This window comes from Lytechinus pictus, chromosome 12 (assembly GCF_037042905.1).
Source record: "Lytechinus pictus isolate F3 Inbred chromosome 12, Lp3.0, whole genome shotgun sequence".
NCBI lineage: Eukaryota > Metazoa > Echinodermata > Echinoidea > Temnopleuroida > Toxopneustidae > Lytechinus > Lytechinus pictus.
Window position 1 is genome coordinate 28,454,679 of NC_087256.1, and position 57,010 is coordinate 28,511,688.

The 57,010-nt window shown below is 35.9% G+C and overlaps 2 protein-coding genes across 3 annotated transcripts; one reads left to right on the forward strand and one right to left on the reverse strand.

The window, feature by feature from the left end:
* Positions 1-1,238: 1,238 nt before the first annotated feature.
* On the forward strand, positions 1,239-19,533 carry LOC129273102 (DNA polymerase lambda-like). Its single transcript, XM_054910152.2, has 5 exons — positions 1,239-1,381; positions 2,448-2,470; positions 14,626-14,717; positions 15,440-15,553; positions 16,378-19,533. The coding sequence occupies exons 1-5, from the start codon at positions 1,239-1,241 to the stop codon at positions 16,531-16,533; spliced, it is 528 nt and encodes a 175-aa protein (XP_054766127.2). The 3' UTR covers positions 16,534-19,533.
* A 209-nt stretch (positions 19,534-19,742) lies between these two features.
* LOC129272693 (casein kinase I-like) lies at positions 19,743-49,817 on the reverse strand. 2 transcript variants are annotated; one of them, XR_010295221.1, is made up of 8 exons: positions 49,475-49,817; positions 45,190-45,296; positions 42,512-42,638; positions 34,130-34,228; positions 29,758-29,897; positions 28,452-28,605; positions 23,536-27,142; positions 19,743-23,492 (listed from the first exon to the last, which is right to left on the reverse strand). XR_010295221.1 is itself a non-coding variant. In XM_064107327.1 (7 exons), exons 1-7 carry the CDS (start codon positions 49,604-49,606, stop codon positions 26,789-26,791), a joined length of 1,113 nt encoding a protein of 370 aa, XP_063963397.1. In that variant the 5' UTR covers positions 49,607-49,817; the 3' UTR covers positions 19,743-26,788. The 2 variants fall into 2 exon arrangements, 1 of the variants encoding a protein (XP_063963397.1); XM_064107327.1 differs by having other exon boundaries at positions 19,743-27,142.
* Positions 49,818-57,010: the final 7,193 nt, after the last annotated feature.

The window sequence follows — 57,010 nt, forward strand, 5'->3', positions numbered from 1 at the left end:
AATAATTTAAACAACGCTGTTTACTATGTGAATCGCACAGTAGTTGTTTAAACATTTTAAACAAGTGTTTAAAATCTTAAACAAAGTTTAAATTCCAATATTTAATCATCAATAATTTAAGCATGGTTGTTTAAGATTTTTAACACTTGTTTAAACTTTTTGAACAACTACTGTGCGATTCACATAGTAAACAGCGTTGTTTAAATTATTTTTTAACGGTGCTGAATGGTATTGCTCTATCATTACTTCTTAACTGACAACAAAAATAGCAAAGGATGTTTTGGTTAAAATAATAGTATTTAAAAATATTGCATTTTGATTTCAATCAAATATTTTTTTCATTTTTCCTATGAATAATCAACTAAAATGCTATCTCAGTCGTTATGGTCGTACTTAAAATATTTTTTTCGATGTGGTCTACTACAATGCATAAAGTACATGCAAATGAAAATATACTCAATTAATTGCGTTGTTCGAAACATAAATCAAAACAAATACGCCAAATAAGATGAGTGGTATAGCTCAATTGGTAAACATCCAGTTGTCTACTGCCAACTCTTCCACTCACCACATGATCTCCTTTCATGATAGTCTTATGCCATTCCGTCCATCAACATTTCGTCTAACATCCATTTGGTCCAATCATCACTTTGGCTAATCACCATTTCGTATATGACAATTTCGTCTCATAACCAGTTGGTCTGATAATAATTTCATTTTCATTCCTTTTTCACAATTTCCAATAAGTCCAATTAGACCAAATGGTATATGGACTTAATGGCTTTTGGACCAACTGGTTATTAGATGAAATGGTGAGTGGACGAATTAGCAATTAGACCATATGGATAGCGGACGAACTGATGGTAGACCAAATGATAATAGACGAGTTGGCAGTTGGACGAATTGGCCTTGGGCAAATTGGAAATAAACCGCTCAATTATACATACATATTAAGTCACGAAAACTGAACGATGGTTACATTTGGGGCTGATGACAATTTCAAAAAACAAAAGAGAAAGCAATACTACAGTCGCACCGGACAGTGATACTGAATAAAGACCGAAATACAATATTGTGTTATTTCCAATTACATAATCGGTTGGTTTAGAGTCAGAAGAAGTATAGAAGAAAGATGATAAAGTAAAAGGCAATAGGAAAAAAAGAGGAAGGGAAGAGAGGGCATTTAGTGAGATAATTTCAAATTAATGAAAGTGTAAACATCTTTCAAGTTTATCAATATGAAGAAAAAGAAAATGAAAAAGCAGAACATGCAGAAGGAGAAGGAAGAGGAGGAGGAGACAAGGGATGAAGAAGGAGGAGGAGGAAACGCGCAAAAAGAAAAAAAGAGGAAGAAGAAGAGGGGGGAAAAAGCAAAAGGAATGTATATCTTTTAAGTGTAACACATCCTGCACTCTCAATTCCAAGGATTTAGAATAAATCCAGATCGGCTGTGAATAGTGACCAGCCGAATTTTGAATTAATTTTAAATCTTGATTAACTTTTAAATCTCAAAAGAATTAAATTCAAATCTTTAAGATTTATATTTAAATCATCAAGGTTTAAATCTAAATCTGATATTCGGCTGGTCACTATTCACAGCCGATCTGGATTCAATTTAACTCCTTGGAATTTAGAGTGTGGGTCTTGGTTTAACTTTAAGTTTAAGAGAGATACAGCACCCACGTACACTCCCACTCCTTCGTGCGTGAGATCCCAACTGACCTTGTGTATAAAGATCAATAGAGTGGCATGTTGAAGGGTGATGAACAGGTGATCAATAAGGTGGTAACTTGAGAAAGAGACTGAACGTTCGATACGGGTGAAGGAGGAGCTAGAAAGGATAGAAACTCCAAAAAACTCTTGAGAAGGAGACTTGTACATTCAGGTAAGGGGTGCGGGAGGAGGTAGAAAGGATAGAAACTCCAAAACACTCTTGAGAAAGAGACTTGTACGTTCAGGGGAGGGTGTTGAAAGGATAGAAGCACCAAAACAATCTAGAGAAAGGGACTTTTACATTCTGGAAAGGGGTGAGGGAGGGGGTAGAAAGGATGGGAGCACCAAAACAATCTTGAGAAAGAGACTTGTACATTCAGGTAAGGGGTGCGGGAGGGGGTAGGAAGGGGGTAGGAAGGATAGAAACACCAAAACACTCTTGAGAGAGAGAGACTTGTACATTTAGGGGAGGGGGTAGAAAGGATGGAAGCACCAAAACAATCTTGAGAAAGAGACTCCTTCAAATAAGTGGTATGGATGATATAAATACAAAGACACTCATGTAAGGCGTGGGGGAGGGGTAGGAAGAATAGATACGCCAAACAATCTGGACACGAGACTTTAAAGTTTGGAAACGTTATAAAATTATTTCCCTCTGTAATATTGCCATGTATACGATATTTCACTTTCCCTTTTTCCTCTTCAGTCATATGCCCAACCCTTTATGTAACCAGGTGGATGTTTCATAAAGCTGTTCGTAAGTTAAGAGCGACTTTCAGAACGACTGGTGATCCTTTCCTGTGGTAAATGGGAGATCCAGTGGGGATGGTTTAGCGCGTCAGAAAGGATCACCAGTCGTTCTTAAAGTCGCTCTTAAGTTTCGAACAGCTTTATGAAACGGCCCCCAGGTGGACGTTTCATAAAGCTGTTCGTAAGTTAAGAGCTACTTTCAGAACGACTGGTGAACCTTTTTTACGCTCTAAATAATCACCAATAAACATTAATGGTCCATATCTGCCACAAGAAATGGTCACCAGTCTTACTTAAAGTCGCTCTTAACTCGATCAGCTTTATGAAATGGCCCCCTGTACTTGACTTTGGACTATACGCCTCTGCCTCAAAATTGAAATCAAATTGTCGAGTTCTAGTTCAAGGATCATGCGTGCTCACTTGGGAAAGAAATTCAAGAGTCAAAAGCGACCTACATACATTACATCGCATCCGCCCCCGCTCGCGATTTATGGTTTGTTTTCAGACGTTTAACTTCCACGCATCACGCATGCATCTTGTTCAAGTTCAATTTATTTATTTTCTCATCATAAAAGTGATATACAATACATGAATGACCTGTGACAAAATTAGTGTCAAAACGGAAACCACAGAACAAGTTTTTTGTTATTAATGTGAGATGTAGTACAATATGCGGTAGTTCGAGAAATACAGTGCGTATCAAAAAAAGTTTGCACTTAAAAATATTGATGTAAAATTATATATTTGCAATATCCTGAAGCTTTATCCACATTTAGACATTGGTACAGATCTCTTTAATTAAATGACCATGTAACGTCGAAAAATCTTTCCGCTTGAGTGAGCACCACTTTTAATTTTGAAAAGTTCGTGAAAAATTATTTGCGCAGAACTTGGAAATAGTTATGTAAATAAAAGTAGACGTTAATCATGAAGAACACATGACTTAAGCTCGGAATATTGAGTTGAAGATATGTTTTACCTTTTTAGCTTGTTTCCTTGCCCAAAACACTTCATAGAGCGGCATTGCGATTGCGCCCCCCCCCCCCCAGGCCTTCCCCACACACCGAGGCCATCATTATGATATCTGCTTTACACGGAGCTGTGATTCACATCAAATGGCTAATGCTTGATTTTAGGTTTCTTAATCATTGTCAAGCTTGGGAAAAGTGTGGAGAAACACGTATCAAATGAAATATGAAATGTGGTCCCACGTTAAATGATAAAACTAATAGTGAAAGAATGCTGGCGATGTCTGAAATAAACTTTTGTGTACAATCATTTGTGTCCCCAGATGCAGATGTCATAAAAAGTGTAAAGGTTTTGCTTACCTAGGGTTAAAATGTTAATTTTGGTGGCAAAGTTGTTACAAAATATTCAAATGTATTTGATAGATGAGACCCATACCAAAAAATATATGTGAAAAAATTATCCCCATGGTGTATATTTTTCAATTCCCAGGACTTTTTCATATTGTATACTTTTTTTGATACGCACTGCATAGCTGAAATTCTTGATAATTGCATTAATAACAAAAAAATCAATGTTTCTTATATAAAAACGCAGCACCAACAAACACCAGCTATACATTTAGGGCGGGCGGCAGTGGACACAAAATTAGGAGAAGGAGGATTCTATACTTTGTAAATTCACCTTCATATACATTATCTCTTCTAAAAGTTGGGTCAAAGATCATGATCTTCAACATTGTGAGATGTTTTCGAGGATAATCCTTTAAGAGTGGTTATAACTTGAAGTGTTTTTATTATTTTTTTTTCTTCATATATTGGATGTAGTATCTTATTTATATTTTGATTTTTGTCACTGCATAGCATACAATTTGGCCTTAGGGGTCAAAGAAGAAAACGGAGAAAAGGAAAGAAAATGAAAGGGAGGTGGTGTGGAATGTTATATTTTTGTTCCACAAAGTTTAATATCTTAATCTATCACAACATCACATTTTCATTTTAAGAAGGTCGAAATTTTCCCACATGGGCCATGTTGTGCCCCTGAAGATATTGGCTTATTACACTATACACTGATGTCAGTATATGCATGGTATTTAGCTATATGTCATGATCAGTTCTAGAGGTTCTTAAAGGGATGGTCTAGGCTGGAGATAATAATTGTATCTCAATAAATAGAGTAAAATTCACAAAGCAAAATGCTGAAAATTTGATCAAAATCGGATAACAAATTACGAAGTTATTGAATTTTAAAGATGTGCATTATTCCGGTGAAACAGTTCAAGGCATTTTTTTAAATAATTTCATATATGTATGAAAAAAATGAAACATTTATGATTATTTTCATGTAATAACATAAGAAAAAGGAAAGTGGGGATGTGACATCATCAGCCCACCTAATGAATATTCATGACGATGTGCATATAACTGTTTTCACAAAATACTGATAAACTTTGATAGTCAATAACTTCATTATTTGTTATCCGATTTTGATGAAATTTTCAGCATTTTGCTCTGTGAATTTTACTCTATTTATTTAGATATAAATATTTCAGCCCGTGCTATCCCTTTAAAACGATAAAAATGAATTCTGTTTCACTACTCACAACCCTCAGAACTTTCAAACCTTGTTCCTTCTTTCGCTTTGGCGAATATTTTTTCGTGAATCGTTAAATATTAGACAGAAATTACCATAATAATTGTAAACTCCACGACGTCTTGTTTGCTGAATAGATTATAATGAGTCACAATTATATCCCACTGCGATTCGGGAAGGCTCATGACGTGGCTATGAAATGTCATACCAACATTGTTTTCACATTCAGTCAGCATGGTTTTAGTGGCATAATGAGTTAAACAATTTTGAGGGGTAGAACATAACGGAAGGGGGGTTCTTGTAAATGCGAGCGAGCGAAGTGAGCCAGCAAAATAAAAATCCTTTTCGAATTAGAAATTACTTTGTGACATTTTTTTAACACAATATTTATTTTTCTCGGTGGAACTTGCGAAGGGGGGACTGCCCCCAAGGGCCCCCATCTGTTCGCCAGTGGTACCAGCGTTGTTTATCCATTGTTTTCAAATTTAATAGGGAGGAGGGTTAAATTGGCTCACGTAGTTCATTGGGAAGATTTTGATTTTTCAACTTTGTATATTGTTTTCAATTTATTGTGAATCTATATATGAAATCTGATAAAAATCATTTGCTATATTACTGTTTCATTATGATACGCTGCTATAATTAGTTATAACTGTTATAGTTATAATCATAATGAAGTTTATTATTAAATTCCAATTTAAATTCAATAGGGGATGCTGCTATCCCCAAAATAAAAAAGATTATTTTGCACTGGACAGAAAACCTGCCTGCTTCCCTGCTCCACTCCCGTCCTTCCTCATGCTTTTCCTCGTTTCAGCGGCACCCCATCATGGGTTCCCTATACCAGGGGCGGATCCAGGATTTTCGAGGGGGCACATTTTTCCGAGGAAGAATTTGACAAGCCAACAAAAAAAGGTTTTTAACCAAAACTTAATGATATTTCATCCCCGAAAAAAATGACAAGCAAAGAAAAGAAAAGGTCTTCACTTTCAAAGAGGGGGGGGGGGGGGCATACTTCTGTTATAACGGCATTTTTACATTACAAATTTTAATTTTGCTTCTCAAAGGGGCTGTGTCCCCCCTCCCCCTGGATCCGCCAAAGCCCTATACGAATTTGAAGAGAAGCAGCATGCACACCAATCTTGAAATATATTGCATTATATTGATGGCTGGTCTGTTACTAGGAACACAAGTCATGACAGTGGGCCTATATTAGCTCACACTGTGACATGTCCTTCACTCAATATTGGGTACAAAATGATCCATGAGGGTAATTACGTGTCCAAACAACATTGGGCATTTCTTTTGGGCTTTTTTTTTCCAGTGTGACGAAAATCTTGCCCATTCTAAAGTAATTACTGCTTTCTTTTTTTTTACCTTACTGGACAATATGCTTCCCACATTGGGTAAAATATTGCCCAAAATTGGTTGTCACATAATTACCCTCGTGCTGGTATAAATTTTACCAAATATCTTTTACAGTGTTGTCGTTAATAATTAGGGGCAAGGGTGAACCATGCGAATTCAAAGTTTATTAATTGAAAATGAACTTCTTTGATTTTTAAACATATTTTTCAGAAGAAGAAGAAAGGAAAAGAAAGAAAAATTAATTTATCAATTAAATATTTAAACAATTATATACTATTTCTAAAGGAAAGGGAATTAATGACAATGGGAGACAGCTGAAAATTTATACATGTACCAACAATGAAAATAATTGAAAATCCTAAAAGAGAATGAGAAGACGTACAACTTGACCTGATCGAAAATTCATAAACATAAAAACGCATAAATATCATAAATCATTGTCCCTAAAGGAGTTCACTTCGATGTCCTGACGACCCTTGTTGACCCCGAACTACCTACGTCATTGGTCAATGTGCAGCTCTAGAGGAGATGATGAGCGCATCCTCGAATCTCTCTATCATTTTCCTTGGACGGGGGAGTGTACATTCTTGAGAAGATACCTTGGGATATTAACTCCACCCGACCCCCCCCCCCACCCTCACAAAGAAATTGAATTATAATTCAAAGAAAATTGCCCGTCCCTCCCCTTTTCCACTTCCATGGCTTTCATTTAAAGGGATGGTCCGGGCTGAAATATTTATATCTAAATAAATAGAGTAAAATTCACAAAGCAAAATGCTGAAAATTTCATCAAAATCGGATAACAAATAACAAAGTTATTGAATTTTAAAGTTTATCAATATTTTGTGAAAACAGTTATATGCACATCGTCATGAATATTCATTAAGAGGGTTGATGATGTCATATCTCCACTTTCCTTTTTCTTATGTTATTACATGAAGTCATAATTGTTCAAAATTTTCATACATGTGTAACTGATATGTCTCCATTATGATAAAATAAGTTGCGGCAATAAATAACTAATGTTCTTAATCAGTTGTCAATCCAATCGTTTTAGTTCTTGGTAGAATTTCTTTTGAATAAATCTAATTTAATACAAATGAACAAGTGCGGATATGACATCATCAGCCCACCCAATGAATATTCGTGAAGACATGCCTATAGAACTGTTTCACCGGAATAATGCAAATCTTTAAAATTCTATAATTTCGTTATTTGTTATCCAAATTTAATCCAATATCAGCGTTTTCCTCAGTGAATTTTACTCTATTTATTGAGAATATCTCCAGCCTGGACCATCCCTTTAAGTTGGCAAGCAGAGAGTAATCGTTCACGATTATCGATAGCGGGTTGATTGTAATAAAGGGATGAAAATCATCAAACGCGCATAACACTGAAAATGTCATCAAAACCGAATGTTAAGGAAGTTGTTTCATTTTCTCTCATGTGTGATATGTTTTCATGAACCAGATACGATAATATCACACAATCACCAGTATTTCTGGTTATATTTTAATTTTTATAAGATGTTGTTATGAAGTCTTTGAAGTATCCAAATCAATTTAACATTAGGGTGGAACTTGGCTTTAACATTTAAAGTCATGACAGTGGCATACCTGAAATCGGGTGCAGGGTCTTTCTGGTAACCACAATTTCAGAAGGCACTAGAATAAGCCTCCCCCCCCCCCCAAAAAAAAAAGGGGGGGGAAGAGGTCAAAGATCAGCTATAAGCTAGTGGCAATTTATAATTGATATCAATATAGGCCTAGACATATTGTGCGAGTTCGTTGACTGGCTTTCGAATCCATGTCAATCGGTTGCTATTCCATTGCTTTACCAATTTAGTGAACCACAGGCCCGATCAAACTCTCTCTTGCCAGCTATTCATAACCATCACTCAGTGATCTTATCAAATAACATGAAACTTCATCATTTTCATCGATCACTTTCATAATTTTGAATACTTTGTGTGAGTGCGTCAGAATAACCACAGTCCCGTCAACACAAAGGTTAGCGATTAACCGTAGGCTTGATTATTACGATTGATTGTACATTGTAGTCAGTGGAATCAATCGTAGAAAAAATGTTCTAGGATCTTTGCTAAGCTTTGTGTTACGGGCCCCAGGTCATAGTGTGCTTGAAACCATTAAAAGCTGCCACTTCTGAAGTCTAGACGTTTTTGCGTGGGTTTAATGAAACAGTATACTTCATACTGACAGTCATTATGATTTTATGACCACACATTAATTTGATAACGGCATTCTGCCGGAGAAAATATTCTGAAACTAACAAAAATCTTAAGTTTGCGGTTTCCCGTACGTGTAACTATATTATCAAAGGAAAACAAAAACAAGTTTGCACGAAGGAGGGACAGATTTAATGAGTATAGAAGCCATGAAGTTTTATCAAAATCGGTTAAAAACTAAGAGTTTTCAATTTTTGAAAATCTTGATATATCTAAAGCTATACAACATCCTATGGCCACGCACGATGACAGTTTTCAAAACAAGCAACATCGGATTTGTAATACATTTTTTTTATAGATTTTTCCACACGATCGTTCAAGATAAAGCGTGTTTCTATAATACCTCAGTCACACTTTGGTATACGGCGAGTCGAAAACAGCCGTTTTAACATTTTTGTACCAGCTACACATAGGTGTTTTGAATAAAACGGCTGTTTTCGACTCGCCGTACGGCTGCCGTAGAGCAAATGTGACTGAGGTAGCGCGATATTTTATTTATTTTGGGGGGGCTGTATATGAGCAGTGTTTTGGTCAATATAATGTACGAACAAAATATTGGTAAACATGACCAATACCAATATAATATCCGTATTATCATATTATTTTCCAAAATTTACCAGAACTAGAACTTTGGTTGACATTGAAAACTTGTTTCGGTCGTGCACATCACTATTCACAAATACATTAGTGTTTTTACCAATTCTGAATAATTTACTTTTTTTCATTAAAAGTTATTTTGGTTTGGGCTCCATATACCTACAGTATAAACACTTAGAATCGTAGAGTCATTCTATATCCGTTTGCCATATAGACATCTGTTTGTTATTTTAATTCTTCATTCAAGTCCAGACAATAATGAAGCGTGGGTTCGTAAAAACACCCCTTAAAGAATCAGTGACGAATTCTACGATCAGGTAACGATATAAAAATGAATTGTCATCATTGAAAACAAAATAAGTATCGCTCGGAGCATCATATTTCTAATTATAATTACTTTCATACATAAGTCATTAAAGATAAGCGTTTATAATGTATTTGTGTTAACGCTTATCTTGTATATTTATTGTTTAATTGTTTCGTTTATTGTTTCATCGTTCCAAAAACATTGGAAGAATTATTTGTGAATAACATTGGCGTACCTGTAGGGGTTAAGGGGACTTCTGCCCCCCCCCCCCCCATTATTGTCTGGATCATGATTCCTTTTTAATATTTAACCCATTGGAGATTACGACGTCTTAACACGTCAAAATATATATAACAAAATTTATCACTAATTTAAGATTTTGGGCTTGCTCGCTTAGCCTCCTCGCAACACTACATCGCATCCGGAACTCGCCACCCTCATTTTTCCGAATTATACGCCTTATTGGTTTGAATTTTCTTTTTCTAGAAGCTGAACAAAACATAAGTATTTCATGGTAGATAGATGTGTTTCCTGAGAACTAATACTTCCCTTTCCCGTTTCATGTATTCCTCGAACTTAACATTTGTCAATCATGTCAATGAGTATTCCATCCTGTGTGGTGGTGGCAGCTCGGGATATTTTGAGAATATTACTGGCTAGTTCGTCAATATAATATGAAGAAAGAAGCTTTATAGGCTGCAGGTGTGTGATATGTTTATTTCCAGTTCATCCAATTGCCAACTCGTCTACTATCATTTGGTCTACCGTCAGTTCGTCCTCTATCTACATGGTCTGATTGTCATTGCGTCCACTCGCCATTTCGTCTGATAACCATTTAGTCCATATATACCATTTGGTCTAATTGGACTAAAGTGTTAATTGTGCAAAATGAATGAAAATGAAATGGATATAAGACCAACTGGCTATGAGACGAAATGGTCATAGACAAAATGGTGATTATACGAAGTGATGATTGGACCAAATGATTATTGGACCAAATGGTTGTTAGACGAAATATTGATGGACGGAATGGCATTAGACTAAATGAAAGTAGGCCATGTTGTGAGTGCACGAGTTGGCATTAGACGAATTGTCAATTTACGGTCTGATAGTGGGTATATTGTGAATACTGTGATTAAACTATCCAAATCTTATATGGACAAAGCTATTACCGGGTATTTCATTAACACAAAACATACGTCGAACTAACTTTGGAGTAATCAGTACACTGCAAAAACTCCGGTGTTGATTTAACACCAGCCCGGAATCTATATGTCAACACCAGAGAAGTATTGAAATTATACCAGTTTGGAATCAAACCGATGCTGTTTTAATACTAATTGGTATTGTATAAACACATCTGGAGTTAGACCAAAACCAAACTGGTGTTGTTTAACACTTCTCTGCATGGTGTGGACATATATAGATTCCGGGCTGGTGTTAAATGAACACCGGGGTGTAGGTTTTTTTTTTCAATCACGACATGGACATATTCTACAACATAGAAAATCTATGGATATAATTTCTTTATGACAAAGCAGTCTTTGTCGAACATCGGCGAACCAAAACAGCAGTTTCGTCCTGAACTTCGAATCGGACAAACGACATATTTGCAATTATTCATTAGCTCAGAATCTTACGACTATCAGCTGTCCCGGGTTCACAGATTTTCGACAAAGACCTCTCAGTTGTTCATTGTCATTAATGACAGCCATTTTCATAGATATTTTTCATAAACGTGAACTTATAATATAGTAAATCCGTGTATGAAATCTGTATTGAAGGGGAGGTTCACCCTGAAATGAAAGTTTGTTTCCATTTTTTTTTCTAAAAGCATAAAAAAAACATACTGGTGAATATTTGACGAAAATCCATAAAAGAATAACGGAGTTACCGATTTCTGGGTTTTTATTTTGTGACGTCACATGTTAAGGTCCATCATGTCATTTGATATGAATTCCATAAAATAGGACATTTTCTCAGAATATCAAAAATAATTTTATCTCCGTCTGCAGTCAATATATCAACAGACACATGGTTTTCATACCCGCATCTTTACATGAGAAGGTATTTTCTGTCATGAAACATCATGGAGTATGGAATTTATTTACCATGTTTACAGTATGAGGCAGCTGCTTGCATGTGGCGTCAAGAAATTCCCTTTTTTTGGGGGGGGTTGTGATTCTCCTGTCCTTTAATGGATTTTGTTCAAACCTTCACTCGTATTTTCTCCTTTGTTGATTTACCTCTTTTATTAAAAAAAAAACAACGGCGACTTTTCGGTTTATTTCCAATTCGTCAAATTGCCAACTTGACTAGGCCTACTATCATAATGGTCTACCGTCAGTTCTTCCACTACTCACATGGTCTAATTGTCAATTCGTCCACTCACCATTTCGTCTAATAACCATTTGATCCAATAGCCATTTAGTCCATATACCATTTGGTCTAATTGGACTAAGTGTTAATTGCGTAAAATGAATGAAAATGAAATGGATATTAGACCAAATGGTTACGAGACGAAATGGTAACTAGACGAAGTGATGAATGGACCAAATGGTTGTTAGACGAGCTGTTGATGGACGGAATGGCGTTAGACTAAATGAAAGTAGACCATGTGGTGAGTAGACGAGTTGGCAGTAGACGAATTGGCAATTTACCGACTTATCGGCGGAGTGGGAGCGAACGAAGCACCTGATAATGGTTCGAGTACTACTTGACTTATTGAAGGCAAGCGCAACAGTGAAAGGGAATTCCCGATTATCTTTACCGCGAAATTCCTCGCGTCAATTGGTTGGCATGCAGGGTAGATGTTCGGAGTATTTTATTTTTACTCGGGCTTTGTCTAAGATCATCTAGAATTAGAAGGCAAGTAAGTAGCCTTTGATAAAATACTTCAAAAAATAATGAAGAAGATAGGCTACTCGTCCACTACTTCTAAAAGTATAGGAGTTCGAGCAAATCAGGCCAATCAAAAAAGTCAAGCGAACTCTCATCTTATGCGCATTCGAAGCGAGAAGTTTTTATATATATTATTTCCCCATTTTCTTTCACAATTCTTGCTTTATTGTGATTGAGAAGATACTAATGCCCACAAACCTACACTCTAAAATCAAGGATTTAAAATAAATTCAAATGGGCTGTGGATAGTGACCAGCCAAATGTTGGATTTTTATTTTAAATCTTGAGGATTAACTTACAAATCTTAAAAGATTTAGATTCAAATCTTTTTAGATTTATATTTAATTCTACAAGGTTTAAAACCAAATCTAACATTCGACTGGTCACTATTCACAGCCGATCTGGATTTAATTTAAATCCTTGATTTTTTTAGAGTGTATACACCGAAAATACAATAATTATTTTCGGGGGCAAAAATACAATGGAAAGATACGTATACTGTCGTGTTGTCAAATTGTGATTGATTGCATCTAGCTTCCAAAACTATTTTGAATTTCATTTTTGCTTTTTTTAAAGTAAAGTCTAGATGAAATGGCCTGCTTATTCCTCTCTCGACCCCCCCCCCCCCCGGACTTTTGTAGCATATCAGGGGATCATCCGAACTCTTTATAGGATCATGTGGGTATGGTGGACGATAGACAAAAACAGTTTTGGAAATCTCTGTTGTCACTTTCCAAAGTGCACGGCTCTCACGAGCACGCAATAGTTTTTAGAATGTGTATGGATGGATGCAGAAAGTAAAAACAACTATTGTATTATTCGAAGATTGGCGAAATGTCGGCGCAGGTTTGGAAGTGATGTCAGTTCTTGTTTGAGGGATTTGTGAACGTTTTGGGACTTGGGACGTGGATTGAGCGATGCGGCCCGATCCCCGCTTATTTTCCAGGATTTTTTCCTTCATTTTTTGAGCATTTAAAATGCAAATGTTGGCCTTTTTTCCCTTCATTTTCGTCGACATTGAATCGTGCGGGTGTCCCTTGAAAACCGCACTTACGTCAATGTGACACTGTTAGTTGCAGTTAGGTTTACTTTACTCCCCCCCCCCCCCCTCCCTTTCCACAATGAAAAAGTTCCGAGTGTTAAGTTTACATCTAGGCAATCATTTCTCCATCCACATCCACTTCCCTTTCATAGAAAAACGGCGCTTCCTCCGATTGCTTTCTCCGATCCCTCGCCTCCGAGACAAATTCAAAATGGCAGTTGTACCTTGGGATCTTGCTTTGCAACGGTATTGCAAGTAAATACAATTAATTATTGATCTGACGTAGACATCTAGGAGATCTCTGAAACGTTTTTAGGTGGATTCCCCCTTTTTTGCATGTTGTTGGAATGGTTATCTAATGCTCCGGCCCTTTGCTTAGAATCTCCCTATTTTTATTTTCTTGGTATTGAGATGTATTTAAAGTTCAATGAGTTGTCGTGTTCTTCATGTTCTATCTCTCTCCCTGACACATAATTATGAAAACACACTGGTCGGTGACCGACCCGTCTGCTGAGGAAAACATAAAGAGTGAATTCTTCTTATCAGAAGCTACTTTTAAATAATCATTCTCTGTGGCAAGTTATAGGGGAAATGAATCTATCGGAGAGTGCACTGAAAATTCACCCTTCTTTTAGAATGTGACATCACTCCTAAATTTCTTTCTAACTCTTATACCTCCTCCTTTCTTCTCCTTCTTCTTCTACTCCTCTTCCTCCTTCTTCTTTTTTTTTCTCTCTTTTTTTCTTCTTCTTTTACTTCTTCTTGTTCTTCTTCTTCTACTACTACTACTTCTTCTCCTTCTGCTTCTAATTCTTCTCCTTCTTTTCTGTTTTTTTATATATTTTCTTCCTTTCTTTTATCTCTCTACTTTTCTGTTTTCTTTTTTTCTATTTCTTTTTTTTTCTTGTTATTTTTCTCTTCTGTTACTATTGCCATTTTCCTATTTCCTCTTTCACTTTGTATTCTATAATTCGTCTTTTTTTTCTAATTCTTCTTTACCATATTTCTAATCCACTGCCTCTTGTACCTATTTCTTCTTGCCCCCCCCCCCCCCCTTGCTCACAAGGTTTGAGATTTCATTAATGACAATCATTCATTATCAACTGTCAATCCTCTGTTTACTTCTTTAATTTATCTGCTTAGGATTCATCACCGATGATTTAATTCGAGTTGAAGAAAAAGGAGAGCAAAAGAAGTACATGGGTGTTTGTAAACTTCCTGGAGACGATAAGAAGGTAATTTCTTGCCAATTTATTGATTTTTGTATAAAACATTCCTGAGCGGGAATTTTGGAACCAGAACTTGTTTTGAGGGTTTATAACCTCCATCCAGGAGGGGGGGGTAGCGAAATTGGCGTTTTGCTCCCTCCCGAGTCCTAATTTTTTTCACTTATTGAGACGGGAAAGTGCTCTTGTGAACCGTAACTCTAAACACATTGCCTATTAAGATGCATTTTCTTTTCTACTGTGGAACCTAGTTTGATTATGTGAAGAAATCAACATACGTAATATACAGTATGTCCCATAAAAGGGAAAACCAATGTTCTCATTCATTTGTTCCATCATGAACAAATAATTTATGATATCTTATTAGCATCTTCAGGAAATTTTCTTTTGAAGATTTATTTTTATACTTAGTTTGATAACAAAAAGGTTATGTATCAATGAACAAGAAGAGTGTCAAATTTGACAACAACATAATAATATTTGATAATTGTGATAATAATAATGATAATAATGAACATTATTTGTATAGCGCTTATCACAAAACATGTCTCTAAGCACCTAGGAAAAAATATAAAGAGAGAAGGAATTTCAGCAAAAAATTAAAGTATATATGGTATATAATATGTCCCTGAAAAATGTTCCCTTTTTGAGGGATGCACTGTCTTACCAATTGTTTATTTTATTATTGATTGATTGATTCAGAGTGATTTGTGTTTTGATTTTGTTGCTAGCATCGTCGTATTGACATCATTGTTGCACCGTATAGTGAATACCCTTGTGCCCTCGTTCATTTCACTGGATCTGGCCACTTCAACCGATCCATGAGGGCGCTAGCCAAGAAAAAGGTAAAAGCAAGTTACACTCCCAGTGGGTAACTCACTGGCAGCTAAAATAAAGATTTGAAAACTTCAGATCAGTCAACTTATGACATGCAAATCATTATTTTTTGCTGAATTCTGTGCTATATTCTAGATTTCAAGATAACAATTTTAGATTTCCATGTAGGCCTAATGCTGAATGTGTATTTCAATTTGTATAAAATTCTATCTGAAAAAAAGAGAAAATGAGATTACAACTAAAACCGTCAATTTAGCTAAAGAAAGCCCTTGATACTGAATCCTGAGATACTTCTTGTTGGGATACGAGACAACAATGCTCTTTCATAGAGGAGAGAATATATTGCTTACATAAATTGTTTTTATATGTAAAATAATATTTTCTTAAAGTAATTTGCCTCTTCAGTCTGGCAGATCTGTGACTTGAAAAATTAAATCAATCTTATTGTTAATTGTGATTCTTTAGTACATGGTTTGATGATTTGAGAATTGTGAATGTTTTACTAAGATTTTTCAAGTTAATTAATGTATAAGTTCATATTCATTCTTGCTTTTATTTTTTGTTTATCTGTGTCTGTATGTCTCTTTTTTACTTTCCCCTACCACTATTTATATTTAACATATTTTGAAACTCGCACTAAGGATAGACATGCTCAAGCTTTTTCACTTACATTCCTGTGAAAAATCCAATGATAAGAAGGCAAAATAAAGAACGAAAATGGTAACCAATATGAACAAAGCACAAAATAGCTTGTCAATGCTCATTTCTTTTTTATATTTAGTTTTGCCAAACATCTTGTCTTTACATGTTCATCCTTTTCTTCCTCTGACAGGGAATGTCGTTATCTGAGCATGCATTACGGACAGGGGTTGTCCGCAGAGGTCAAGAGAAGATTCATGAAGGCATTCCTCTACCAGTTCACAGTGAGAAAGATATCTTTGACCATCTTGGTTTGGACTATAGGGAACCTCAGGAGAGGGATTATTAGAACATAGCTTGACCTTTCTACACAGGGGTTATCCAAAGGTCAAGAGGTCAAGAGAAGATTCACGAAGGCACCCCTCTACCAGTACACAGTGAGAAAGATATCTTTGACCATCTTGGTTTGGACTATAGGGAACTTCAGGAGATAGCTTGACCTTTCTAGACAGGGGTTATGCAAAGGTCAACAGGTCAAGAGAAGATTCATAAAAGGCACTCCTGTACCAGTCCACAGTGAGAAAGATATCTTTGACCGTCTCTGTTTAGACTCCAGGGAACCTCATGAGAGGGATTACTAGAACATTGATTGACCTTTCTAGATAAAGGTCATCCATTGAGGTCAATAGGAAATTCATGAAGGCAGTTCACTTCTCTCCAGATTAGGGTGAAATGTATCTTTGACCATCTTGGTTTAGACTACAGGGAACCTCACGAAAGAGGTAACTAGAACATTGATTGACCTTTCTAGATGAAGGTCATCCATCGAGGTCAAGGGGTCAATAGGAAATTCATGAAGGCAGTTCACTTCTCTCCAGATTAGGGTGAAATGTATCTTTGGCCATCTTGGTTAGGACCACAGGGAACCTCGTGAAAGAGGTAACTAGAACATTGATTGACCTTTCTAGATAAAGGTCATCCATAGAGGTCGAGAAGTCAATGGGAAATTCATGAAGGTGTTTTTCTCCAGTTGATTGTGTGAAAGATATCTTTGACCATCTTGGTTAAGACTCGAGGGAAACTCATGAAAGATTACTAGAACATTGATTGACCTTTCTAGATAAATGCCATCCATAGAGGTCAAGAGGTCAACAGGAAATTCATGAAGGCAGTTCACTTCTCTCCAGTTTAGGGTGAAATGTATCTTTGGTCATCTTGATTTAGACTACAGGGAACCTCATGAAAGAGAGTACTACATGTAGAACAAAGGTTGACACATCTGGACAAAGATATGATCTGCAAAGGTCAAGAGAAAGTTTAAGAATTCCTCTCCAAGTACAGTAAGAAAGATCTCTTTGATCATGATAAAACATTTTTATCGTTTGCGTGGTGACACTCTTTTATTCCCTTTTTTTATTGAATGAAATTTCGATCATTTACTATTTAAATTGCTCTTGGGATTGACACAGATAAAATCAATGTAGTAAAATACTTTCTTGTTCACTTCAGCTGTATCGATGACAGTTTAAAAAACAAACTCAATTTTCATATTGTATATTTTTGTAATGAAACATTAAATTGAATTCATATTTAATTGCAGTACTAAATGAATTAATTCTAAACGACTTAAGTATATTGTGAATTTTCATTCTCATATCAATGAATTCATGAAAATAAAATGATGCTTAGAAATATGACGTGCAATATGTTTACAAGTAAGATCAATTAAAAACATAAAAATGTATAGTTATATCCCAAAACTTAATGTCATTCTTTTTCGGTTCCGACTTTTCTCTATGTGTGTAATGATACACAGACTGAGCTAACAGCCAGTGCTCCAAGTAATTTCTCAATCCTTTTATGGGAAATGTTAGTCTAACATACTCCAGGCTGAAAATTAAATGACTTGAACAGATTAAGAAAAATCAAACAAACAAAACAAAATTTGATCAAAATCGGACAAGGAATATCAAAGTTTAGTTATGGCATTTTGAATATTTGCATTACTAGTATTCCGGTGAAACAGTTCTAGGCATGTCTTCATGAATATTCAATGAGCAGACTGATGATGTCATATCCCCACTTGTTCTTTTGTATTATTATATGAAATTAGGTTTATTCAATTTTTTTCCTTCAAAAAAAAAATGTTGGAATAGCAACTGATTAAGTGCATTAGATATTCATTGCTGCAACTTATTTCATTACAAGGGAGATTTATCATTCTCACATGTATGAACAAAATGAAATCTCATATATTAACATAAGAAAAAGGAAAGTGGGGAATGAATATTCATGACGACGAGCATATAACCGTTTTCACAATATATTGTTAAATATTAGAATTCTATAACTTTGCAATTTAGATTTTTTATGATATTTTCCGCATTTTGCTCTGTGAATTTTACTTTTTTTATTTAGATATGTTTTCAGCCCGGAGCATCCCTTTAATAATGGCAACTGATTACAATCCATTTTGATGCATTCAGTCTTGCTTGGACATGAAAGATGCTCTGTTATCCCCCCCTGTTATCCTCTGTTAGCTCCCTTCCTCTGGTGAAAACCAAGGAAGCTCTCCATTAACTTCTGGAAAATGTAGCTGAATGGATTTAACATTATCGTAGAGTATTAAACCGAGCTATGTCAATCAGTGTTTAGTACAATATAGGATATAATAAAGAGAATTAATAGTTGAAGAGATTGATTGGACAAGCATAAATTTTCACTTTATTTTATATCATTCAATTTCATTGACTGTACATTATTCCCATCATGACAATAAATGTCCTGTGTGTATGTTCAATGTAATTACATGTATCTTATTTATGTTATGTTGATATTTTTTGTTCTTGCTGTTCTCTGTAAGGGATCACCTTGCTCAACAAGCATAAGCCTCTCGGGGTGCAACCCATTTTTTAACCTTTTGTACATTTTATATTGTAACATCTGAAAATGAATAAATGAATTAAAATAAATTAATTGAATTAGGTCCTTTTCATAGGAATCGCGTATTATTATGCAATAATTGTGATGTTTAAACAAAGTGGATATGAATTCAATGTAGTATGACTGTCAAATCAATCTGTATTCTATCATTGTACAGTTATTCAGATGAAATGTATTTGTATCGATTCTATTTTCATCAATTAACTCATTTGAATATTGATCTTTTCATACATAAGTATGAATATCGCATATAAATGTTTATTTTTGTAATAAAAATAAGTCAAGAAAATCACTTTGGAGTGAAATTTATATGAAATAATTACAGGTGTCGTGAAATTCTGTGTTATTGTTGTTACATTTCAATTCAATATTTTCATCAAAACTTAAACAATAAGAATTTGTACGCAAGAACAATTGACAGAATTACCATAGTCTATTCTGTTCTAGTTTTCACTGTCTCACACTGCAGTTATACCAAGTTTAAGATTTACACAAATAAAGTACTTTCAACTATTATCAATACTCTTCTATAAATCATACCTCAAACTAAACACCACTACATTCACTTCAACTGAACTACCACTTGATATAAAACTACACCTCATACAGCTAATATTCTTGGGGCAACAATTATGTTTATTTCCAACAAGCATGTGTAATTTTGCATAACATTATCAAGTAATCAAAGTATATGACAGTTGAGAAATAACTTACAAACTATCAATGAATACATTTTACTAGTGGTGCAGGAGTCATCTTCAATCACATGTTGCCAATCAAACCAACAATAATCAAGATCTTTTTATTTCTCTGCAACCTGTACCCCAGAAAATGACTATTTCTATCGACAAAATATCACACGGAATTTTCAATGCTCTGTGCTAATATTACACTATGTAGTCAGCAGTGTATGTATGTACAAAATTTTAGTTTATTCTATTTTACAATAAAGAGCAGCAACAAATATTTACACACTACACAAGTTGTTGATATTTTATCCAAGTCTTCAACAAAAGCCAAGTGGATGAATTTGGCAAACACACACGATGTCGAAATAAAACTTGACAGGTCCTCCTGAATTGAAGCCAAGATATGATACACATATATAGAAAGGCCTATCGATAATACATTCATTGAGCGTGATGCAATGATCTGAGCATAATGCACAAAAACCTGCATTCCTCCACTATTTTTACTTCAACGATCGATGTAAGGTCTGTTTTAAAGGTATGAAAGTTTATTGACCCCTCATAGAAATGAGCAATGGTGAAATAAAAGGGCTCGCACCAATCATTCTTTCCCAAAACTATGTAAATTTCTCGGCCTATCAGCATGCATTCAAGAATCTTTAACATACAAACAAATGAAAGAGTTATAAAAAAAAACGAATAGTGATAAAATCAACAATTAGAACAAGCACTGCAGCACATTTATCAGTGTCACATTTTGAATCATGCATGTAACCTACACTGACCTCTTAAGATCCTGAACACAAAGGGAATTCCCCTCGCTACATTTTATTAGAATGCATGCCTGTTGTTCATGACAAGACAGCAATAAAACGAGGAAAATAGCATTACAAATAATTTCCTAATCAAGGTAAACGGCTAAATTTCATGAATCTCACAGTTTTTTTCTTTTTTCACGCCACTTTACAGCCTATTTTCTAATCTGTTTTCGATTCGTTGATAAAAAAGCAAATCATAATGTGCTTAAATTACATTAATACCCAGCTATTATACCCCTTAACCAAAAACAAACATGTAACTTTCGGAACACCACCCACACTAAAAAGCTATACTTGTATGAAATATTATTAATCAAAACGACATGATCTTGACCCGATTATTTCCTTGTCAAAAAATCATAATTTTGGTCCATATCATGGGGGGGGGGACATATTCTTGGCTAAATACGAGTAAGACTTTCGGCTATTTGCACTTTTGAATAGAAAAGCAAGGATATACCTTTACTATACATTCCTTTAACATACATGGCATAATCGAAAGATAATGTGAGTACATCATATAAAATACTAAAGAACCTGGCCAAACTTTGACCACAAACCTTCTTACATGATGGATAACTTAATGTACTAAAGACATGCTTATCTCGGTTATTTTTTTCAAGTTTGGTGTTGACCTTTTTTGTATGTGTTGGTGTTGGATGATTTAAACATGAACGTGAGCACAGCACCAAACTTCCAATCAGGTTTGGTGTTGATGTTGGATGATTTTAACGTGAGCACAGCACCAAACTTTCAATCAGGTTTGGTGTTGGTGTTGGGACAATTTTTAACATCAGCCATGAGCACAGCACCAAACTTAAAATAAAGTTAAGTTTGTAACAAAACTCACTTTGTGTTGAGCTATCAATAACAAGATATTCATCAAGTTGGTAAACTCAGATTAGGTGTTGGCACTAGGTGAGGCAATCTAATTTGTACTTCCAACACCAAACATGAAATCAACCATCCATGGATAATGGTTAAGTCAAATCACAAAGTTAGTTGAACATTTCTGCTCGAATGCAAGTACTTTGGCGACTGAGCATCTGTTGGCTTCAAAAATAGAGGGCGCCATTGTATCCAGTTAATCAGAGTCATTAATAGAGGGAGTTCGGCCAACCCGGTTTCAACGGGTAACCCACATGGCAAGTAATGCGTGTCAGGCAAGCCCAATTCGAAAGAAATTACGCCATGTTGGTATCACTCACTGAAAAATGGGTTGGCCGAACTCTATTAATTGCTCTGCATTTAATACATGACCAAAAGACTTTTAAAGCAAGGAAAAAAGGTACGAAATGTAACAAGACTATCATGAATTGATAACACTGGATTATAATACACATGCAATAACATTTATATAGTATAATACCCAATCCAAGCCTCAATAAATCAAATTTGTTGTATTTGAATATGCCATTGTAATCACTAATTGTACATCCTGGCTCATTTGATAGGATTTAATACCTGTTCTGAAATTTCATCATCATAAAGCTTTAACATGCACTGCTCCATAATGATGCCAAGAAAAAAAATCTGCATTTTTAACAACTTTACCAGCAATTAACATCCAGCCATTTTTTTTTAGCTCAGCTTGCACTTGTTGGACATTTTCACGAATAATTGTGATTTTGAAATTCATAAAATATGAATCCATGCCTCAACTATACAGTAATCCACTGTTTGCACTGTGGGAGGAACTTCGAAAATAAATTATAGGTTTATTTCTTGTGAGCTGTAATTCCATAATTAGACACATGGGGGTTGGCGTGACGTCTGAATATTAACATAAAGGCAAGTTTTACATTGGCTGTGGAATGCAAAGAAAATACATGAACGATCGAACCTATATTTACAAAATAATTGAATACAGCCAGTCTGAAGCTAAATGCTTTCTCTTTCCAATTTAAATCTGGCACTCCAAAAGTCAATGATACCAGAATATCAAGATCGAATCTCTTCCATTATGAATCAAACATAGTTGGTATCAAAGCATTTTTTTTTTTACAAGATTTCAAACAAAGACACCGTACTAAATCTGAAGTTCTTAACATTTAACAAAATTGCTTGAATTCTAGATGGTTTTGCCAGCGATTGAATTGAAAGACACCTTTATGTTATACTCCTCTGAATACCTTGCACTGCACCAAAATCTATTCCCACACTGGTAAACTAGTCTTGCAAATAAACTACAAAGTAACTTCCATGAGCAAGACTTCTTCTACTGCCTTCCATGTTGATAAAAGCAATGTTTTTCAAAAGTCAAATATGATTTATACATCTGATAACCTCCATCCATTTGTTGCGTCTGTACTTCAGACAGAAATAGCAAGGTTTGTGAACCTGTAACGTCCACACCATTCGTGTAGTAGCCATAGCACGGTCGATCAACTGACTTAACAGATCGACCCTGATGGCCTTTCTACCAAGCTGGCCCGACCTAGCACCAAATCGACTCCTTGATCGGGCCTGATCCAGTTGGCAGCTTGGGGGTTGGAGCTTAGTTGCTAGTAGCATAAAACACTACCAACAATTTTGAAGTACAGTAACGCACATATTAATACGAAAATCTTTGATTCTAAATCTAAATAAAGGGGAATATGATCTCAAAATGAAAATGGTGGATTAGCTATCATTGAGGTATCACCAAAGTGAATGTTTGACGTCTACCTGTTACACACACGTTTGATGATTTAAAAAAAAAAGGATGGTTGTCGTTTCCAATGTAAACATAATCCTTCTTGATGAGTGAAAAAAGACATCAATATATCACAGTGGAACAAATACCAAAAAATTACTAGTAATATACAAAGCCTTTAAATGCTATAAATCATCTATTCATTAATGAGACAAAGATTTTGCTAAAAGAGAACCAAACTCATAAACTTTTCCACGGGCATTTACTTAAAGCATATCAATAGTTTACTCCAGTACACTTAAAATTTGAAGAAGCGAACAATTCAAAAGACCCATTTCATCGTACCATTCTAATTCAATTACATGTTGCTTTCAGGTGCAATTTTATCAGATTGATTGGTGTACATATTTTCAGAGGAACAATTCTTCGATTTTAAAACGCGACAGCAACATGGAAACCCCAAACACACACACAAAAAATAAAACGGCGATATGAAGACCAAAAAAATAATACCACCACTCGATTGAATCGTTGAATATACATCGCATGATCATAGCCTTATTGTGTATTTACAAGAATTTTCTACAGTTTGGCTTTTACTCGAAAAGCCTTCCCAAAAATTAGCACTAACCCGTCATCATACTAGTAGTACAAAAATATACAAGGAGAGAATAGCCCAGCCACTCGTGGAGCTATGCATTTTCCTCGAATGGCTACGGCTAGTCCATTGTAATAAAATAAATAAGACATCCATGTACAACATACTAAGCATGTGAGAGAAGGTACCCCAATTAATTTCTTAATTCTTATTCATTTCAAACGCTAAGAGATGAGGATATTATTTGAAAGAGCTATGCCAACAACACACCATTTAGGGGCCTCGTTCATAAAGAGTAATTACAACTATGGTAACTTTGCCATGCTGTCAACTACCAAGGTAACGCAGCTTAGCGGCCAATCACAATCAAAGTTTCTGTGGCAGCTGCAACGATGGCAAAGTTGCCATAGTTGTGAAACCGCCCCCCTGGGGTGTTTCATAAAGCTGTTCGTAAGTTAAGAGCAACTTTAAGAACGTCTGGTGAACCTTTCTTACGCGATAAACCATCGCCAATGAACATTTTGGTGTATACCATTTACCACAAGAAACGATCACCAGTCGATCTTAAAGTCGCTCTTAACTTACGAACAGCTTTGTGAAACACCCATCAGGTCTCATAAAATGAAATTTATGAATGTTACCCGTTATAGATGTATTTCCATTCGCTCTATATCAGTACCTACAAATTACGTCTTCCATGCATACAGATTGAATCAAATGTATAGTCAAAAAGAAATACTGGTACATTGGATTAATATCAGTATTATGTACGCTGTATTTTTTCCCACGGGTTATCAAAATACAACAATATCTAGTCAGTATATGTAATTAACTTTTTTTGGGGGGGGGGGGTAAGGTCAGATATGTTAAAATCCTAATCTATTCACTATTCAAAATCAGGCAATATGAATAAAGTTTGGCATTTTATAGTGAAAAGTATTTCAGACCGCAAGTGTATTAAATGGGTATACACGTATTGAGACGGGAATATATCAAGAAAAGGTTAATGTTGTATACTAAAGATTAATTTTAGTTTCTACTTTTCTACTTTTAGTGGCTCCAAGTTGTTTTGTAACATACTGCCTCGATTAAAAATCAAACTTGTAAAGTGTTCAGGGTGGTAGTCTGGGGGGGGGGGAGTTTGACCTGTATTATGACACTCTGGCAAGGTTGCCACCAGTGACTGTTCACTGGTGGAAACTTTTATCGGGCGACACTTTGTCATAGAGGACAGAGCCTCAACAAAAATAATCGGTTGTTATGCCTTAAACACTATGATTTTCATATTTTTTCTTTGTCATTGGGGAAATTAGTGTCTAGTGGGAGGGTGTGATATTGCAATGAATACCAGTTGGAAAAGTTGAGTTGTTGAGAATTCTGACTGGTGGTGTTACAAGGGTCTCCATTGCAGGATAATCAAGATGTCAGAAACTGAAATCTGGTAAAAGCCTGAAGATTGGTATCTCCGATCAATTTGGACTGGCTTGCTGGATTAAAGCCTCTAGCAGGTGAAACTGGGGTGTTGTTATTATAATACCTTCACAGATAAACAGACAGGTACAGATACTTCAACTCGGCCCCGTTTAATAAAATACTTGCGATTGATCCAATCAATTAAAGCTATTGAAAGCAAGTAACGTCAGCTTAGGAATGCATGTCGGTTGAAAATACTCTATGATTTATAATCGTGCATTCATCATTTTCTTGACATATCTCCGTGTTCCTCATTATTTCCAAAGGGAGGCTTTTCACATTTCCTGTATGAAGAATTATGACAGTGATGGATTTCCATAGCTGAGATCAATTGGATCGATCGCATCTCTTTGTAAGATGGGGCCCTAAGAGATCAACAAGTGATAGCTCTGTTGTATAACTCTAACCTATGACTGCTAATCTGTATGACAGTGTTTAAACCTTGCTTTGATGCTAAACAATGCTACATACAATAATGGGTGATGTTAAGCTTGGTGTCGACCTTTCGGTGTTAGGGTTGGGTTGAGTTTTACAAGAGCAGAGCACCAAACTAGAAATGAAGCTGGTGTCAGGATTGACCTAATATGTGTTGAGCTTTCTATTTCAAAACTCATATCTGGTGTTAGACAATTTGATTGTGCTTTCAACACCAGCACCAACGCCAAATTAGAAATCCCCCAGTATCTAGTAGTCTTAACATCCAAAACCTGCTTTGACCTGAAAGAAAAACTTCCTTGAATCTTGCAAATCTCAACAAAATTAAGTACTATTTGCTGAATAATTTGTTTTAAAAAGTGTTGAACTTTATCTAGCGTTCATGCTGGCACTTGCAGTCCCTACTATCAGAACATAGGATAGACAGCCTTGCCGATAACCAAATACATCGATCTCGGTCACCAAGCAGGAACATGAAAAGAGAACAATGATGAGTGCTGTGTATTGCCTTTCATGGTACGTGGCGATGACTGAATAGCCAAGTACAACCTTAACTAGGGCTTTATAACAGTTCTTGGAGCAGACACAATTCATCAACCTTCGAACAGCCGATACTTTCCATGCTTCAGGCAGAGAAAATATGTAGAAAACACGATGATAGAAATAAATAATTAGCTAGACACCAACTACATTTACAAGATAGACACAATAATGCCAGGGCGTGCAGAACGATTTCCTGAAGACCCTCGGGAAAACTCTTTGGTGTATGTACAAGATGAAAATATCTCCAGTTTGCGACATAATACAAACATTTATGGTCGTTCAGGTGGACACGTCTCAGCGGCCTATAGTGTTCATGAAACATGCAGGGGTGATGGATTGTGTCTGTTCCATTTATACTATAACAAAGTTATGTCTCGTGCAACTCTCTCATCTATCCTCTCTCACTCTCCCTCTATCTCTCTCTCTCACTCTCTTGATCAGGATTAAGTAGCTAGAGAACGTTTGTCCCATCACGGTTTACTCTTCTTGCTCTCCGACATTCTTTGGAGGTGGCGGTAGTGATGGTTTGCATGTTGCATTTGGTCGTGCGGGGTCTGCGCGAGGGTGAACTGGTTTCCGGACACTTTGCTGGGGTTGTTCAGCGTCCCTCCCGGATTGGCCGACACCTTGCTGGTGTTGAGGGCCGCCGCCTGATTGGCCGCCTTCTGCTTGAGCAACGTCCAGTCAAAGACGTAGTCATACTGATAGTTGAGGGTGCGGAACAGGATGCGGAACAGCTGCCTCAGGTACATGTAGTCCGGGGCTTCCTCGAACTTCATGTTCTTGCAGTATTTCAGGTACATTGCGAATTCAGCAGGGAAGCTCTGTATTACAGGATGGAAAATATAAGACAGCAGATTGATATCACATGAAACATAATGTACATGTATAAGAATTTAAAGGTAAATGCTAGTTTTGGTAACGATATCAAAATGTGTTCGTACAGAATCCAATGAAATGACCACCAAAGTGTCTGTTTGTATAAATAAAACGCATGTGCCAAAGGATTCTGGAAGAAATTGTGTAATTGCTGAGAAATCAGCAAATAAGCACAGGATTCAGGTAGAGCGTCGGGCCCGACGCTCAAAGCAATAATTATACACTGTCCCACGTGCGCTTATCTGTGTTGGGGAAGTTCAGTCTGAACATTATTCAGCGTAGATTTCAAGATTTCACAAAGTTCAGTTTAATATGTAACTGTACCAGATCTAGATCCTCGATGATATACTGACAATTAAGCCTGGTTTTACAGACTTTCTCATGAAATCAGTGTTTACTGCAACTACTGGAATTTCTCTTTAACCATGCATGCCAATGCTCAAATGAATAAATGGGTGAAGCTAGCTATATCATACACATAAAAAAAACTATACTTATTTCTTCCAGGTAAATACAGATATACATGAACCAACAGGCCAAGGTTGTACATGTACTTCCTTTCTGGTCAAATCTTATTTCATGGGTGGTAACATTTCCACTTGAACAATTAGAACCAAACGTATATGGGATCCTACCACCCTGTCATAACTTTATCTACTACACTTGCCCCCATCTTCTTTTAAAACAATTGTAAAGATTAAAACATGTTTATTTTCAAGAGTACAATGTATTGAATAAATCCATAGAGCATACAACTACCATGTTGCCTCCTTTTCTGCATTTTACTGCAATTGTCCCACAAGTGCATAATAATAGGCATTTTTATAGCGCCATCTATCTAGAAATATTCGATTCCGAGGTGCGATGTTATTATTATTCCCCGGCTTTAGCTCCAGCTGCCTTTCAGCGCTCATGCATTCAAGGAATCATTCCTACCGGGTACCCATTCACCTCACTTGGGTTGAGTGCAGCACAATGAGGATAAATTTCTTGCTGAAGGAAATTACGCCATGGCTGGGATTGGAACCCATGACCCGCTGTTTCAAAGTCAGAAGACTAATCCACTGGGCCACATTGCATCATGATTATCAAGTGTTTATTCAGTGGTCCCTCAGTTGCTTGAAGGAACGTTCCTCCACCTTTCCCAACTACATGGCATATATCCATACTGTCCTTTGTTTGAGCCTCAAAGGACAGTATTCTCCATTTGTCTGCCTGGCACAAGAAGACAGTTGGGAGAAGATTTCTGTTTACCTTGCAGAGTGTTTCCGGTGATGTTGACATCTTCTTCTCACTGATCTTCTCATACTTCTGTTTCTTGGTGGCAGCCTTCAGACCTTGCCATGGCAGACTTCTCCTGTTGAAGTACATCATGACGTAGCCTAGTGATTCCAGATCATCTCTCCGCCTGAACAAGCGACAATCAGCAAACACAAAGGGTAAGTAAAACTTGACAAAAGAACCTTGTATCTAATCTCGTAATAATCACACCAAACATTTTGTCGTGTATGAGGTGATAGTGCAGTCCTTAGAACACTGGGGATGTGTTTCACAAAGAATTTGGAATGACTTTGAGGTCGCACTTAAATGCCTAGTTGTTAGTGTTATAAAAGGCATGACCACTTTGGTCAGATCACGCACTACTGCGTATTAATCAACATGATTGCGCATTGCATATCACATACAGGTCAGCATTTAAGTGCGACTCGAAATCATTCTTAGATCTTTGTGAGGCACCCCCCTCCAGGTGCCATTTCATTAGGATGGTTGTACAGTTACCCATGACTTTCCAACAATCGGAGACTCGTTTTTTTTTTTTCGAAATGAGCTACTCCAAATTCTTCCTTTTCACGTATTGTGATTTCATACCTAATTTGTCATTTATATGTTTCTGAAAAGAAATACCAATTTAATCGACAAATATCTGATGTCGAGTTTAGCTGATGGGAATCAAATAGAATGAGAATATGATTTGATACCCAAAAGAGGATCACCAGTCATTTCTTAAAGTAGTGAGCACCGTCCTTCACAAAACACAAACCAGCATCTAAACCTCCTAACATCACAGAGTTTGATCTTATACTTTGGTGAAAGCAGGGAATGTCTGATTTCAAATAGGACAGAGTCATCCCAGGGTCTTTGACCGGTGACCACCTGAGATTTTACGTTGCGGATGGGTGAACCCTCAAAATAAAGAAATACATCAGAAAATTCAGTGTCACCAAAGACTATGAATATCAACCACTTTCAGATCTTTACTGTCCATACTAAGATCTATATATCAAAACTAGTTACACACGATACTATATTTCCAATATACCATAGTATCACGTGAAAGTTTTGATAAACAGATGTAGAATTTAAGGAATGAAAGGTCTGAAAGAGGTTGATATTCATAGTATTTTGTGACAATGTTTTTCTTTATATTAGTGGTCCATCAGTCTGCAAGAATTTGCACCGGTGACTGAAGGAATCGACGAATAAAGCAGTGGACCGCCTGCTTCGACCATAGCCCAAATTTTGACACAAAGGCTTTATAACGGGGGTATCGTCTACTCACGCTTGCTCTATACCCTGGTGAGCGTTGATACTGGCGTATCTGGCTGTTCCCGTCAGGTTTTTGTCGTCCTTGTAAGGTATATGCTGTCTTGATCTGCTGTCTCTGTACTTCTTTGCCAAGCCAAAGTCGATGATGAAAACCTGTTGGTACATGTAGATGAAACAAATGAAAGCTATCAAAGCGACTGTATAAAACTTAAGTTTTTTTTTTCATTTTGTCAAAAAAATGAAGTATTTATACATCAAACTGTTTCAGGAAGTTTTCTGAATGAAAACTTTAAGAATTGATCAGTGGCATGATAGGAATAGCAAAAAATTTGCCATAGCAAAACATTCTAAAAAGTGAGCAAATACTCTGATAATGATGAAATTATTAACCTTTTTTCATGATATATTTTGATGTCAATCTAACAAATACATCACACATGTATAACCCTCTTTTTCTCTTGGTCATGAAACTTTTTTGGGGGGACAAAGCACCCACCCCCCCTGTCTGTAAACCATAGGCAAGTGCAATACCTACATGTACAAGTCCAATTACAAGATGAAAAGAAAAGACATGCTCAGTGCTTGAAAGTATTGATTTAGTCTGTTATTGTCAAAACAACTTTTCTGGACCACAAAAACCACCAAATGATTCTTTCCCCGACATTCATATAATAATTTTTTTTTTTAAATACATAAATGGCCCCTTCTTCTTCAATCTTGACTTGTCTGCCACCCGTCTCTATTAAAGTAAACTGTAACAAATTAGTTGGGGGGGTGGATGTACAAACCCTTTCAAAGTTGTAAGAAATGCTTGTACATGTACATGTATTTCCACAATAGAGAACTACAGTAGAATTAATAGATGGGTTGTTAACAGTAACAAAAAGTAACAATAACAAAAGCAATAGCTGGATTTGTGAAGCACTTTTTTAAATTTTTAAATTGTTTAATTTATTCCCCAGACCTTTTGGTTCACAGTTTACTCAGGAAGCATTGGTTTTAATTTACAGGTCTGTCATTAAACCACCCCCAATGTTTGACTACCCTAAAAGATATGCTGCACAAAGGTTGTGCATGGTTGCCCTACATACATGTACGTACCAACAATTCTTAAGTGTCAAAACTTGTTCAAAAGCATATGATACATGTATGTGCACATACATGTAAATGATGAAAGACAATTTAACTTCATACATGTATTTAAATTTGGGCATTAAAATTGTCATTGAACACCCCCCCCCCCTCATTTGACTGCCTGACATTGCAACAAGTTATTTGCATAATATTTATTCCAATATAAAAGAGAGTATACTGTATATTGATATTTTTCTTCATCCTTGCTTCATATTATATATTCTGCTCTAGGAGAAATCTGCCGCATTATGCAGAAAAAACATTGCTATCTTTAGGCTTAATTTCACATGAATAACAATGGATATTTTACATGTATGATGGAATACTAGAGGGCAACTCCTCTCCCCCCCCCCCCCACGTTTAGGGGACCCCCTTTGTAGCAAAATGGAAGAGGAGTGCACCCTATTGAGGTTGTTCATGGATCGTACAGTATGATTACTGTATGTATCTTTCAGTTTCATTCAATGATAATTTCACTAAAATGCTCATTAATAGTATGCTGGATCTTTTAAAATTTTCCTTGTTTCCAGGTTCCAGAAAGTCTAAAGGACTTTGGTTTTATAGATTAAATAGTGGAGTCATAACTACATGTGTTGTGCATTCTTGAATTATTATGGCTTTTTTTATGCAAGCCTGTGTTTATACTCTTTTACATACATGTAGCAATTACACTTTTAATATATAATTTATAATCCTATACACATTCATCAAAAGCTCTACGCACATTTCAATACCCTTTGAACATTTCATAAAAACTATTTTGGACTTCTGTGTAAAAACCTGGAATCAGCATATACATGTAAAAGGACATGGATGCATATTAAAAAAAATATTTTCTCAAAATTTGGCAGGGTTGAGAAAAAGAAATTGTTTTCTATATTTAATTTCTTGTATATTTGGCCTATGACAAATGAATAATATTATTTTGATTTATAATTAGAACTGTGTTTCCTGCCAGTAATAAGAATAATCAAACATTACTCATTCAGCATACAATATACTAGCCCAGAAGGTTATATATAAACAAAAGGAAATGAACAGCTGTTAGCGAGACTCCAACGCTTTACGGACATCAATCTTAACTGAAAAGTTGATGACATGTCATCAGATGCAATGTACAGTGTATGTTGCGTACTATTCATTTGTTCATTTTGTATGACAACCTGTACACAATACATACAGTATGTCTTGGTACACTATCTACATGTACATGGTCTAATTGCCATTTCGTCCACTCACCCTTTTGTCTAATAATCGGTTTTCGAAAAAAACAGTTTGCAAATTAAATTACAATTTGCAAATACATTTTGTATGAATTCTCTCTTTCTGTCTTTCTCCCTCCTCTCTCTATCTCCCTGTTGCTCTTTCCCACTCTCTCGTCTATCATGATCGCCAACATGTCACTTTTTTTTTTTTGTTACACATAATTCTTATATTTGTAATCTGCAATTTATTGTTTACTTGTGGGTCTTTCTGTTTTCCTCCTTCATTCCTTTTTCCCCTCTTTCCTTTATTTTTTGCGACATCTCCCTCTCTATTCTCACCTTTCCACATGCTTACTTTTGCCATTCTTGCTCCCCTTTCTTGCTCCTCACGTGCTTTTTCATATATATATATATATAAATTCAATCTGTCTTATTACATGTACATGCATCTGCTCATTCTATTTCTTTTTATACTATTATTGCATTTTAAACATAATGTATATATTTTTTCTTTTTTAATGGTCACTGCATGTTATGTATTTATTTATTTCTTTGTTATGTATTTAAAAAAATGTAAACTCACATTGTTAGTCTTCGGACTTTTTGATGAGTATTGTTTAATAAAACCGAATTGAATTTGAATATGTAGAATGTACATGGAGGTGAAGAATTTTCCTTTTGAATTGAAATTACTATATTGCAAAGTACAGTTGGAAAGTAATAGCTGACCAGGGGAAATGCGGTAAAGGCACTTTGAACCACCCCCCCCCCCACCCTCCTGAATCTCCTCACACAGGACCAAGCGCTAGAAAATGACAATTGTTGCATACGTGTAGATCCTCATGTTTTGCCATGCACACGTCATCAAAGATATGGTTGTGACAGACATGAGAGACGGAGTGAAATAGAGAGAGAGAGAGACAGAGAGAGAATGGAAGGAAAGGTTTAATCGTGGTCATGTGATGGAACGTAAATACAAGTGTCATCGTGCCCCGAGCCAAGAGAAGGGAGGAAGGGCTTGTCTGTCTAACGCTCTAGACACGACTTCCTTGCCACCGTCCCCTTCTCCCGATGCCTGAAATGCCAAACTTCTTGAATGAATGACCTGGATATAAACAGCAGCTGAGCAATTTTCTTTCTGCATTTTAATGCCCAATGTCCTTTCTTCTTCAGGCTCATCCTCACATGACAACAATCATCTACACTATTAAAGTGATTGGTTAACATTGGTTTGACTTTTAAAAAATATGAGCTAGAAGGTCACACTTGTCACCTGTGTCTGTGATATGTTACAAAAATGAAGCCCAGAAAAAATTGTGTTCGAAAATAATTATTTAGTGCTTCAAAAATTGAAATATAAAGTGACCGAAAACACCATCTTAATTTCATCCCATACACTTATGTGTACTATTTAGGCGTCTATGAGACGCCTATTTACAAAATCGGGGTTTGCCTTGTAGTTTTAGCTTTTCATTCTCAATAATGGTTGTTTTCAGGGTTTATTAGTTCTAATACATGCACTTGTACACATGTTTCTTCTTGATTTGAGAATTTTTTAAATCGGCTGCTCACAAAGTTAAACAATACCTTCAAGATGCCAATGATATAGCGTCATAGGGCTGTTAAAACCTTGCATCTCAAAAATTGAAACATTAAAAAGGGCTCAGAAAATGCTGTATATGTATATTATGTTTCCTAATTATAGCAATGATGGCAACCTAAAATTGTCTGGAAAGTCTATTAAAACAGAGCTTGTTTTTAACAATAAATTGTCGTTTGGGTATTTCCCTCCATATTCACATTCCGCTTCAAGTCTAATCTTCAAGAACCCTCTACCCCCCCCCCTTCCCGGAACTTGTAAAAGGGCAGAAAGCAATTAAAATCTCTAAAATTTGCCATCTTTCATTTCAATAAAATAATCCTAAAATTTCTTACCATTTTCAGTTTCAGTTTCTTTCAGACTTTATTTCCAACAAAAGAAACACAATGTCCATACAAAAGAGGGGGCATAGTTGAAAGGGATAGAAAAATGGGAAGTTACTTTACCTGATTGCAATGTCTACCGATACCCATAAGGAAATTATCGGGTTTGATGTCTCGGTGGATGAAATTCTTATTGTGTACATACTCGATTCTTCCAAGCATCTACAAAAAGAAAGAAAGATTACAAGAAATGTAATATCAAAAATAACATATACATGTATATACTTGATGTCTTAATGTGCTTCTTACAACTCTTCCACGCATTGATCGCATTGATGTGTAATAAAAGAAAAGAAAGCATGACAAATTTCCAAACTGTGTGAAAAATTAGGTAAAAGTTTTTCTTATTTTCATTAAAAATCGTTATTTACATTTTTTTGGGTTTTTACTTATTTGTCATGTGCACTTGAATTTTTTTCAAATTGAATTCACACTCGATCCTTCCAGACACTGGCTACAAAGGAAAACATGAAAATACATGTATGAAAACGTTTTGAATAGCATTTATCAAAATCTGATGTAGAAGAACATGTACATGCAGAAAAATATAGTGCTGTATGCACAGTTATAGAATTTAAAAGGTCACTTCATTTTCATAATCAACTGAGCAATGTACATGTATATGTATATCACAGGCGGAACCAATAACATTGTACTCTCTCTTTTAATTTATTTTTATTTCCTTGAATATGTGGGACAACTATTGTTATCACATTCATGTACATGTATCATATGATTCAACAATCACAATTTTTTTATAATAAGAAATATGTAGGCTTTGACTTTGATCAACTCTCATTCGGATAATAACCTTTATTGTGCATACAACTGTTTTGTAAAATTATATCGATGTCATAACTCCTTATTTTTACATATCTGATTTTGATGAATTTTTCATTGTTACATAGTATGCTTCTTTGATTTTTCTCAAAATTCTTCAAACAATTCTGTATTGTAAGATCTTGAGCTTTATTAAAGAATTAACGCTTTAAAACTTCCAATTGTTACGTATTGCAGGCCATACAAATGTATGTACCAGATGAAAACTAAGTGTCACAACCACGTTTAAAATGCTCTATGTAATTGAAAATGCCAAGATTTGGAGAAAAACTTATGAAAAGTTCAGTTTTAAATGTACACTGTACATGTGTGTACCAAAATACTTCATTTCTAATTCATACATTACAGAATCTGTTTACAATTGTCAATTGTTTCTGAAAAAAGGAAAAATTATATTTGCCAAACATGCATACAGCTGTACATGTAATGCACATGTTCATGAACTGTGAACATACTGTAAAGTACATACACAAGTAAACTGAAAGCTTTGATTAGTCAATCAATTTGCTGATGGATAAAGCACTAGTTTTGAAATAATAAAAACGACGGTACACTGCATATCAATCTGACCGCAGACCTTCATATTGAGAGGAAATCACGGATACGAGGCTTCAATCTAATATTCCCTTCCCAAGCTAATATATTGGAGCACGAACTTTATACATCAACATCCAATTTAGATGGTGGAGCCTGCCATAGCATTGTTATTATGTACACAAGTTTAATAAACCAGAAATAAAAAGGGCCAGTGTTGACTAGGAATATGAAAGAACAGAGCTCCTCTGAACAATGCACACATGAGGGATATCTGTGTTGGTCTCCTGCAGTGCATTGCTGTTTGGCCTATCATGTACATATAGTCCAGATCAGAATAAGGCACCATTCTCACTACCTTTCCTAAACTAGTTTAACATGTAGTGAGAACGGTCGAAGCAATCTTGGAAGCGATCTTCAAAACCGGTTCAGAAAACCACCTCGCGATGTAGTTTTCCAGATCGCTTTACCTCATTAAACTGGTTATAGCGCAAGTGAGGACACAACCGTTCTTCAGGAAGCGATCTTTGCACATTTTGAGCGCGCTACTCCACACGACAGGTTTAGAATGTCCACGCTGCCGTTTCGAATTTCGCGCCAAACGTGTCACCCCACTGAGAGCGTTTCCATAGCAAACAAGATTGCTTTACGTGAAGAGATTTTGAGAACCACTTTCATGTGATCAAGTGGGAACGCTAGCAAAGCAATCTTCCAAACTGGATTCCTGAATCGGTTTCCAGTGAACCAGCGTAATGAGAACGGTGTCTAAAAAATGACTTGGTACTAAAAATTATGTTCATTAATTCAGGAGCAGTATGCATTATTTTTTTATGATTGCAGCAAGGAAAAAAGTGGCATAAATGTATGTACAACATGGTACATGTATGATGTAATGTGGTCTTTGTATTTAAGCCTACTTTTAAATCTACAATAGGCCCAAGGGGGGGGGGGGCACTTCCATTGACGAGTGGATACCATGCGTGACCATGGGGTTTCGAAAAGCACCCTAATCAAGTATTTTCCATTTTCTGAAAATGCACCCCTTAACAAGTATTGGCATGTGAAACCCTACCCTTAACAACTATTGGAAACAAAACGGTACCCTTGACAAGTACGGGTATTCCCTGAATTGACCCCCTAACGATATCTTAATTGTTACATGTATGTCACGGATGTGATGACAGACGTCGGCTTTACCTTTACTTTCATTGGGTTTAGTACCACCCCACACACCTCATTCAAATCAGACCCTAAACACGTAGTGTTGGGGCAAAAAGATATCCTCACAAATTGGACCATAAACACATATTTTTCCTAGTGGAATTTATACAATTTTTTTCATTTTTCTAGTGTTTTTGACACCCTTATTACGTTACGTACATGTACATATGTACGTAACATGCCCTACAATACCTGTATCTTGAAAAAGAGTTCCTTTTTACATGTTTTGGGGGTCATGCATGGTATCCACTCGTCAATGGAAGTGCCCCCCCCCCCCCCCCCCCGGACAATAGGCAATCATTTAAAAAAGTGTCTGTCACTATGGTACATGTATGTACAGTATATGCAATTATAGTACCTGCGCTATACAAATGGAACATATTATCATTTAAATGTATTGTATTTCCCCTACATTGTACGTATGTAAATGCAGAGGACACAAACTGTAGGCCTAGACCTACATGTACTCACTGTGTATAATGTTCACTGTAGTCAAATAGCAACTACCCATCTACAAGTACATGTACATCATGTATACGTGTACACTACAGTGAAAACACATTACATGTACATAATATTTAATTCCAAACAGAAAAAAATTTCTTATCAAGTTTTCCTTGTGTACGTGTCAGTACGTGTATGTTAAAAATGATATTCTTATGAAAGAAATCTGAAATGAATCACTTGATGGGTCGTCTCACCACATTTCTCATGTTTGTTCTAAAATCTCAAGGTGGTTGGTACATGTATACACTTTAGAAACACACTGCCAAAACATATTTTATTAACTACATGTATTTCCAACAGTAAGTACCACATATCAATAATTGTGATATGGGGCAACTCTTACAAGACATAAAATATAAAATTCATATTCTTCAAAAACGTGTTGTCCATACTATTACTCATTCTTACCACACAACACCAAGTACTCCTCCGTTTTGTGACCTGAATATTTGCCAGTTTTTTATCGTGAATACAGTAAACAATTTAATATTAACGTTCAATTTTCATATAAAAGAGCTCCCATCAATATTCAATGATATGTTTAAGAAAAATTCTTTTTTATCATTCCTATGAGATCAGAAACAAATCAAAATTTTGTATTCCTTTTGCACGTACCTCATAAAACCCAACATACATGAACAATAAGATTTCAGAGTGTTCATGATTGGAATTCGTTACTTTACATTGTGAAAAATTCTATGCAAACAATTATTGTTTCAACATTTCATGTGCGCTGAATAGAAGGTATTCTTTATCACTCCCCCTTACGATCTCTTTCTTTCTCCCTATCTCTCCTTTTCTTTTTCTCTCCCGCTATCACTTCTTTCCTTTCTTACCCTTTGTTAACTTTTCAATGTTCTGCATTGGGTGTGGTGCTGGTACAGTATGCTGGAGTGATTGTGTGTGTGTATGAGGCATGTTTTCTTTTTATCTCCTTTACACTTTAATAGATCTGTTTTGTTTTGTCAATTATTGAACAGGGCCCATCCTCGCAGACTATGCTTTTCTTTGGGTCCTTCCGATTTCTATTCATGAATTTTGTATGTATTTACTTTGATTGAGTTTTTAATGGAAAATAAATGAACTGAACTGAAAACCTCTCTTTCGTGGCCACCAAAATTGTCTCCCATTTTACCCGATTGACCATATCTGTTCATGTATGATGTGAACATCATTCCTAATATTAATAAAATCAAAGGCTATTGTTTTTATAGGTGGTCTGTCATGAATTGAATTCAATTTGGATGATGTTTATACATGGGCGTTATATAAGATTGGTTATACAGTATGAGAGAAGGCTTCTGATTCAGATTGATCAATTATCCTCTTTTTGCAATTACGTAATCCGGTATATGGCCACGATTGTGGCATATACCAGCAATTTCTGCATGGTAGCTTGTGTACAAAACCTCATACATTGTAGGGTGATGTATCGATCGATACCTTGAAGAAAACGATTCATCAATATTTTTTCATTACAATAAATAAATAAATATTCGCTATTTGTGTTGTACAACACCTCGCAATTTAGCGAAAAATATGAAAAAAGTTTTTCTCTGCATTAATCTATGAAAAAAGAGCAAAAATTAATGAAAGCGAAAAGAAAAATCTCACAAGTGGCATGATTTAGCCACACGTGTATTAAACCTTCATTTTTACTGAGTGCCATGAATTGAATTGTATTGTGATGTCATCTCCTATAGCTGTGCAACGGTATATTTTGTAGTTCAGATACTGATACAATTTCAAGTCAGAACTCAGAAGTGTTCCCATCTACATGTATGTATATATTATAGTAGGCCTATTTTCTAATTGTTGTTCAATATACATGTACATGTACAATATTATCATTCGTATACCGGTACATGTACATGTCTGTACACTGTACATAAATTTTTGAATTTCTCTTGTGAGTTTATATTTAAACTCGGCAACGTATGCAAGAAATCTATAGACACTCACATTATGGTATATTATTGAACTCCTAGCATGCACTACAATGTATATGTATAATATAGAAAAACATAAATATACTTTTACTCATTAGGCCCTACACAGGAGTAGAATTATTCCGTGCATGTTTGCAAGTTCTGTACAGATACTGTACATGTACTGTACATACTTCGCAAAACAAGTACCGTACTGTAATTTGTACTATAAAAACTCAAATTACAGAGCAATTTGCAAATTTACACCCCCAAAAAAAACACTTTCTATTTGACATTCAGCTGTAAAAATATTCCTGACCACGATTCAATACCTGCCCTTTTAACAATACAAAGAATATGGAACTAGTTTAAGAAAATATATTGTCACACAGAGGCAGAGAGCAAATACATACATGTACATTGTTGACTCTCTCGCCCTAGCCCTCTCTCACCAATCTGTAATCACTGCCATTCACTCAGATAATACACTGTACATACATGTACATTGTAAATACACACTCACACAGATTGACTGTACATGTACACTCATTCAACGTAGAAGTTCATGTTCTACTATATTGGATGTGTATTGAGGACCCTAAAATAGATGTTTGGGTTATTATGGGAGATGAATGCCTACTGTATAATGTACAGCTACAGTATGGTGTATTATATTGCAACAAAAATATAAGCCTTTCACTTTTGAACATGATTGATAGGGCAGATATCTTACCCGGGAGGGGGGGGGGGGGGCAGTCAAATGTATTGCTGGACACACGCGTGGCAAAATTATTTCCAAACACCCACTAAACGAGTTTTTCTCTGTGTGGAAAATAACCCCTAAACAAGTTTTTCGCGGGGTTTATTTACACATTTTGGCCCCTAAACAAGTTGTACATGTACACTGTAGCCAGAATATGCCCCCGAGGAAAAAGCTTGGGGAAAAAAAAACATACCCTAAACACATTTGGCTAGTCTTAAAAAAAAATACCCTAAATACGTTTGACCCTGCGATTGACCATTGACCAGTCTTTCAAAACTACCCCTTTTTTTTAAATCAGTGTTTTTGATACCCTTAACGAGTGCAAGCGCGGCCCGCGGCCAAAACTGAAAAAACACCACTTTAAACGCGTTTTTTGGTCATGCGTGTGTACAGTATTAATATATTTGATATCTTAAAGGGCAAGTCCATGCGTATTTGAAAAAAAAAAATCAAACGAAAATACAGTGTAATGCAATAATTTCATCAAAATCGGGTGTAAAATAAGAAAGCAAACTGTCACCATATCAAATCTTACCCTTATCAAGGGATTTTCAATAATTTACTTTCAGCAACATTATAACTTTCATGCTCACTTCCAATAGTTGACTGCGCAACAGCAGCATAATGAGCCCAAAATCTTGAGGGAGTCAGATATGGCATATACTGCAGGGGCAAAATTTCTAAGTGTGAGTGAGCGAAGCAAGAGAGCATAAATTTTGACCTTTTAAATACAAAAATCTAAAAAAAACAATTGCAACAGAATTTAACACAATACTGGATGCAGTAAATAATACATTTCACACCTTTTCCTATTTTTGCTGCCTCTTCTCCCTTTTTTCTTAGTTGTGAAAATTTTGTGAGGTCCATGCCCCCCCCCCCCCCTCCATCTGTACGCCAGTGTTGCGTAAACCCTTGTGCTTGAAGTAGGGGTCTACATTGCACAGCCTACAGAACCTGACTGGACCATCTCAAACAAGTTATGCTGGTCTTGTCTCAAGACACCCCTGAATCAATTCAGGGTCTGTGCCTGCAGACTACATAGATTAAATGCACCTTCTACACTGTTAAATGATCTTTAATATCATGAAAGATTGTCCGAGGATTCCCTTGAAATGTTAACAGCAACAAGTACATGTACATGTATGCATTGAAAAATCAATTGGACTCTACACCATACATGCACATTATAGCCTACATTTACATCAGACTATCTACATGTACATGTGTATGCAGACCAATCTCTATCTGTCTGGTTTCAAGTACAAAATGAATATGACCTCCATGTACATGTACATGTACAATACATACACTGCGCATAATTATACAGGCCTCCAATTTTGTACATGAACTGTGCTCTATGTACAAGTACAATGTACATGTATGCACCGGGGGGGGGGGGGGGGGGGGGTAAACTGCAAGTACATGTAGGGCCTACGGCTGCATGTACATGTAGACCTACACGTACATATTTTAACAATCATTTAAATATCTTATAAATAACTTGATATACTTGATTCACAATAGGCCTACATACATGTATAGTCTCCATACTGTACATGTAACTTGTCGATAAAATGTAAAAGGAAATTACAGATTTTGCAATATACTGTGTAAGGAACGTTTTAAATTGTAGACCAGTTTATCCACATACAAGTACTGTAATGTATAACAGCTGCTCTTCCTTACTGTACACAGCCATTGTAAAGTTTACACAGTAAGCCAAACTGGCAGACAGATAAGATTGATTGTAAACAAACAGGTCGAATATCAAACCCTTTCAAAACTGAATGTGAGCCCTTTGCATGACAGAGCACATAAGTGCATTTCATTTATCAATTTTCTCCATCCGTATGAACTTTAATACAGTGTGAGTTCTCATCATCTATAGACAAGTACATACATGTAATACATTTAATCATTTTTTTCCAATGAATGTAGAAATGTGGAAAAATAAATGAAAATTTTACATCACCTACAAAGAAAATCAGAGATAAATAAACTGATTTTTAAAAAGCAAAAACTCAAATCAGAATTTGTTCAAGCAAAATAAATGTGGAAAATGTGAAAAGAAAATAACTTTCCACATTCACATTACTTTTGTGCACTTTGGGATCTACACTGTACATGTACATGCAATTTGGAGTAGCGTGCAAAAATAGACAATCATGTTTAAGTTTATATCCTATGCCAAATTCTTGAGTTTGTCTTGAACACTTGAGAATAAGCTGGATAATTTACCAAATAGTGCAAAAAAATCCTAATATGGCCAAGGATAGTAAATTTCAGATGAAATATACGGAAAAAAACAAAAACTCTTGGTCCTGTTTTAGACTTATAAGCGCCATAACTCGGTCTCCATGCTATCTGTATGGGAAGCCAAGTAAAGCAGACATGCTTTCCACATTCAAATTCCATGCATTTGTAATTTGTTTCACTAGCATTTATTGTCCAGCTTGGCTTTCCATAGGGATGATGTCAGTTGGATTTATGACACTTTCATGAACAGGCCCCAGTTCATCGTATATTATGTACAATGTACATGTACAGATGTAGATACATGTACACTCTCAGTCATGACACACAAACATACTGTATCATGCCTGCGCAGCCTGACAAAAATGGCACGATATTAAAGTTGGAATAATAATTTACCTGATCTGCAAGCATCAAAACAGTTTTCATTGAGAACTGGCGATCACAAAAGTTGAATAAGTCTTCCAAGCTAGGGCCTAGTAGCTCCATCACTAATACATTGTAGTCTTTTTCTGACCCATACCACCTGCACGTAAAATAAAAGAAAAAATTAGTTATTAAACTGGCTTTAACGTACATAACATTGAGAACCTACAGTATGTATTTGCTTGCGCAAGGACTGTCTGTATTACAGTAGTTTTGGTAAATCCAAAGATTTCAAAATTTGGATCCAACATCAATCATACATGTATGTACATGAAGGTAAAAGTGACAACTTCAGTATTTAAATTATAAAAAAGTTGAGATCCCAACAATTCTTTTTTTTTAAATACCCCTATAAACATGTACATGTACATGTATTTCACCTTGATCTCACTTAAATTTTAACAGCTACAGGATTATATAAGGGTGCATTATTTAATACTAGGAAGATTACTTGTCCATCAACAAATATGCTTTAGTCAGTAAAGTGTCATTGTATATCAACTTTAGTGGTAAATTTGATGACTGCTTCCTTGAAAACTGAGTTCTTATAAATCTTATCTTCGTTTTGTCAACTTTTAACAGAAGATACTCCAGGCAGAGGATGTTTAAATCTCAATAAATAGATTAAAATTCACAGAGCAAATGCTGAAAATTTCATTAAAATCGGATAACAAATAACAAAGTTATTGATTTTTAAAGATTTGCATTATTCCGGTGAAACAGTTCTAGGCATGTCTTCATGAATATTCATTACATGTAGGTTGGCTGATGATGTCATTGTCACATCTCCACTTTCCTATTTCTTACATGTATGGTACATGTATAACATGATATCATAATTGTTTCATTTTTTCACTTTTAAATGTTTACAATGCATCTCCATTTTGATGAAATAAGTTGCAGCAAGAATTAACTAATGCACTTAATAATCAGTAGTCAATCCAATTGTTTTAGTTCTTACATGTAGTAGAAACATTTTGAATACCGGTAAATCTAATTTCTTATAATAAAATACAGAAGAACAGGTGGGGATATGATATCATCAGCCCATCTAATGAATATTCATGAAGGCATGCCTAGAACTGTTTCACCAGAATAATGCCAATCTTTAAAATTCAATAACTTTGTTTTGTTATCCGATTTTTATCAAGTTTTCATCATTTTGCTCTGTGAATTCTACTCTATTTATTGAGATACATGTATATCTGTAAGTATCCTCAGCCTGGAGCATCCCTTTATAAAGAGACAGCTTGTTATACATGTATTCGCAATCTGACAATGTACAGTGTACATATCCTTTATTTCTCCGTATGGGGAATTTTGTTTTTGGTGTACAAATGAACATTTTTCTCTTTGGAATTTATTAAAAAGAGCTGTACATCATTTATGTGTACACCATTTCAAAGCTTTCTGGAACATCCCCTCCAGATTTCAGAAATTCATTTCATATTTTTTGGTGGTCTTGTGGTGCCTCACCACAAATATCAAGAGTTTCATGATGTTACACCAAAATTTGAAGAATTGCATAAGTTATTTTCCATCAACTTGCATATAGGGGGTATTTACTTTTGATACGTACATCTACAATGTAAGCACCAAACAATACATACATACACTGTAGATGCCAAGTCTATAGAAATAGAGTTTCCTATAATGCTGTAATAGTATCAACAAAATAAGAAACTTTAATGTATGAAAATGGATAATCACTTTTCAAATTTCATTTCAGTCATATTCTTTTTCTCAAAACATAATTTTTTTGTCCTCCATTTCTTGTTCTTTATGTTATTGTACAATTTGATATTTTTATTTGTTTTCAAAAATAAAATGACTAACTGAATTGAAATAAATTTTCTAACCTGTCGGTGTATTGATTTCAAATAAGATAAATTTTCTTGTGTACTTTGGAGTAATATATAGACTCTACAAATGTGGTTTCGTGTATGATATGTATATACATGTATAACCCTTGAAATAGAAATAATTCCGCTTATTAAGGGATATTAGATACAATCATGTCAAAGAAAGTACAATGTTTTGCAGATTAAACCTTCATGCAATGTAAAGTGAAAGTCCTATTAAACACCAAAATGCTGTTTTATCTCACAAATTATTCTCAGCTAGTCGGTTTCTATGCAATCTACTGTACTTGTGGTTTAATTAAGCTACTGTAAGAAAAATCGACGACATGTATAAAATAATAATTAGTATATCCAAGACCACTAAACCAATGATCATTTGAATAATCAATTACATTAGAGGGAACTAAATGTAATGTTTATTACAATGCAAAGCTGATCGCATTGAATTCACAAACAGAACCTCTTTTGTTGTACGTACATGTATTTTACTTTTAAAATTATAACAATGACATCTTTAAAAACCAGAATGTGAGAGATTTTTCCATTGTCAATGACAAAATGACATTGCACTTTGGAGGTACTGGTTCAATGCAACTTCTCAAGAAATTCTTATTTGAAGTTACTAATACCAAGAACTTTTTATGTCTGAAGCAACAAATTCATTCAAGCAGCTATTCATTTCTGAAGAAGCGCTAAAGAAAGTACGGCAGTAATGTTGGCTTTGATGCCCTGCTATGCAGGTGAGACAAAAACTGAAACTTCCAGCCCAATACGAAGTCGAATACTCACCTAACCTTCGGTATACCAACACCTCCTTGTAATATTCTATACACCTTTCCTTCATAATTGAGCTGTGGATGTCTCGCCTTCGCTGACTCCATTTTGACTGCAATTTCCTGTAAAAAATAAATAAAAAGCATAATGCATTTTCTTTCATCAGTTGACATTTACAGTACTGAGTAGTGTGTATTTGAAAGTGTGCCCTGAATCTAGTGTCAGTGTCGGCTCTCTACAAAGTGAGTCAAAACAAGTTGGCACTGAAGAAATTTCTAACTACATGCATCACACTGTATAATAAAAATATACAAAATAATAAAACATAATTTCCTTTCAGAACACTTGGTATAATCTGTATGTGCCTAACAAATTGTCAAATTTTTGCCAAACAATTCCCAATTTCTGTATGTACTGTACACTGTATGGTACATGTAGGGTGCATTTATGTTGCACATGTGTAAACCAGGCCAGAAATTTGAATATTTTTATAGCTCAAGGTCAACAGCACAAATAGAACAAATAAAAAGGGCACAAAAATATCCATGGTCAGTGAATTGGGCATTGAGGTCAATCAATAGGGCATGGTATTTGACTCTTGGATGGCTTTGTGTACTTCAAGCCCTGCATAATATCACTTTATGGTTATCAATTTGATGCAGTCTTTATTGCCTAAAAAGTACAAGTACTTGAAAATATTATTTGCCTCTGAAAAGAGATACACTTATTTCCTGCTAACCATAAAATGAAATAAAATCAATCATAATTTCCCAATAAAAATTCAGGGCATTAATAAAACAACGGATTGTTTCCCTTGAAAATCTAGACAGTGTGCATGGTGCATTCAAGTTTAGAAATGCATGTTTTATTAAAATATATTGGCTTCAAATGGGTAAGCCCCATTTGAATGGGTAATAGTGACTAATACGGGTAATCCCCAAAATGAATTTTGACATACTGTAATGCTGTCTCAATACACAAAGGCGAGGGATAATAATGGCGAACTTTTTACTGTACTCTGAGTCTCTGACATAGAAACTAAGGCAGCTTCCATGTTGCTCTGGGCAAAACAATATTTGCTTTCTATTTCTATTTTCGTTTCGAAAACATCACATTCGCAACCGCATCGCCGTGGCCATGCACGATACCTGGTCTCCAGAGTTTACCTTATGAGCAACTTTAGAGAGACTCAACCTTCACTAACTGTTTTATAGAAGACAAAGGGGATATGATCACTGTTTATAAGGTGTTGAATGGAAAGTTGTGACATAGTTTTAAAGGCCAAGTCCTCCCCAACAAAAAGTTGATTTGAATGAAAGAGAAAAATCCAATAAACATAACTCTGAAAATTTCATCCAAATCGGATGTAAAATGAGAAAGTTACGATATTTTAAAGTTTCACTTATACTGTATTTCACAAAACAGTTATACACTCAGTGATATGCAAATAAGAAAGTTGATGATGTCCCTCACTATTTTTGTTTTTTTATTATTTTAAATTTTTGAATTCTACAAAATTTCAATTTTTACAGATTTGACAGTAAGGACCAACTTGACTGAACCATAAATATCAATACAATGGTAATACCACATGTTCAGGGAGGAATAAACTTTGTGTCACATGACAATGAGAAAATTAGAATATTTCATATAACGAAATACACAAGAAATGTACATGAAGTGAGTCAGTGACATCATCAGTCCCTCATTTTGCATACCAACCAGGATGTGCATATACCGGTAATTGTTTTGTGAAATTAAACCAAACTTGGAAATGTCACAATTTCTTTATTCATTTTACATCCAATTTTGATGAAATTTTCAGTGTTATGCTTGTTGGATTTTTCTCTTTTTATTCAAATCAACTTTTTGTTGGGGTGGACTTGTCCTTTAAGAATCAGAAGAAAAATTCACAAATAGATTAACACAATCATTTTGCCAATCGCTAGACCTACATGTATTAAAGCTTTTTTAGTCTTTTTTTTGTCAGTTGGTCCACTGGACTACATTTTGTTCCACTATGATGATTTGACGTCTGAAGATGTATATTTGTTCTAAAGCCATTTCCTATTTGATTTCTTGGTATGAACAGAGCTATTTTGCAGTGGGGTTCGGGTTAGCCTTAACGAAGTGGTTCAAGGGTCAGGTCTATTGTATTTGCTTTGTTGACAAACGGATCGAGGGATCTACAGGAGATCGGCCTGGTAAGAAACATCTCATTTTTACCAATTATAGAGAAATAATTCTTATCCCTTTATACGCATTAGGCACATGAAGGTTCATAGATAAATAAAATTCACCCCTACAAACCGATTTCACCCTCTAACTATGGATTTCTTAGGGAAATCCATCCGGGTGTGTAGGTCTCGCTGCAGCGTCTGTAGAAGTATATGTCAAAATATTAAAAAATATCAGACATGGAGTCCTCAAGGCTAGGTTCAGGTCTGGTCAATACAATTTTGATGAATTCTATAAATTTCCTACCATTTTATTCCCCTTTTTCTCTGATAAAATCGATTCTTATCGTTCCTATAGACACTGCGCCTACTCTCTCACGCGTAACATTTATAATACACAATAATAATGCGTGCAAGGTGGTCAGTTTCAAAAGAGGTTATTGATGTGTGGTGGTTTCACTATACTCAATATACCCACCACTTTTCCGAAAATTGCGAACGAGAACGACTGTGTTCCGACTTCGATCTCGATGTACCCACCACCCACCGTACAAGGTGGTCAGTTTTAAAAGAGGTGGTTGATATGTGGTGGTCTCACTATACTCAATATACCCACCACTTCTCCGAAAATTGCGAACAAGAACGACTGTGTCGACTTCGATCTCGATGTACCCACCACCCACCGTACAAGGTGGTCAGTTTTAAAAGAGGTGGTTGATATGTGGTGGTCTCACTATACTCAATATACCCACCACTTTTCCGAAAATTGCGAACGAGAACGACTGTGTTTCGACTTCGATCTCGATGTCATTGTTCTAATTCTCAGTCGGGCATCACTTCACTTGGCCTCGTCATTCTGGGAGAGACAGAAGTTAGCAACCAAAATTATGCAAACAAACCATGCAAACAGGTGAGCTACCGCAGGCAAATAAGTTTTGGTCGCTTTATTCAGTCCATATCAAAATTACAGCAAAGTAAATCAAGTGAAGCGATGTCTGACTGAGAATTTGAATGATAACATCGAAATCAGACCCAAAATACAGCTATTCCCGATCGCGATAATTTGGAAAAGCGGTGGGTATTTAATGATTTATTGACCTCGAAATGTGACTAAGACAAGAGACTTGCCATGCATTTGCAAACAATTTCTGGTGGGAAATTTGCTCAAAGTCGGCCGGTGCAAAACTGAAAACTGATTAGCGCCATATGTTGGGACATTCTTTGATTTGTCACCAGTCTATTCACTGCTGTTCGATTCATTTTTTGTTTGTGTGTGTATGATGGGGTGTCCAAACTTCGCGCACTTTTCAAAAATATTCATCAGGCTTAAATTTGTTCACAAAATATTCATAATTTATACAAAACCAATTCAAGAAATAGTTACCACATTGACGGCAAGATCGTAAACTATAAAATCATGGACGAAAATGTAAAGTAGGTCAAGGGGTTTCGCCGGTATCGCGATCTCAAAATTCTATTCCGATCGCGAATTGCGGGCTGTGCTGGAAAACCGTTCAGAAAAGTGTGACCTAACTTCGCGCACCAAAGCTTTTGTGGAGATTTAAACAAAAACTCAAGCTCAAAAAGTGAAATATTTATATCAGATTGATGGCAAAATGCTATGGAATCGGTTAGTACCACATTTAACTCACATTTTTGATGATTTCTGCTTGCAAAATGGTGATATCGTGATGCTTGTTGATTTCTTCAAAACGGGCGCTAGCGGTGACAAATTTGCCGATCTTTTGCCAATATTTTCATGAATACTGAACCCATCCTAAAGAAATTTTCATTACAGGGTAATTTTAGGTCGCTTTTCACGTTGATGATGTCAGATTTTAAGGATATTGGCTAGTTTTTGAGATAAGGACCGTCCGCGAAGTATGGACACGCGCGAAGTTTGGACACACTGCCATACTGTTGCTGTTGCTGAGTGTTGGCTGTTGCACTTGCAGTTACTTGATTGAGTCGACACTTGAGACTCAATTTCATGATAAGGCCAACAATTTTAACAACAACAACACAATACAACCAAGAATTAATCATTAATTCACCATGATCATTTTCATCACATCAATAAAATGACAAGTTAGTTTCTGACTTTGCGTGCAACATAAACCTACTTCGCCATTGCCAACGTTGATTCCTAAATAAATATCGCCGAATGATCCACTTCCAATCTTCCGAACGAGCTTGTATTTTCCCCCTCCGACCAAGTATTCTGCCTTCTGTCCTTGGCTTCCAGCGCTCGACATGATGGCTTTTGAGTCCAAGAACTTCTCAATATTAATGTTTTTCTCAAACTACAATCTTATCACGTAGAATTTCCAGTCATTTTTAGATTTTCCATACGGATTTTCCTGTGTTTCGTCGCACAGTTGTCGCCAGTGAAATATCACTCATCACACACGGAAGTAGATTAGGGGATGATGGGAAGGTTCACCGTAGAAACGTACCTAATCGAGTGAGTGCGCTTTCAATCGTCGAAGCCTTTTGTTGTAAAACTTTATAAAAATCAATTTGAGGTCAATACAATAGGTTCTTCCAAATGAAGTCCTCCCTGAAAAGGAAATCGATTGTAACATTCTTTATGACATCTTGCTCCAGTATTCTAAAGTTATACATGTATAGGGAAGGACCTAAATGCAAAGGTGACATTTATTTCTTTTCTTTTGCTACACTATTATAAGAGTCATAAGGGGCAATTGCCCGTTCCCCCCCCCCCCCCGTCGCCCTCAATATGAATGTATATTTTTCTCAATTAATTACTAGGCCTAGACATTTTCACAACACAATCATTTCTTCAAGTTCCACTCGTGAGCATAGACAATTTTCTTTACTGCATTTACGTTCATTGGCATAATGAGCCAAAAAATTTATGGGCATATCGGGAAAAATTATAAAAAGTTAATTGCGAAAGAGCAAAGCGAGCCAGCAAAAATATCAGCCTTCTTTGTTACAGAAATCCAATGTTGTAATATATTTTTACATAATATTCTAAAAAATGACATCATATTTCACCCTCATCTCTTTCCTTTTTTTTTTAATTGGTCGTGAAAAATTTGAGGTGCAAGCCCCCCCCCCCCCTATAGGCCCCCTATGATTTTTTTTTCATAAGTAATAACAGTCTGCTTGTTTCAATACATCTTCATTTAAATTGGCGTAACATGATTTTCTAGATTGGCCAGTTTGAATTTAGCTTTTTGGTTTATTGATAGCAATTTTCACATCTTTAAAATGGTTGCTTTTCTCATTTCCGATTACTTCAAAGCTCGTTCAATTACAATATTGTTTTCCCATAATGTCTGGATTATTTCACGAGACAAAATATTTGATCTTCTTGCACTTATCCAATTACATATAGGGGGCATATGTCCATTCTTACTTCAGTGCCCCTATTATATATCACTATTATCTCACAATCAGTGCCCCTCTTTTGCTGCACTCCTTCTTGTATATAACCCACTGAAAAATAGGGGCTCAAATTTGAGCCGTATGGTGCAATAACTATTGGTTTATGCACTTTTAAGGTGCAGTTAACTACATTATGCACCTTATAAAAGGTGCAAAGTTGTACATTTTCATGGTAAAAAAGAGTATTGCTGGGTGCAAATGATGGTCAAAATGTGCATTTGTGGACTTTTTTACATTCAGGTGCAATATTACACTCAAAGGACTGTGCTTGTAGGTGTTTCATTATTTTAGCGGGCAAACTTGGTTGCCCCCCCCCCAAAAAAAAAAAAAATTGGGCGAAGAGGAGAAAAGGAAAAGCGAAGGGATAAAGAGAAAAAGGGTATAGCCTCAAGCTTGTGTGTTTTCCTCTTGAATTATTTTTCTCAAAAGAATAATAAGCTCCAGGAGACAAGTTCTCAAGTCTGCATCTTCCTCCCCCCCCCCTCTCTCTCCCCCTCACTCTCTCTCTCTCTAATCTCTCTCTAATTTCATATGAAAAAATGGTTCCGCGCTTCGCGCAGGTAAATGACGCAATTGCCTTTCACCATTAATAATTTCCTTTATCCTTTCTCTACCCCTCTTTTTCCCCTCCTCGACTATAGCCAGCAACTAAATAAAAGTATACATTCTGATATCGAATCACACAGTAGAAGTATATAGACCGACGTATCAAAAGTCAACTGTCTTTTTTCCCTTTCATAATGATAACACGGAAGTTATTTATGAATTATTCCATTTGTTGGTTTTTTTTTGTTGCTTTTAATACTGCGTTCAAAATAATACAATATAAAATTTGTTTACATATGCAATATACAAAATAATCCATAATATAAACAATATACACGTACATAATGAATACAAAATACCGCTGTGAGCATAAATTTCACTTTTTAAAGGAAAAATTTCCTCCATATCTTATCTCTTTTTTTCGCAAACACTATTTCTATCGAAAACAATTTTCATATAAGAGCAACTACAAATGAATTGGAATTGATAAAAGTGCTAGAGACGAATGTTTTATTTGAATTGAAGAAAAACATCGAAAGCCCTTCCTGCACTAAAGGGATGTTTTAAACATCTCTAGGTCCTGCACCCATCAACCGCGAGGAAGCGCACGAATAAAAGTGTTGGCAAGTCGGGTGCACATCCAGCGGCGTAACAGGGGTCGGTGGCCAGAGGGGGGGGGGGGGGGGGGGACAAGAGCCAAAAATTTCCCGGTCATATCATGGTATGAACAGGCGTAATGGTTTGATGAGGCGACGATTGTGAGAGGGCCAGCCAGAAATTGCGTATCGGGCAGGATATATCTTTTAAAAAAAATTAAAAATAAAAAAAAAGTTGTGAGCAAAGCGAGCGAGCAAAATTTTTGCCATTTTTAATACAAAAATCAAATTTTGTGATAGATTTTGACATGATATCCAGAGAATTATATATTTCACTCTTCTCTCTTTCCATTCCATTGAACAAGGAGTCTTTGTGGCAGTAGCGTGAAGAGTAAAAAAAGAGGGGTGCAGTATGGCGTATGTGCTAAATAGCTGCTTAATATAAGTCCCAAGCGAGCGAAGCGAGAGAGAAAAAATCACCTCTTCATGAGAATCTAACTTTGAGATATTTTTTGACATTATATTCAGTAAATAAAATCATATCCTACAATTTTCCTTTGCTTTTCTTTCCTCCTTGTTTTTTCTTGTTTGTAGAACTTTTGGGGGCCATGGCCCAACCCTTCCATACTCATATACGGCAGTGCTATGCGGTTGGGGTCCGCTATTTTTAATCAAATCGCGGGTATACAGAATATACCTTTTACACAACACATTTTATTTATCCCAGTTGCGTATGAACCAAATATTTTGAGGGGGCAAAACATAGCAATGTGGGAAATTTTGTAAAAAATCTTCACCGAGCAAAGCGAGCTGGGAAAAAATGCCTATTGATATTAAATTCCAATTATGTGACAGATTTTTCCATTATATTCTGCTTCTGCTCATCATCTCTACTCGCCGACTCAAGCCATGCAGCATCTCCTCATCCATCCTACTACTCAAGCTGTTTCAACTCATCAATCTCTTCTGGTTTACAGTCCTTTTCAGGACTACATTCAAGAAAGATTACTCTACTCTCAAATTTCCACTTTCTCGCCTATCCATTTCTTTTTCTTCTTCTATCCACTGTTTCTATAATACTCCACATGGTGTACCGTAAACCACATTCAGCGATTAAACATTTTATTGTTTCCATTCATTTCATTATATGTTGTCTCCTATAATTTATTTTATTTGCTCTTGGGTGTGGAACCAAGGCCACCCCCGCGCCAGTACGCCAGTGACTGAATGTAAAGCTTAATGTAGGAAGGGTCCCTACAGAGGGGGGGGGGGGGGGGGGCGTTATAGAGCCATTTGAATTATTTGCATAAAATTTAGCAAGCATAATTATAGCACAATGTTGCATGCTATCCATCTTTGTTCCCGTTTTTTTTAATTTTCAATCCTCGGCATCCCGGTCGTGTTATCAAGTTAATTTTTTCATGTCCCTTTTCTTTGTTTTCCAATTTAGTTTTTGACTAATTCCATTTTACCTTCGTTTCCCGCTTTTGTTTGCCAATTTGTCATCTTTTAATTTATTTCCCATCATGCCATTGCATTACATAGGCCTATTTCGGAATGATATCTTCTTTCTCAAATGTTCTTCTTTCGTCCCTTTCCCGCTTTACTTCCTTTTCCATCAAAAAAAATCTTCGTTTTCTTTTCCCTTTCCCTTTCCTTTTCCTCCTTTCCTTTTCCCCGTTCCTTCCCCTTTCCCTTTCTTTCTCCCTCCCTTTTCTCTTTTTCCAGTTTTTTTATTTTCCCGGTGATCCGCCAGAGGAGGCAGCTTGCCCCTTGCCCCCCCCTCCCCCCCCCCCCCCCCCGCCTGTTACGCCACTGTGCTCATCGCTCCTCCAATATAAAATCATGGATATATGCGATTGCTTTGTGGGATCTCCTTCTTCTCCTCGTCCTTCTTCTTCTCCTTCTCCTTCTCCTCCCCCTCTTTTTGTTTCTTCTTCTAGGAAGGGGGAGGGGTAGTAAAAAAACACAAAGAATTATGAATTCTTTCACCGTGATCCTCATGACATTGTAAGTTTTTTTTTAAACGAAAAACTTGAGGCATATGGGGGGCATATGATGTGAGCGCGAAGCGCGAGATGAAAATTTACCATACACTGACTAGAAAAGGAAATGTGTAAAGCATTGTCTGTCATTAAGATGAATATTGCCGAGGACACGTGTCTTACTTAATATTTAATGAGCGTGTAATGATTTTTTTTCCTTCTGGAAGGGGGGTATAGGGATTCAGAACCGCCCCCAAAAAACAGATTACCCCCCATCTGCCGATGGACTGCTGCATGCCTCCCTATGTTTATTATTGTTATTATTTACAGGGCTCTGGGAACGATTTCTTAGCAGGGGTGCTGGTTTAAATTTTGACACGCAAAGAAAAAAAAAGGGGGTTCGCTATAAAAAACCAAATGAAGGTTATTTTGGTCCAGGTAAAATTTGAAACGCCCCCCCCCAAAAAAAAAATCGAATTTCGCCAGAAAATTAAGGTGGTTTTGGTTAAATTTCTGGTATTTATGTACCTATCAGATATCCACGGGTGCTGCCTACGTTTAATAATATACTCAACACCCTTCAAGTAAATCTTGTTGTGCTTCAGAACCCCCCCCCCCCCCTTCACAGGGCCATGATTATTCAATGTTTATTTATTTATTTATTATTATTTTTTTTGCAGCGTACAGTAATCCTCACAACGGGAGCGTTTCATGAAAGAAGTTGTTGAGTGCTTTATCCCACAGTTTAATCCGACAATTACTTAGAAACTACTGTATGCAACTTAGCCAATTAAAATCAAAATAAAGTTGTCAAACAAAAATGTGAAACGCTCCCCAGTGAGTGTTTCACAAGATAAAATGAATGTTGTTCTAACAGTCAACGTTGATGGCGCAAGTGGATTTGTCCCAGAGCGATTATATTTACTAATTTTGTCCATTACTGATTTCTGATGCTGGATTCAAAGGCATCTTCTTGACAGGGGCGTCGATCCATTTTTCAGATTGGGGGGGGGGCAAAATCATGAATCAACTTTCCAAAGGCACTCGATCACACAAAACAAACAAACTCACACACACATATGCCTATATATATATATATATATATATATATATATATATATATATATATATATGACTCATGAAATGTCTTTATATTCTGACCTGAAAGCTTGATATTCTAAGCATTTTTGGTACTAATGATTAAGATGGGTATCTAAAAAACAATAGATGCGAGTGCGAAGCGCGAGCTGAAAATTTTGATATTTCGATCTGAAAAAATTGAGTTTAATGGACGTTTTTAATAAAGAACAAGATATATATCCAACAAAAGATTATTGCAAATCGAAGTGGGAGTTCTTTTGAGGTCTAGAACTGAAAAAGGGACATTCTATTCACCTATTTAATCATGAAAAGTATGGGTTTTGCTACAGAAATGATGCGAGCGCGAAGCGTGAGCTAAAAAAAATTTATATTCCAATCTGAAAATCGGACATTTTGAGCACGATTTTAGATAAAGAACGAGTTGTGTATCTCAATCTCGCTTGCTGATTTCTGTGTAACATTACAATCTTATTTTATTATTTGCACATGCGGAATTATTGGGGGGGGGGGGGGGCAAAACGATATGTTTGCCCCCCCAATATTTTCATTGGTGGGGCGATCGCCCCCCCCCCCCTGCCCCCCAGGATCGACGCCTCTGCTTCTTGATATGAACTCCCAAAAGACTATGGAGCGGGCTATTGATACGAAAGAAAATTTTTTTTTTAATTGTTTAAGTGATGTGTATTCTTCCTCTTAAAAGAATCCCCAAAATTCAGATTTAATCAATATAATCACAAAAGTCGTGTATATATATATATACAACAAACTCAAAGTATATGTAAAACAAACAAACAAATTATAAATCAGCTTCAAAATCGGACGAAAAATATACAAAAAAGTTATTACATTTTAAAGTTTCGCTCAATTTCACAAAACAGTTATACATCCTGGTCTGTATGCAAATGAGGGGACTGATGACACCACCCACTCACTATTTCTTGTGTATTTCATTATAAGAAATATAAAATATTTTAAATTTTCTCCCCAAAGTTTTATTCCTCCCAGAAAATGTGGGATTACCGCTGTTAGAACATTTTGTGGTTCAGTCAAGTTGGCCATTATTGTCAAATCTGTAAAAATTGAAATATTTTATAATCCAAACAATACAAAACAAAAGAAATTGTGAGTGAGTGACATTATCGACTCTCTCATTTGCATACTGCTTGTGCATATGACTGTTTGAGAAAAATAAGCGAAACTTTAGAATTTCATAACTATCTTATTATGATGAAACTTTCAGCATTATGTTTGTTTGATTTTTCTCATTTTATTCAAATCAACATTTTTATGGGGGTGGACTTGACCTTTAAGGACTACCCCGCCCCCGAACCCCCGTTGGCGTAGAGCTAGAAACAATCTATTTCGAGGGGCCCTTCTATTCTTATGTAATACAAATTCAATTAAAAAAGAGCTGGAGCTTGGCCATAAAGGGGATGCTCCTGGCTTAACTTCTAAATAAAAAAAATAGAGCAAAATGCTGATTTAAAAAAAAATCAAAATCTGATAACAAATAGCGAAGTTATTGAATTTCAAAGATTAGCAATATGCATATCGTCATGAATATTCCTTAGATGGGTTGATGATGTCACATCTCCACTTCCCTTTGTTTTATGTTATTACATGATATCATAATTGTTTATTTTGTTCATACATGTGTGAATAATAAGTCTTCTTTGTTGTGGCGTGCGCCTGTAATCCAAGCTGTGGGGAAGTTACAAATTGATGCAGAGGTTCGAGGTTCGAGCCCTGGTCATGTCTTTCGGATGGTGACGTTAACGGTCGGTCCCAGACGTAAATAATCATATCTGATTGATACACGTCTGACACAACTCAAATACACACACACTTCTTTGTAATGAAAGAAGTACGTTGCAGCAATGAATATCTATTGCACCTAATCAGTTCTTATTCCAATATTTATGGTTCTTGAAGGAACAAATCTGAAGAAACCTAATTTCACATAAGAACAAGTGGGGATATGATATATCAGTTTTCTCATTGAATATTCGTGAAGACA

What these genes read in the sequence shown, in the direction of transcription:
- LOC129272693 (XM_064107327.1), bottom strand. Translation starts at nt 49,606, where the DNA reads ATGTCGAGCGCTGGAAGCCAAGGACAGAAGGCAGAATACTTGGTCGGA. An exon ending in TCAACGTTGGCAATGGCGAA is followed by an intron (nt 45,297 to 49,474) that starts GTAGGTTTATGT and finishes TATTTTTTACAG; the next exon opens with GAAATTGCAGTCAAAATGGA. An exon ending in TCGGTAGACATTGCAATCAG is followed by an intron (nt 29,898 to 34,129) that starts GTAAAGTAACTT and finishes ATGTACCAACAG; the next exon opens with GTTTTCATCATCGACTTTGG.
- LOC129273102 (XM_054910152.2), top strand. Translation starts at nt 1,239, where the DNA reads ATGAAGAAAAAGAAAATGAAAAAGCAGAACATGCAGAAGGAGAAGGAA. An exon ending in GGGGAAAAAGCAAAAGGAAT is followed by an intron (nt 1,382 to 2,447) that starts GTATATCTTTTA and finishes TTATGTAACCAG; the next exon opens with GTGGATGTTTCATAAAGCTG. An exon ending in TTCCTGGAGACGATAAGAAG is followed by an intron (nt 14,718 to 15,439) that starts GTAATTTCTTGC and finishes TTTTGTTGCTAG; the next exon opens with CATCGTCGTATTGACATCAT.